Below are 72089 nucleotides of genomic sequence, written 5' to 3' on the forward strand. Positions count from 1 at the left end.
CAAGCTTTTAGAGTGTTTTAATCATATAGAGAAGGTTTATAAAATAGGTTTATTTGCTGATAATACAATTTTAAGATAAAGAAAAAAATATTTTTTAATTCAAGCAAAAATTCGAATAAGTCGTTTGACGTATGCCTAATGTATATATTCAGGACGCAGGACCCACCTTGATAACAGTGTTTTCACCACTGAAGGGGTTACATCCTGTATAAATATTCGTTATAACAATGATAATGTGCAGATGTAACAACGATATAACGATATATTGTAATTTCTAGGTAGAAAAATTTTTGGAATCAAATCGGATTCATTTCCTATTGAATAAATTTCAAATGAATTGAATATGTTCTTTGTGTTTTGAGTATGTCTTTTGTTTCCTACGCATCGAAGAATTATCAAATCAAGGGTGTGAATTATTTTTATTCATTTCAAACAGAATTGTACACAATGAATTGTACAATACTGCGTACAATATATTGTAGCAAATACTTTTGCTTCTTATCCAATAGTAGACAAAATACATATGGACTTTTCAATTACTCTCTTCCCTTTAAAATTTTATAACCAAGATTATGCCTATAATGTTTTTTGTTATTTTTGTTCATTTCACTTATCTTCTCATTAAATTATAATTAGGAAACTAGCAAGAAATTTTTCGTTGTCGCTTTATTTTAAGAAGCGGCCTACGTAGAAGTTTAAACTGATTGTGTTAATTAGGGCTAATAAATTTGGTGGTTGCTAAAGTTCACAAAGGTTAGAAGGATTTGCCATGTCCATACCATCACGTATGCATTTTTTGATGCATTAAAAGCAATTTTTCTTTCTATTTTTAGGTCCGCGTTTTATGTTTCCTTTAATTACTCTTCATTGCTCCCTCTCACGTGCTTTTTCGTTCCCACGATACTTCAAATCAGGATGGTGTTTGCGATATTCCTAAAGTCGCAATTATCCTTTAGAAGTGTCGTAGCATATCTAGAGTTACTTATCAAATCAATTGGCCTTTACTTAATCAACTGCGCGTTTCGTGTTAAAGCGGGCAATAACCTTCTTTTGTTAATATTCTTTTACAAGTTGCAAAATGAGAGCATAGCTTTATATCCTGTTTCGGACGTGTTTTTTATCATGTCTTCATTAGCTTCCGATAATGGTTGCCTACATTAATATATAGGATGATTAATTGGTTCTTAATGTTCACCTTCCCGATAATTAAAAAGAAAACATCTGGACATTCCTTTGTATCACAAATGATATAAATAGGCTCAAATATAATATTTTAGTTAAATCATTTTAAAGCGTCAAACAGCAGCTATCACGATTTATTGTTGCACTTATAGATGAGATTTGCTTGGTGTCACGCAATGTATTTGAAAATAATATTGGTATCTGTTGTAATCGGAGTTGCTGCTGGTTTAGGTGAGTATAAAACTTTCTTTTTTTGATGCGAATTTTTTCTTTTCTTTATTGTACCAAATTTTAATTAACACAAACTACGAATTCATATTGCTGCTGAATGACGACTTTTCGATAAATAACGTGTTTCTTCGGATAAATATATCGTTTAGTAAAGACTGTAATATGTGCAGAAAGGTGCTTTGAGCATCGCTCACAAACACCTCACTTTTGATAAACGCCACCCGCTAATAAAAACTGTATTTTTAAATTTTGCGTTTGTAAAGAATTCTTTTTTGGTGTGCAACAACAGAAGAAAGATGGACTTTAAGGTAACGGGAGATAGTAAAGGAGGATAGATTATTTACGGACAAGTGCGTTGTGTACTTTGTGAGTTGACCTTTATTAAGATAATTACGTTTTCATTACACAGGAGTCCTCTTTCTGAAATTAATGCATCGCCCATAGTGGTAAACCTAGGGGCGGTTATTAGAAAAATAGAATTTAATTTCCCTTTTTATATTTCTTCCCAGGACATTTATTATTTTAAATTGAACGGCTGTTAGCATAATTTTACCAGTTTAAAGGAAAAAAATACGCTGCAGCATCTAAACAGAGAGATTTCACACTTACTGCTAAGAAGCCCTTTGGCCAACATTTTATAATTAAGGTTAATTGTCCAACGTTGAGTTGCATAGCAAAAAAAGGTTTAAACAAACCATCCAAAAGCTGAGATGGTGTGGCGAAAAAGGGGTGGAGTGGTGAAGGATAATATTTAAATAACTAGTCGACAAGGCCCGTTAAAAAATCCACTTAGACAGGATAACAAAGGAACCGTTATTAAAAATTTGATGACGTCAGCAATGATCTGTCAACAACAAAATATTTTTGTTAAGAGACAAAAAAAATTTTTCTTGGAAATTTGTTTTCACGTTGCCTTTGTTGTGTAGAGCTTAAACTGCTAATCAAGAAAAAGTAAACTGCTGATCAAGAAAAAGTATATCATCATGTGGTTTTGATAAGCGGTTAGTGAGATATAAGGGTTTAAAATGTTTGCTGACGTCAGCAATGGCCCGTCAAAACCCCCCAAAAAATTTTTTTAGAAATTTGTATACCTGTTGCCTTCATCGTATAGATCTTGAAACGATGATCAAGAAAATGTATAGGATCATGTACTTTTGACAAACGGTTGCAGAGATATTAAGGTTTAAAGGTTTTTTGATGACGTCATAAACCCGTGCATTCCGAAACAGATTTTGAGACCCAGGTTTGGAAAACTTACCGAAATTGGTCCCAGGTGGTCCCAAGTTACGCACGCGGCGAAAAAACATTGACGTCACCACCTTGTTTCCAAGTTATTTGGCCTCAAAGTTTTAAGTGCACTGTAATGGCTTCATTAATTTAATATAGGATATTGACGTTAAAGTAGTGTTATTGACGTCGCGCCGTAATGTCAGAAATTTTAACATTTCAGACATAACTTTTTCGGCTACATAAAAGGACAATGAAGACATCCACTTTGCCTGTTACAAACAGACACAGTCTCTGTATTATTATAAGAGACTAGTCGATAAAGCCCGTGGAGAAATCCACTTAGGCAGAAGGACAATGGAAAAATAGGTTGTTTTAGATTTTTTGCTGACGTCAACAGTGCAGGTACAAAAAAAATTGGCCAAGTTTAGTTTATTCGTTGCCTATAACGTGTAAAGGTTAAAACGCTGATCACAATAATGTATAGGATCATATGTATTCGACAAAAGCCTAAGGAGATATAAGGTGTTAAAAATTTTGTTGACGTCAGCAATGGCCTGTCAAACCAAAAAATTTATTTTCAAGAAATTTGTGTACCTATTGCCTTCATCGTATAGATCTTGAAACGCTGATCAAGAAAATGTATAGGATCGTGTAGTTGAGACAAACGGATGCAGAGATATTAGGGTTTAAAGGTTTTTTTGCGACGTCATTTACCCGTCCATTCCGAAACGGATTTGGTGACCCAGGTTTGGAAAACTTACCCAGCTTGGTCCCAGGTAGTCCCTAGTTACCCACGCAGGAGATGACGTCAGTTATTTCCACCCGTTTCCAAGTTATTAAGCCTTAATTTTAAAAGTGCAATGCATTGGCTTCACTAATCTTAATATACTTTCCTTTGACTTAAATATTGCTTTAACGTCAAAGTTTGCTATTTTACAGAACAAATTTATAGACGATGTTTTATAGACTTTATCAAAGAAATTTTACCCACTTCGCAAAAGTGACAGACAGAAGCTCCGTATTATTATATAGATTAACATTGTATAGTTCACATCGCGTGCTTTTCACTTTCTTTCCCAAATCGCTTTTTCTTTGCTGCTTCGTCGCTAACTTTCATGAACACCTGGTAACCTGACATTAGACTTTCCACAAATAATTATTAAAAACCTTCCGAAAACTACGTCAACCACATGTAGATGTCATCGATTTGTTTATCTTTCTCTCAGTCCAAGCGTTAAGAACAATATACTATAAAAAGTATGTACATCAGAGAGTGTAAAAGCCACACAGAGTCTTTATTGAACATGAGAGACAATCTAGAATATTAAATCTTCCATATACATTTGCCTTGGTTTCAACTAAGTAGCAGCGAGTGTACTGAATAGGAGGAAATTTATCTGTAATACTAGTACTATTTTTTGTCTCGATTTAATAGTAGTACCGCGGACAGACAAAATGCTATAAAAAACGTACGGCAAACCTGTAGGTTTATGCAAAGGCAAGCGACTAGTAATTTTAATTCAACAGCAATACCCATTCGTTTCTTAAACATTAGGACATATTTAGAAAAAAACATTTCCATCAGCGCTTAAAATGCTTTTTGTGATTATGGCTTATGACTCAAAATTATTTTTTTTTATCTCATCAGATGAAAGATATTGGCAGCACTTCTTTTGTACTTGCATTTAATTAGAGATTTGACGCACTTCTAAAAATTTTGGCAGGAAAAAGGATATTGTATTTCGAAGTAATGTTATCATATAGTGATCAGGTCCTAAAAATAAAATATTTGCTCTTTCTAAAGCCTTGATGAGAGAATAGTTAAACAAAGCAATCGACAAAGAAAACAAACAAATAAAAAAATAGCAGACAAACAAACAAACAAAAACAAACAAACAAACAGTCATTTAAATAAACTAACCAATCGAAAATCTTAAACTTAAAATTAACATCTGATTGCTGCGTTCTTTCAAAACAACGGCTAATATGTGAAAGAAAAGACGAAACATACCTTTTCATTTCAATAGAAATATCACATTAACTACCACAGAAGAAAATAGCTTTCCGTCTAACTCCTCCTGTTATTAATTGTGGTTTTTAATGATTGTGTTTCAAGTTTGATAAGTTTTATTAAAATTTTTCCGAAGTAAAGAAAAGTATTTCCTAAGAGCAAAAGCTGAGAAATTAATATAGAGACAACTTCAGAAAATTCACCATGAACCGAAAAATCACTTAGGAACTAACTAATTACATCAGGTTTAATATAAATCATATAATAATTTAAAATTTAATAACCATGGATAAAAAGTGGGTGGATAGAGTTCATGAGAATACCATAACAGATCACGTCAGAGTTAAATAATATAAAAACATTGTATTCCATGATTTAATGCACAGCTAATACAACAGGAATCTTGGAAATGCAAACGATTTGAATACCTACTCTTACCAAATACTTGAGGTCAAAGAAATCATTTTCTGCAACAAAAACTGATTATACATGTTCTATTTAAAGTAATCAGGTCTTGCTGAATGTTTGTATTAACCATCATTTGTTCCTTTTTGTAAGTTACATTCTTCTGCATCAAATTAATTTCTTTTACATGTCTAGTGATTAGGTCGACATTGTAAAATTCCCAGGCTAGAGCAAGTAACAGCTATAAGCCTTACGTTATTAAACACAAAAATTTTAGTTCAACTTTCTTTTTAGGTGACGAGAAGAGCGTTGCTAATTCCTGCCGGAAAGTAAACAGAGGAAAAGGTAATATGTGAATTATGGGTAAATAATGGGTAAACATCCTTCAGCTTAAATAGTGTAATATTTCCTGTTTTCGTCGCACTTTGGCAATAATACAAAAGATCTTTCATGCCATGACGTTCTGCCACAAAAGAACTTTCATGCCATGAAGCTGTATTTGCAAGCGCTCCGATGTCACTAATTAAAAGTCTAAAACAATAAACAGATAATTAAAGTAAAATCCCTAAACATTCTTGTTTTAAAACAAAAAAATGACAACAATATGCGCTAAATTATTGATGTGACGAAACATCTACCTTTCAATGTCAATTATATATTCTACAATTTTCTTTAGAAGCACATATTAACCATCTCCTTCAAAACTTTATCCTTTTATAAAGCTACAGTTTCCTCTCTCGATTGCCTTCGAAAAACAAAGTGATAAAATTTAAATAATTTTATTATCTAGAAATGGTGTCGATATGGTGAAACTATCACTAATGATTCCCTTGATCAAGCAATAATAACGAGCGCATGACTCCATATCATCTAAAAGGGATTATTTTTAAACAAAAAGAATAGCTAAGCTTTAATCGATTTTTACAAAACAATATTTTTCATGCTTAATACTATTTTTAAAAGAAGCAATTGTCGTACACAAAATGTTTTATACAAAAGTCAAAAAGTCACAGATTATTATTTTTTGTTGTTGTTACCAGTTATTAGGTACTTCGTTTGAAAGAAATTAAAACGGTTGTGGACCAAAAATATATAAATGGTTTATTTACTTTTCCGTTATTTTACACAATATACAATTTTCACGACCAAACAACTACTCTTATATACTATTACTCATGGTGTGTTTTACTTCTGTTTACATTTTTAATTGGCTAAAGAAAACGATGTAATAAAAATATCATGCCATTTCATTAGCTGGAATTAGTATTGCATGCTAATTTAAATCTACGTGACATGCTTGTGAACCAAAGGCAGCGTGACTGCTCACTTAATAATTAATGTAGGGGCAAAGTTACAGATAATTTTGTTAATGACGTAAACACGAATTTTTTTGCCGCAATTGAGGACATTTGTGGACTGCAACGTGGATTATTTCGTTGTGCGGTAGCGCTAGAGAATGCCATGAAAAAAAATGTTAAATGTTGTCCACCTGATCCTTTTGCGCAAAAATAAGGAGGTTACGGCCTGTCGACTGAGTCTTGACTGTCTGACCCTTGATAGTAACTGCTAATGTATAATAATGTCTTAAAACACCACATAAATCAATATTTCTTGACAGATAGTATTAATCTTTACCAACGTAGTGACATATGAGAACAAAGAAAATGCTTTTAAAGTTCGCTAATGCTCTCCAGTAAAGTTATTATACTGGTTGATATATGATAATGAATTAGTGTAAATTTATTATTTTTCTTGTGATGGCGGATACGAGGAAAGAGGCATAATATCTCATTTGACTATACACTTTTATTATTCCGTTTTAGGTTACTTCTTTGGAAAAACTAACATATTGAAAGATACTAATACTCACACCGGAACTAAATTACAGGCAATCTCTTCAGAAAAGAACGAGTTTTCTTCTTCGAGGGGTTCTAGAAGAAATAAAACTTGCGTCACACAAAAAAGACTTCTTCAAGCTATTATTGTTGACTTCCAGTCGGATGATATCCTGCCATTGCCAAATCTTGTTGTTGAAAACATCAACACTCGATTTGTTAATAGATACTGTTTCGTTCGTGCCAAAGACGAAACTACTTTGTCACGACTGATTGTCTTCTTAGGTGTTCTGAAATACTACAAGCCAGATAAGTACATGACACTGTCAAACGTCAGATTTAGTTTGGAAATAAATAGAGATATAATAGCTATGAAAGCAAGTGGAGTGTACAACCTCTGTGGCACAAGATTTCTTTATAGAATTACGCCAGAAAATAAGAATATTGCTGTCATGCATGCTGTATCAGACGAACAAATTACAATGGAAAACATTGAAATCTCGCATCCTTTAAACGAATTTCCATTAAAAAAGTATGGCATTGTGGAAAATATACTAACAAATAAATTTAAAGTCATCACAACATTATTTATAAAAGAACCTATTTGGAGTGTTATATGGACCAGAGGAAACAGATTATCTGCCTTTAAAGGACAAGGTTCTGTACAGTTTGACAATGAATCTAAGGATATACATCTGGAGCTAATGATTGATGCAGATATTAAATTCTGGCTGATGCGGATAAGTTTGCGTCTAAGTATATTTGAAATAATGAATATCACAAAACATGCATTTCCTTTATTGAAAACAATACCACTTTTAAAAGATGGATGGGAGCAACAAGTTGAAGTATCAGAGGTACTTTACCATCTCTATAGAAATTAACCTATTTTGTCTGTCGACTAAAACCAGAATCTACAAATAACAATTGTGTCATATTTCAATAAGTGGTTATATGATTTAAATGATATTAAGAAAGTCCTAAAAAAGAGAAATTGTTAGTCTATCAGAAAGCATAATTCCTTCAATAGTCTGGCAGTTGACTAATTCTATTTATACTTTTTTCAGGTTGAAGTTGTAACAGCAACTGATCAAGTTATCATACCTGCGACAAAGTATTTACTTCAAAGTTATGTGTTAGCAAAATACTATGTTGACGGAAAAATTCAACACGGATTCTCCTTAAACTTTAAAGGAACTACTCGTAAACTAATAAATGGAAAATCAAAAATACCGTTAGTTAATGGGGAAACAAAGTTTGAAGCCATGATTGACATTCTTGATAACTCAGTGACGCAGTTTGAAATAAACTTTAAGCATCCATCACTTTGTCCTACAAACAATGTAATTACTTAAGCGATTTTTTAGATCTGATATAGAATGCAGTTCAATTTTAGTTATATAAGGTTATGTGCACATCAGAGTGGTTCAAGTTTAAAGTACTAACTGCCAAAAGATCCTACGTCCTATATTAAAACGTTTATGTGAAAATCCTTATTTTTTATATTTAGGAAGGAAGACAGGAATGGCAAGAGATTAAAAAAATGTTTCACATGCAGAAGGCGATTTCCAAAAATCAAAACAGTCGAGTGGCAACGAAAATGTCAAAGTGTCTGTACTGTTGCAATACAAATTCTGAAACATTGGTATCGTTAAAAGGACAATTTTATCAGGAAAGTGTTAAAAGCAAATATGCAAAATATGGAATTGAGCCAGAAATTCACTACTTTTACGATCTTGATACATATGTATCAAAAAGGGAAGAATTACGAAATTATCGTCTGCGGAGGGTACCATTGAAAATAATGAAATAACCTTAAAGAAGTATGGAAAAACAAACGATTTCTGATATCAGTGTCTGATAAGTTTTCAACAAGCACTAAGTAATGTAAATTTATTTTAAAACTGTAATTATCTAAGCAACAATGTACAAATAGGCAATAACCAAGCAGTAAGAAGCAACATATTTGTAGATTATGGACATGATGTCCTTTGTTGTTGTAAATACATGTATTTGACGGAGAATTGGAGAATTAAAAAATACTGAATTGTTCGGCAGTTTTTATTCAGTGAGAAAAGTGTTGGTACATGGCTTTAAATTTAAAATTCAGTTGCCACAATAAGTAATTTTAACTACTTCTCTAGTAGATTCACACAACGTGAGTTTGTCAAAGTTTACTTGTGAATCTTTAGTTCTGCTAATTGTTGCTGACGTCAACGTGATTCTTTTTTGTGATATTTTGACACTTCGTGAGGACTTTCGTGAATTATTTCGGCATCCTATAAAGTGTGACTAACGCATTTCAAACGCAGCGTAGCATACCTCCGTATATGTAGTAATAGCACTTTTGCAGCATTCTGGCTGCTGAGCATTGGAACATCTGGCTGCTGAGTTTCTGGTCTGTTCTAGCTTTAAAGAGGGAAAAAACTACCGTTTTGTAACCAATTTTAGATAGCTAATTTTCTTGGAAACGCCAAAAACCCACTCAGGGCTATTGCAAAGACCTCTGTGCAGAATATGCAAACTCGTATAAATGGTTCTTTTGTTAACCTTCACTTCCAAATACTTTTGGAAAATATGTCGAAGTTTTTCCATGGCAACTAACATTTTGACTCGAGCGAAATGTTAGAGCATGTAGTATGTATTGATGCATCATCTTGTTGTTTGCTCCATTTGGGTGATTAAGTACAAAGTAATTACATAAATATTTTAAAGAAATTTACCCACTTCAGCAAATTTGATCATTATCAATCAGCAACTTTATTTTAATTATGATGTTAAGGCCTGGCAACAGTTGTTGCCAGTTGTTAAGGCCTTGTTGTTTAAGTTGTTGTTTAGGCCTGGCAACCGTTGTGGCAACTTTCATGTTTTTTAAACAGCATCTTTAAAAGTTATAGATTGGCGGGGAGTAGGAGAGGTTCCTCAGCTTCGTCTGAGCATTGAGAGACATCAATAAATAAATGAACATGAATAGTGTTAAAAATATTGATGTTTATTTAAAAAAAAGCATTAGAAACTCCATGTATGAAAAACTATCAAAATTTCCATAATTTAAATGTAACGCTTCTATTCTGCGACATAAACAGCTCGTTGTAAAGAAAGCAAGGTATCTGACATCAGTATGATCCATTTTCTCAAATTTGGGTTTTTTTGTGATGTGACATTCGAACTACGTAAATCTAATATAGTAAGAGCTGACTTTAGGCGACGAAATTAGAAATTTAAGGTCTTTTTTTCTGCTCGTATGTTCAACAAAATCCTAGAAAGCTACAAACAAGGTATTAGCTAGGTGTCTATTTGCTAAGAATATAGGTCTTAAATGTGAAAAGAGGGATGGAGTGGGGAATAATTAAACAAATTTACTGTACCGAAAAAGGACGATTATGTAGATTATGTTTGACTACTTTAATGGGATAAAATTTCGTTTCACGGATTTAGCGGATTTTGGAATTATCCGCGAAAATATGTCCTTTCGAAAATTTGGAAATAGGCCATCCCCAAAAATTTTTCCCGCGAAAATTTTGAAAAATTGCTCCATCTGCGAAATTTTAAATTTTTGTTTTTCTTTGTATTCATAGTCTGAGGCTTTCTTTTTTGTAGGCCTATTTTTTTTTATCTGAGTACTAAAGATAAAAAGATAAGAGAAAAATGACCAGAAAAATTGTTTTAAGTAGCTATTTTTGGCTGGTGTTATATTTTCTAATGATTCTAGAAATGAAGCGAGCTTACAAACTATTTAAACAAGTACAATAGATATAATTTCAGCTGGTTTCGCTTGTTTATTTCGACTATTTTCACGCGTAGTTCCGTGTTTGGCAACAGCGTTTAAAAATATCGTTCTGATGTAACCATCTCCTCGCGGTTTCTTGAATGGACCACCAGACGAATCTTTATTCTTTTTCTTTTTTGTCGCATTTTCACCTAAGAATCAATTCCTCTTCTGTGACAAGCTTCGTATATTTGTCGATTAGCATAGGGTTTCTCACAGTTCTAGGCATCTTGACAATCTCCTTGCAAGCTCTTTTTAGCACGCCTTGACTTGATGGAGAACGTCTATAGTTTGTTGTCGTAAGGGTGGCTTTCATCAATTTCCCACGATCCAGTAAAAATGTGCTAACTCTGAATATTTCCCGAGATAAATATCCGACGATGTCGCCGTTGTTGTTTATCACTGTTTTTTATTGCAAACATGTGAAAAATATTACCAAACTTATGCAAACACTCTAAAACTTCTCCATCTTGAGGGTTCCAGATCTGTCTGTAATAATGGAATCTCTTTTAATACAGCAGTAAATTCAAAAACTTTTTCGGTGTTTTTTGTCATTTTACTGCCTGTTAGCTCTAGCCGTTTCGTCTGATCTTTCAAAGTTACAGTTTCTATTTTTGAATTGCCCTTTTGTTCATGTAGACAATAAAATCATAGACAAGTGTTGCGCGTCTTGACGCGTCATAGTAAAAGAACCCCTTGTTTAGTTTCGAACGTTCGATTATTATGCTATGGAGGTTATGTTGGAATTATTGTGACATTATATCAGTGTCAAACCAAACGAAGAAGCTGTTCATGAAGAATTTTATATTGAGTTTTTAAAGACCTGGCATTTTGATTTTTCGTCATTAATTATCAGGAATTAAAGAAATTATCAAGAAGGAATGAAAGTACTGCGCGTACCATTCGAGGAAAGAATGAAGAACAAATCGTATATATTTATATTTGACATCCTTCCTTCATAAGGTTGAACTCAAAATTCCACATCTCTCTTAAGGGAAAAAATATCGACCACCATTGCCAACATCCATCTCTTTCTCCTAGGACAAATACTGGTCCCCAAGGATCCTCATCACTTTTACTTTCTTTTCTTTAGGCAAATCGATAAACCTTTAGCCTTTTTCTTTGCTGAAAGGAAAGCCAAAATATAATAAAAACAAAAATCCAATAAAACCTTTGACAAAGACAATGCAAACACAAGGGACATGTCAAAGCCTATGCTAACTGTTTAAAAAAGGTAACAATTTTGAAGTCGGTCAGTATTTTTCAATAATACCAAGAAAACAGTTAGTATTGGGACAGCGATAAAAACAACTTTTCAAGACAAAACGACAAGAGGAAAAATAACGCAACAGTTTATCTGGCAGATTTATCAAATCAAAGTGCCTGACTCGAAAGTGATTACGAAAACAATAACACTAGAGGGAAAATGACGAAGCTCTTTATGTGGAATATTTATCAGATCAAAGTTTCTGTCTCGAAAGTGATTACACCCTCTAACTCGAATTGTGAATGTCTGTAAAATATGACGGGAATTTTTTGGACCCCGCCCTAATTTGGTTTATAAACGTCTAATTAAACGACACAAAAGGACTGATTGACACATTTCTTGTCCGGGTACGCGTGGAGAATCATAGATTTGAAAGCTTGCCGTTGTGGGTTCGAACCACAAGCTATTGACAATCCTGTAGTGAAGAAGAAGGCAGTTACTTGCAAACTTGTCTCACTGTCCTGAGTATTCGCCCGCTAACTCATAATTCTTAATAGGATTTTTAGCTGAGTAGATAAAGATTTTAAATTGCTGCGAGGTACATGTGACCCACTAAATCGTCTCCCACCACATACGCAATTCCTAAAAGCCGAGAAAAGTGTTTTTAGAAAAGCAATTTTTTGCCTAAGACCCTTAAAGATCTTTATTAAAAATGATCGAAATGTCTTTTATCATTTAGAAAAGTTTCTGATGGAGCCTTTTGGGCCAAACTCTGAAATTTGCTGGAAGTTCATATAAAATGAATTAAAAAACACTCAAAAGGTCTCTAATTTCTCCTTATTGAGGCACTGTGTGCGTTTAGCTCTCTAAGAATGATCTCATTCTTTTAAAATAATGTTGTATTAGCCTAGTTTTACTTGAGTATTTGATAAAAGAGGTCGAAAGAGTCTTAATGAAAATCTCGTGTCTTTTTACTTTATCTAGTGTCTTTCGTTGTTTTGTTTAAACGAACAAATAACTATGATGCACATTGCATGTATTTGTTTTAAAAAGTATGCTTTGTACTGTTATCAATTACGTAGCATGCATCATTGTTTTGATGTTATTACATTCAAGGTATTTTTCATGAGTTTTTTTGATATTACAACGTGTAAATAACTGAAAGCTTATACCGCAATCTAAAGAGGAAATTTTAGATCTATGTCATTAAATGGATCAACATGTCGATTATCTTTTGTCCCATTATTACAAATGACGTCAAATTGTAATTACACAAATTTTGCATTTAATGTGACAACAAACTTCTATATTTAACTTTACCTGCAATTATTGTTCCATAAATTTCTTTTATGCTAAAGGACTAACCTAACTGTAGAATAACATTTTATTAATTCTTGTGATAATTATAGAACCTAAAGCATTCATGTGCTTGTTGAAAGTCCGTGTAGATGCGCTAAATTGATTAACATATCTACAGGCGTTTTCTGTAGAGAAGAGATAAGCTCATTTCGAATAAGCGCAATATTTCCGTATGAACAGACGTTATGTGACGGTCACGTAAAAAATTAATAACCAAACTCATTGCTTACGACACTATTTTCCGAATAGGGTACATGTACATACCGCTCATAATAAAAAGGATGTTTAAAAAAGAGGAAAATTATTACGCATTTTTGATACCTGTCTCATTGTTTCGTTCACACAAACACAAAAAACGTCTTTGCGTGCGGCTATAAATTCGCGGGGAAAGGAGTTTGCTATGTATATACAGAAACGAAGATTAAATAGGGTCGTTTAAACTAAAATTACTGATCAAGAATTAGAAATTGCTAATACGATGAAGATATTATTTGTTTTATCTGTTATTCTCTTGACCTTGATAAAGGTAAGCATAGACAAAATTGAATTGATTCACACATTATACTATTATTTCGTGGTGAAAAAATAACATAATTACAGTAATGAAAAATTATGGTCCGTATGACCAAAAAATATCCTTGATACCAAGAAAGTTTTTAGGAAAAATTCTTTGTTGTAAATTGTTGCTAACTTCATTCATACGCATGAAGTTATCCCGGTAGTTGAAACGGTTTTATCTGTCTTGACAGAGCTATTGATAGGACTAAGAAATGTTTCAGTTCTATAGTTAGCGCGGGAAACAAATTTAGATTGTTGATGCAAATGTAAAATATATTGTGTTAAAGTTTATTATATGAACGCGGTGAAAGAAAAGTTAAAAAATTTGAAGTTACATGTAGCTAGACATACATGAATTGAGGATTAGCCGCAACAGTTAAATTAATGGTAGAATTATGGAAGAAACACACCTGACATGGAATGATTCTTTAGTAAAAAAATAGGAAGAATAGCAACCACGTTTTTGCTTTAAAATTTTGCACTAAAAATGTAATTCTACATAAACAGTTATCATTGTTTAGAAATCACATATGGCGATGAAAGATGAAACGGCATCCAGATATCCGAGTGTTAATTCTATTCCTATAAATGTAAGGGAGACGGTTCTTGGAGAAGTAACTTCTGCACCAGCAACTACGAAATGTTTGCCTGGATTTATTTGTCTTGGCAAAGCTACAAAAAAAGGGATAAAACGTCTCTTTTTCATGGTAAGTGCTGCATAAAATGTTCTTTTCGGTCAGAACGCTAAACCATGTAATTCTTATTCCCTCACGAGATTAATGCAATATTCTTGATTTTTACTTACGTGTCAGTTCCAGTGCAAGAGGCTTCTATTTTCACTCTTGTTGGTTAAAACAGAGTGAAAATCTTATAGTTTATATCTACTTAGTTACAAATACTTCTCAAAACATCATTTGCAGGTATATGTAACTGACGAGAAACATTGAAAACGGCAGAACTATCTGACATTAAATAGCTCTGCGGTAAAAAATTTGAAGACAGATGTACTTTTCCGGTCTCAAATTTTACAATAAAATATGTAATGTTATTTTAAACAAACGTCTATGATTACTTAGAAATCTCGTATGGCGATCAATAATAAAGAGTCATCAACATATTCCAATGGTAATTCTGTTCCTAGAAATGCAAAGGGGACTGTTCTTGGAGAAGTAACCGCGTCACCACGTACTACCAAATGTTTGGCAGATTTTATTTGTCTTGGGAGTGCCAAACCCAAAGGCCTTAAACATGGAGGAAAACAGATTTTCCATTCTAAGGTAAGTTGCACTGGCGTGGTGGACAGAACTTGTTTTTAATCGTTTTATAGATTAGCTGAACAATTTTCTTTGTCAATTTACTTGTCAGTACCGTGAAATGATGCGAAAATGTATTATTAAGATACAGACTAAAGGGCCCTAAGTAGCTACGTTAAACAACTGAACAAGTTTATTATTTATTTTACATGAAAAAAACGTGAAGAAGTTTTTTATTAGTTGCAACAGTTAAAACTACTAGCAGATATGTTTAAAAAAGGCAAGATTATCTGACATTAAGTAACTTTTCGATAAAAAAATTTGAAGATGAATACACTCTTTCGCTCTTAAATTTTGCAATAAAATATTTAATGTTATTTTTAATAAACAGTTCATTATTTAGAAATCTCGTATGACGATCAATGGTAAAACAGCATCCACAAATTCTAGTTTTAATTCTATGGCTAAAAATGAAAAGGGGACTGTTCTTGGAGAAGTAACATCCGCACCAGCAACTACGAAATGTTTGCCTGGTTTTATTTGTCTTGGCAAAGCTACGAAAAAAGGAAGAAAACGTCTCAATTTTATGGTCAGTGCTCTATAAAATGTTTTTTTTTTTTCGTGAGAACGTTAAATCATATAATTCTTAGTTCCTTACAAAATTTATGCAATATTCTTGATTTCTGTTGAGGGACTAACTTGATTTTTACTTACGTGTCAGTTCCACAGTGCAAGAGGCTTCTATTTTCCCTCTTGTTAGTTAAAACGGCGTGTAACATCTCATAGTTTTTATCTACTTAGTTACAAATATTTCTGAAAACATCATTTGCAGGTATATGTAGATGACGAGAAACATTAATAATTTTTTTATTAGCGTAACAGTTTGAAGTACTAGTAGATCTGTTTGAAAACGGCAGAATTATCTTACATTAAATAGCTCTTCGGTAAAAAAACTTGAAGAAGGATACACTTTTTAGGTCTCAAATCTTGCAATAAAATATGTCATGTTATCGGCAGTGAAAGGGCTGAAATCTCAATGCGCTGCAAACGTCTACTATTTTTGAAATGAGTGGTAAAGAATGACGGAGTTAATTAACTCCATAAAAAGCATTATATCCATCAAGTCATGCGTACGCTTGGTAACGCTAGTAAAGAAAAAAACATATTTGCCGAACCATCGAAATGTAAAATAAAGCTTTATTCTCAAAAATGTGTTACTACGAAAGTTGAAACTTTTCCGGTAGACTATTTTTACCCAGTTTCGCGGGAAAAAATTTCGCGAATTTTAGAGGTTTGAATATTTCGTACTAGAAAATTCTCGCATATGATAAATGCATATATTCAGAATTTCGTGTACAGCCCGCTGGCGTTCGCTTACCCACGTGTTTTACACTGCACTAGTTTTAAATAAATACTATGATTATTTAGAAATCTCTTATGGCGATCAATAATAAAAAGTCATCTACATATTCCAGTGGTAATTCTGTTCCTGTAAATGCAAAGGGGACTGTTCTTGGAGAAGTAACAGCGTCACCACGTACTACCAAATGTTTGACAGATTTTATTTGTCTTGGCAGTGCCAAGTCCAAAGCCCTTCAACGTGGGGGAAAAAAGGTTTTCCATTCTAAGGTAAGATGGACTGGCTAGGTGGGAAGAAGTTGTTTTTAACCGTTATACATATTGGCTGAACAATTTTCTTTGTCAATTTACTTGTCAGTACCATGAAGTGAAGTGAAATGTATTTTTAAGATGCAGGCCTAAGTAGTTACGTTAAAGAACTAAACATTTTTTTTTAATTTTACATAGAAAACACCTAATTTTGAAAGCAACAACGACACTCTTAGTGAGAGCATACCAACATCATCATTTTTGGATAGACTTGATAGATTTTTGCAAAGTACGTATTTCTAATTGTCAACTATGTAATTTAATCTATATAATAATATGCGTTAGAATGAAAAACTTAATTCTGGTCTGTCAGTTATATGTGTGCTACCTGTTTAGATAAAGCAAAACAATTTTACAGCTACAGATAATAGCAAATGCTATTTTAGAAGACAATGAAAAGCGAAAGCCAAATCATAATTTTGTAATTTATATATTTATTTATATGCATGCGGTAATGTCAGACAAAAAACGGATTGTTTTTTTTTTGTTTCTTTATGCTTTATTCATTCAACGGATCTAAACAGTTGGGGTTAAGACAGCAGGAACGAGTTTATTTTGAATGTTGACTAGATGTTGGGTAGTTCGGATTTTTGTTCCGGAATTTTCTATCCTCTCCACATCGTATTTCAAGGATGTTTTAGTTCTGAGATTTCTGAACGTTGAGGTACATACCCTATCAAGTTTCTCAGCCATGTAAAGTCTTAAACAAACCAATATTAAGATTCGGCTACAAACGTACATTGTAAGGGAGCGGAGCATAGCCAGCTGGCTACAATGGGTTACAGACAACGGGAGCTTTTTGGAAAGTTTTGAAAGTTTGCGAAAACCAACTCGTTAACACTTGGGCAAAGTTTTGTATGTGCGCAGAATGCGCTATAATGTCAATTTCTAAAAAACCGTCATTGTGGAATAAGCCACGTCAGGTGCCACCGCGTGCTGAAAAAGGGGTCGTGCTGACGTCAGCAATATTAGGGCACCTTAGGACGTCATGTAGGACTTCAAAATTTGCGGTCACCTGCCAAAATGTTTTTTACTGATTGTAACTAACCAAGTATTCTTCTGCTATTTACATTTTTATTCAGTTTTGGTGCGTTTTCTTTATTGCTTTTTTATGCTATCTTCACCAGTTTGGCTAGCAAAACTATGGTACCTCCCTCCACCTAATACGTGAAAACACTTCACTTTGTAGTAACCAGTCGCAATTGGCTGCTTTTATATTTATGATAAACACAGTTTAGTAGCTACACTTTTGATGTTCCCGTTTACATATTTGAAGAACTTTTATGCAAGAGAAATGTACTAGCACTAAGAACGAGAACACGTGCGATAACTTATTTATCATAAGTCATAAGTAATAGCATAAATCATTGTAATTGATGTACTCTGTAGATTATTATTCGAATTCAGTCATGGTTCATTAAGTTCTCTCTTCACCCGCGAATAAAGTGGAGATTATTGGCTTTTTAATGACTTTTTAATGTATATATGCAATTTAATTGCGACTATTTTTGTTCGTTTTATCAAAAATTATTTCATTTTAGAAGAAAATTTTGGACTAATTTTTTCGTTCTTTAAGAAAACAATGACTTTACTGGGCCAATTAGGAAAAAAATAAGCTTCTTGCACGCTATTTCCGCACACCAGAGAAACGGTATATGCTTTTTGCAATATGCAATTAAAAAATTGTTAAAAACTGCACTTGTTTCTTGGTAATAAATAAAAATATAGCATCTATTTCATGTAGATGAGTCGATAAAATTGCGAGAAAAACTCAACCGTGTGATATATATAAAATATCTAAAATTCTTAACCGTTTATAATGTAGGATTTTTGTTCTTTATAAAATAAAAAAACGAAAAAAAACTTCGGTAAAAATGGTTGGTGAGTAAAAGAAATCGGTAAAAGAATTTATTCCGTATAAATTCCGTATAACTTTTTAGACACTTTTTCTTACTAATGAGTTGTAAAGACTATTTTTACATTAGACTTCTCTTGTCCATGAGAAGAGCAGACATAGAGTTCACAATCTTAGGTTAATTGGTTAAGTATAGATATGCTGTTAAAACATACTGCTGTTGCTTGTTGCTGACGTCAACTTGGCCTTTTGTTTTCGAACTTCAAGAATTTCCTTGGCTCTAATGTAATTTATTTCACTGTATGGGCGAAATGGAAAGTGTGACTAGTTAATTAGCGCTGTCTATCTTACTCTCGCGTGGAAAATCTGTAAGAATTTCACAGTCCGCCGTCTGAGGTTTTTTAATGCTTTCTAACATGTTTTACAAATGACAAAAGGTCCCGTTTTCTCAGCAATTCTCTCTAGGACAGGCTGTGATTGAAAATCGAGCATATTAAACAAATTTAGGTCATGATTTTATTTCAAGGCAAAATCTAGCTACAGACAATACACATGTTTTTCTAATTAGCTCAAATTTAAATTTGAATACTCTAAAACTAACTTTTGCATTCTCTCAGAAAAATAGAGCGGACACGAAACAGTAAGTCAAGTCATCATGGAATATTCGTCGATGCTGGTTGAAAACTAATCTTCGAGAATGTGTTAAGTAATTAGCTAAATTGTGGCCATATGCCCAATTTAACCCTATTCGGTCTGGGGGGATGGTTTTTTTTAATAACTCCTTAATGCTATGTTGGATGGCTACAATACTCATCCAGTTTCAATAATTGTCTATTATTCACCTACATGCCGTATTTTTAGGTCCCATACCTTTCAGAGGCTTGAATATTGGCTATTATTTGAAACTACGCTTAAAAATCTCTATGGAAACCCTTATATTGGGGAAAATATAATAATTCTTGTTAAGATTATCCTTAGAACTTGAAACTTACAACACAACTGTTTTTCTCATCAAGAAGAGTCATTTTGCCTGTTTTGGTCACGTGATTAATCCGATTTCTCGATTTTTATAAAGTTTTATGCGAAAGTCGAAAAAACGGATTTTCGGGCAATATTCGGTAATTTTTTTTGCGATCCATGCACAAACTGGTAAATATGTTAAATAAGACTTCGGATAGTGGCATTTTAAACAAATTTCTAGCTTTTGATAACATCACAGAAAATGTTCTGACGCAAGGAACTACGTAGTAACTCATAACTCATGTTGTATTTATTTGAAATTGTCTTTTTTAGTGTTTTTTATAAGTTTTTATTGAACAACAATGTTCTATTTTTGTTTTGTTACCACCGAAGCATGACTTTTGGTTCCAGCAAAGGTTGCCTTATTTTGCCTTTTCGCAAAATCCGGACATTATGATGAAACTCTAGTTACATATCTCTTATAATTATATCTATAATGTGCATTGTGTTACAAAAAGGTACGAATGTATATATATGAAAATTTTAGGATGCAGGTAGATGTTATAATTTTGTATATATTTATCATCAATGTTAATTTAAATTTAAGAATTTGACATCATTTATGAAGCTGTTACCAATAGGGAAAACTCTATACTTGCAAATACGACAAACAACTCTGATAGGATATTTGGAGGCCAAAAGAATGCACTTAACGGTTTTAAAACTTGTTCCTGCGCACCAAATAAGCCATGGCATTAAGCGTTTACAAATCGCAAAAAGGTTTATTTTAACAATTCTTACAATAATTTCTCCTCCGAATTGTAGAAAGTGCTATTTCATTAGGGAAATATGACTATTTATATTGACTTTATAGTCGGCACAACCTTGAAATTCAGCGACAATAAATATAATAGTGTTTATGTATTCATATAACTACAAAGTATTTACAATATATCATATTTAATAAAACATACTAGATTGAGGGGAAAATGTATAAATTGCAGAAAGACAACACTGCTTGCTAAGGCATGACAGACTTAAAAGGCGTTGCCTTTGACTTGAATGTTTTATAAAAGTTGACACTTAGATTTTTTGCTAATGCTCCTTTCATCACAATTTCCTTAAGTTATTTTTCCAATGACTAAACAGAGAGTTATATTAAAGAAGAACTACTTTATTTAGTACTAACATGTTCCCCGGAAGTCAATGGAATTCGATCCCCGGTCCGCAGAACTGGGAGACGCAGACGAACCTACTAAACTACGTTCGGCAATATGTTAGTGATGACCTCAGATAGTTTATCCGGATGGTGCGTATACATCGGTGGACCTTTATCATGGCAAATCCGTATTTTCATTCTCCACAGAGTCCGATCGGGGGAAAACATTTTCTGATGAGAATGAAAATAAGGATATGCCATGATAAAGATTCACCTTAGCAGAAAGTTGTTGGTTATTTACCAACTCTTCATGCAACCAGTTTAAAACACCTGATGCATTTTCTCACAGAAACTGGAAGTGATGCATTGATTAAAAACACATATCAGGTGAACAGACCCAAAGGTAATTCTTTTGATTGCAAATAATACCATTTGTGTTTTTAACGACAGTTGTCGATAACGATATCTGTCCATAACAAGTTTTAGTACGTAGAGCCAGCATTCATAAGTAGATATCTTATATTCTGTTGACATTTTCTTCTAACTGGTCAAGAGTTTGTCTTTATTAACAAATAAAGGGAACTACATATAGCCGTTAACAGTGTCATTGCTATGGTTGGTGATGTTATCTTTAAACTGTTGTTGCAATAATCTGTAAGACAACACGATACCTAAAAAAGCAATAGAATTTCCTGATGCATGCGTACAAGGATGCATGGTTACACTTAAGTAGGTCATCTTTTATATATTATATTTTGTATTTCCACAGAAACGTATCTGAAATTTGTCAACTAATTTTCAAAAAAAATTATGTGCGATTTCATTGTTCGAAAGTTAGCACAAAAATTAGGTATAAATAATAGTGATGTTTGGGTCAGAGAATTCCAAGAAAGTGACGTTTATACAATCATATTATTATCATTTCGAAAAGTAGAAATTCTTTAGGAGATTTCGAAATGCGAAAGTGCCGGAAAACTAGTACTGGTAATCGTGTATTTTCAGGGAAGGTTTTGAAGAACTTCCTGTTTAAAATTTCGAAAACTGATACCAAGGTTTTTACGATACTATGCTGCTAAATGTTTAACCTAAGCATTCCAGAAGTTATAGTAATACTTTGTTTTAGACAACGTTTGATGGTTTCTTTGCATTCAGTGAGAAGTTTCACAATCAATGCACCAACAAAGTTAAACGAATTGAAGTAAAAATGATTAAAATATTATTTACCTTGCAGTCCATCTTAAATTCCCTACCCCCTAACTGAACAAAAAGATTTCTTTTTAAACTCCTGCAGTAGTTATTGCAGTTGTCACCAACATTTTCACACTGCAACTGTCTTCTAGTTGATCCCCTGCCACTAATTTCTAAAGTCACAGTTGCATCAATACAAGCGTTGTGCTCGTCCTTGCACTTTACCCTTGTTTTTCCACTTATTTTAGAAGATAAATGTTCAAAGCAATGAATACCAATGGCTAAAATATAAAGAAAAAGGGCGTTATCTTTTATATTACAGTCAAACACGCCCTCAAGTGAATATATTGAGAAGATCTTGGTAGTTGGGAAATGAGTTCTTCATTGTTAGCCATGTTTTTACATGTATCGTGCGTAGGAGTATTAATTATATAGAATTCATATGGCAACACTAAAAACATATATACTTGTTTCTATGCCAATTATAGGGATAAAAAAAATTATAACTAAGTAATGACAAAAATAATGCTGTGCAAGTTTGAGATGAAAACATGCTGAAGACGCAACAACTTATGTTGGTTGGCAACATTTGCTAAAAAGATTGGTGTAGATGGCATGCCTAAAATATTTTGGATTTCTTAATGGTATTAAAAAAGCCTTCTTTTAGTTCCTGGTCCAATGTTGACTTAAAATACAGCCGGCATAAAAACGATTATATTCGGCAGATTTTTGTTGTTCACTATGCAAGTTTCTGCAAAACACAAAGTATTGAAGAGAAACAATTTTGCAAGTTTCAGTAATATCATAGTATGATAGTAGCTACAATGGCCAAACAAGCTAGTAATATAGTAAGGAAATAACAGCATGTTTTAATGTCTATGGGGATTTCATACAAATAATGAAGACAGTAATGAAAACACGCTGTGTGTACACTGTTAATGCACGCACTACTCCAGCGTGACAAAATAAAAATTATTTAGTTTTTATCTCCATCTAAAGTGAACCTTAACTTTTTAAAAGTTGATTAAATGAAAAACAAAAACACATCAAGATAATAAAGAAAACAAGTGTACCAAAATAAACGTCTGTACGTAAAAATATTACTAATTTGTATATTTGTATTTTGGCTTTGTAAATTGGCTGCTGGCCACAGCTTATGTATTGATTAATCGATACCATTATTTAATTATTTAACCAGGAACCATGACCAACTTTGTTTTGTAGTTACCATGTTTACTTTTCATCCTAGATCATATTTTTTAACGATGACAATTTTTTACAAGGTCATATAAACTTTTGTTGGTATTCTTCAAGTATGTTTTTCTTTCTCCCTTTAAGATTATATGAGCATAGAAAATTGCTGGGTTTTTTGTTTTTGTCTTTTTAGTAAAATAATGAGCAGTAAGATCGAAAAAAAAACATCTTAAAATAACTTAAATATTAAATTGGGAAAAATAATCCAAAAATCCCAAGTAAACGATAGAAAAGGTCATACTTTGAGCCAACGCTATAAGCACTTTTTGACTTAACGAGTTAACTATATTCTTCTAAATTTGGACTAGAAATCCACAGAAATACCAATTTAAAACCATTTTAGACGTATTTGTTACTTTATTAAAGTGAACATGACATCTTATAAGAAATTCAGCTTCTACTGAAAACATTTTTTCCTTGTGAAACAAAACTTTTAGTTCTAGTGGTATTCGCATATTTTGCAAATCTTTAGTTTATCTTACAGCCAAAGAGTCAATTTCTATATTTAGATTTAAAAATAGCAAATTTATCATATACAAACAGGTTGTCTAGACGTCTTTCCATAGGGATGGAAAGTGTGTATTGTTTCTTGCAACTTGACCTTCAGTGTGACCTGTTTATTGAACGCAGTTTTGAAAGTCATACGAACGAAGACGTCCACTTGAACCTTAGCTTCTTTTACATTTAACAAAGGAATATAAACAATTGTCTTTTAGCCATAATTGTGTGAAAAAATGTTTTTGAGACACAAGGCACATAACGGCCGTCATTAATCTTTATAGTGAGAGAGGAAAATTAAATGATTTTAAAAAAAGAACCTGTAACAAAAGATTTAAAAATGTACCTGTGTATTTCAGGCGAATAATATAATTTTTTAATATAACAATTGCTCTAAAACAGAAAGTTATTTACAAAATTTTTGATAAGACTTAAAATTCACTATTACAATTTAATCACTTTCTTTTACGAAATGTCTTATTAAGCGAATGTTGCTTCATGACTAAAAATGGTTGATGAAAGTCGAAATAATGAGCGCATAATATCTTGGAGAAAGAATAAACATGAATGAAATGATAAAAGAAATGCAATAAATCTATGCCAAATATATGCTGTCGAAATGGTTTCTACGTGTTGCTTCTCCATACCCCTATAATACGGTGCTCATATTCAGAGTATGGATGTGATAAGCTACTACTTTTTTGTGAATGATACATTTAAAATCGTTTTCCAGATCAGTTTGCAAAAAGCTAAAAAAGGGTATACAAAATACAACCTTTTAACGCAAAACTTAGTGAAAGGAGAAAGAAGACACTTCTCTATGCAGTTACCATTTCAGCTGTAATTTTTGCACGAACGTGTATATAGTGAAAGACAGCTAATGCCACATACTACAATGCAAAAGCTAAATAAAACATTTATTGAAAAATAAATCACACATGATAAGCTTTAATGTATTGACAAGATTTTAAACATCTGCAAGAAAATCACTTTTGTTTATCTAACCAGACATGGTACAAAGGAAATTCTTCATCTTTTGTTAATTTTTGCTTAGGCTTTTTAAAAAAAGAATTCGTCTAAGAATTTTTGAATGCATGAATTTAGTAATGCTTAATATTGTTTTAAAAGAAAAATGCTAGAGTGGAAAATTTTACAGCGACATTGATTACCTACCAGAAATCAAAATCTAAAATATTTTAATTTTGTAAGTATATACCCCAGGGAAAGGATCACAAATTACTATAAAGGCAATCTGGGCTTCTAAAATGAGTCTAGATGTCACCTTAAAGTGCTATCGTGCCAAAATGATTTCAAGCAAAATCCTTTTTGGTTTACAAATAACAAAGAACATAAAATAATCATTTTACTGCGTTGCAATATTGTATAACATATTCTCTTGTATGTTAGTTTGAAGAAAAGTATTCGTTTTTCCGACTTAAAATGTTTAAGTTCAACATTTACAAGAATCTTAGCTAATAACACTTACTTGACACTCCGGTAAGCGACTTACAAATGAAAGAGCTTATGTTATAACGAAAAAAAAAATAATGACATTAAATTAATCCTTACTACACATGACAATAAAAATGAAAGAATTTAAACATTCCATTTAAAACAAATAAAAAACTGTTTACCTTTTGGTAAGAGGATTACGACGCAAAATAAACACAACCAGAAATACAAAGTCTTCATAATTCTTTCTTAAATCAGGAATGTTGTTTTGTTTTTTTATAACCAGCGTGTTTGTGTTGATCAATTCTTTTATTGTTTAATACGATAACGAAAATTATGCTTCCGTTATAAACTTTTTTGATGCGTAATTTGTTTGCTAATTATATTTAAGTGCTTTATAATCATCAACTTTATTGATACTTCATTTCAATATACTTGGTCGAAATTGCAGCCTTTGATGTTTTGAATGCTTTTTTAATTGCATCTCTTATTGATGACCATATTTTATGAAAAATGCGGTTTTCTTTAACTTCATAAATTGTAATTCGTACAGGCCTGAGAAAATGTTCATTTAAGACTCAAATTTCCCTTTAGGCATTGAGAAAACTATGATGAATTGTTATAGCACAACTGCATAGTACCTGAAAACGTCTTAGAACCCAAACATGATAAACTGTATGCCATAAAAAAAAATATTTTGCTTGCAAATTTTTTAAGATATCTCATTAAACATGAATTCAAACAATATTGCAGCAGTTATGAAAACGTTTATTATTCTAACTTCTCATTACTCCAATTACAGGCGTGGTAATTGGCCATCAAAAGCATGGGAAATATCATTTTTTTATTGCAAGCACATGTTATGCGCAGCTTGAGCAATTCAAAATGAGAATAATTAATGTCCCGATCACTGGGACATTTTTTAAAAAAAGTGTCACTTTTTAATTAAAATCCGCTTATTCTAATAACTTCAATATTGGCCAAATTAGTATGAGACATCCTGAAAATATTTCTATGTCGTCAAAATTTTTGTTTCTGCACTGGCATTCCCTTCTCCCCTTGAACTAATTTTAACCGAACTGGTTTATGTATTAAAAAAAGACTTTAATCAAGGAAGCAGTTTGTCTAATAAACTTTATCCAAAAACATTTGAGAATTTGAAAATTAAAACTTAAAGGTTGGCGCTAGAAAAATTTTCACATAACTAAGTATACGTTAAACCATAGCGTTGGCCAACTTTCTATGTAGCTGGTTGCATGGTCTTTAAAGATACTAGAACATATCTCAACATTTAATTTAGCGAATTCTTAAGCATGGTAGTGTTTTAAAAGATATTATAAACTATTTTAGCCTATGTTGCCTTTGAGTATCGTGTTACACATAAATTAAGTTTCAATTTTATATTCCAACTTTGTGCAAGCATACACTTTAACATAAGTCTTATAGAGATTTAAGATTTTTTTTAACTATATATTTTTTCAGATTACTAGAGATTTTAGTAAAAAAAGTTATAACGTTGCGCCATAGCAGAATAACAAGGTATACACTTTTTACATAAAGTCTGTTATGTTTTTTAACGTTGAGTTTTAGATGCCATGTGGAACATAACGCTAAATGGTCAATTAAATAACTAATTAAGTGACTTTAGTTCGAATGTTGTAAATCGAGAATTGTTATGCAGCTCACTTGTTTTCTCAAACATAGAATGTCGGAATATCAAAGTACTAAGATGTTGAAAAGAGGAATATTGGCTGGTGTCTCCTTGAAGTTGTCCATGTTTAAGAAGATGTAATGCTAAAAGTTGCTTCTCTCTTTATGGATTTTGCCAGTTTATCTGGTCGACGTTTTTTCCTGTCTACCCTTTCTGTCACATCAATATTTTTTCGATGGTAGCTATGAACCGTAAGCATAATTAGCTTCCACGGAAATTAACGGAAATAACCAATGCGTTTTTTAATTCTTGAAAGTGCGTATGCTTGAGGTCACATGACAATTAATCCCCAACTTAACCATATTCTGTCCATTTTTTTTCAAACATATTATGACTGGGGGCCGGAATCCCCCCCCCCCCCCCCTCCCCCCTTAATAACTCTCCACAGGCTTGTCCAAATTGAATCAAACTAAGCACACGTATAGTACGTCGCAAAAGGAACAAAATGGCAGCAATATATTATATATATTCTGTGACGTCATCAAAAGCTTGAAATTTCTTTAAAATGCCACTATCTGCTTAAAATTCAATTACTTTAGTTCTAGAGTGGATTTTAACATTCAGTTTCAAGTTTCTGACAGCCAAATAAATGTAATTTAACATATTGTTCAGTTTTTACATGGATCGCATAAAAAATTGCCAACACAAGCCTGAAAACCCGTTTTTTCCCAAAAAAATGGGGAATCGGATTAACCATGTGTCTAAAAGATGCAGAATGATTCGCCTTGATGAAGTAAAGTTGTGCTGTACGTTTGAATTTCTAAGAATAATCCTAACAAGAGTTATATTTTCCCTATTATAAGGATTTCATAGAGATTTTTAGGGGTAGTTTCGAGTAGTAGCCAATATCAAAGCCTCTGAAAGGTATGGGACTTTAAAATGTGGCATGCAGGTGTCTAATAGATAATATTTTAAACTCAGTGAGTATCGTTACCATTTAACATAGTAATAAGGAGTTATAAGGAGGTGTGGGCGGAATCTGCCCCACGGACCGAATAGGGTTAACACAGTGTTATTGATAAAGTAAAATGCCACGTACAACTCTTAACCCTCTTCCAATCTTTAAGTAGAAAAGTCAGTGGCATGTAGTGATCTATATTACAACTTTATTATTATGGGTGTTTACTTGATGCTCAATGTTTTATTCAACCAATTCATTCCTGGTATATTTTGACACAATACCCTAAAACTTTTAAACTTAAAATACAATGTAAAAATAACGATTTGCTAAAAGGCTGTTTTGTGGTTACTAACAATCTCTCAAAAAGGCTCAGCCAAGAAAAAATGGTTTGGTTCTTTTTAAAATATAGTGAATGGGTTAATACCAGTGGCACTTTCAAAAGATCTTTTGCTATGGAAACCAGAAATTCAGAAAAGGAACATGCTTCATCAGCAACAACAAACATCCTCCAAATCTATCTAGTCAATTTAAGAACTTAACTGCGTTGAAAACGATAAGAATTCGCTTAAAAAATTAATAATATAATATATAAATAAAATATAATAATAATATAATATAATATAATAAAATATAATATAATATAATAAAATAATGAAGAACCTAATCTCACATTTTACCATTTTTTTGATGAGGACTGTAGATACTTTCCATCTGAAATATCAAAAGCAGTACCACACAAAACACCGCTAGTAATTTTGGACTGTTTAAAGTTTGCAAAGTTGTCTTCTCTTTTAACATTTTTTCCAATATGTATTGTTTTTTTTGTTTGTTTGTTTTTTGTTTTTTTTGTTTTTTTACTTTGTGAAATTAGAACGGGTAAAATATTTTTGAAACAGGTACTGAGTGATGAGTTTTCAGCTTTCAGCTTGTTAAGTTTAAAAACCCCATTTGTTATTTTACTACAAGAAGTAGAAATAACGAATGATCTTTTAACAAACAAAACCTCGAAACTTCTTATAAACTGTATTAAAATTCCTCATGACAATTGTATGCTCGCACAAATTAGTACCCTCTAGTAACCCTAGGATGTGATTTGAAGGAACCTGTGACCATCAATGTTTTTTTATTTTAAACACATATTTGTTTAAAAGAATATATATTGTAAACATTCTGCTGTTTGAAACTGCTAAATTTAGTAACGGTCTAGGAATACCAGCAAAACGAAAATTCGTTAAATTATTGATTTTGTGCATGTTTACAATTTCCTCGGATTTGTCTTAAGAACGTTTTTCGTTGCTTAAAGCAAAGTTCACATGATTCTCGCATTTAATTGTTTATTGTAAATTTTAAAGCAAGCACCAAGTATACTTATTTGTGAAACTTTAAAGGATTAACCCTTTGTGTTGATGAAGAACCCTTTCAGAACATACTACATAAACTTAAAGTAAATGTTTAACGAATAAATGTGGTGTCGAGAAATAATGTTTTCTCCGGAACTAAGAAAGGAAAGACCTTTAATTATATAACTTGAGTGCGTGTTTTATAGAAAATTGATTTTTACGAATTGTTGAAAGAAGAAACGTTAGAATGAAAAAAAAAACAATTTATCGCCACATCTGGAATCTACTTCATTCAGAAGGTACATAATACTGCAGGTGCAATAAGTTTAAATTCATTCACATTGTACATTACTTTAATAAATAAATAAAAGCAGACAACGTTGATTAAAACTTCAAGAATCGCCCGCTTTAAATGGTTCTAAACTGCGGTAGAAATTTCACAGAAATGATATATATGTTAGATCGATTGTAAAGCGTGTTACAACTTTAAATAAATATGATTTAATTTTGTATCAAAGGTGGCAACTTGCATGTTCTCTAACTTTTTGCTTACTAAGTTATAACGAAAAATAAAAGTGGCATCCGAAGTCAAATTCAATTTGGTGATATATGTATATATACGCCTGTGTATATCTTTGACTTATGCACGTATGTATTCATGTTTTTACGCTACTGAATTCAATCGCTTTAGCTGTGCTTTTCTCATGTTTCTTTGGCCTTGCAAGAATGAAAACGGTACCCAAAACTGTTATTTTTTTACTTATGATGTGCAATATAATTGAAGGGAAATGCTTTGATAAACGCACCACTGAAGGTTTTTCTAACGTTCTGTCCTTATTGTCACTAACAAGAAAAGGAGATGGAAAAAACTACAATGCTACAGCTGTCCTTAATGGCTATTTTAGATCGGATGCATTTAAGTATTACTCAAAACATTGGTACTATGGAGAGATTGACATAGATATTTGTGGAGATCAGGAAACATTACTACAAGTACTACTTGACGAAGTCCTGTTCAAAGCTAGTTCAAACCATAAAATCGAAGTCGTATACACGTATATGTCCTTTGAGCTAACTAAATTAACCGCTTCGATATTGTTAACGGAGAAGATACCCTTATTTGCACATACAGTGGAAAGCATGTATCCTGCAATCTTACTAACTCATCCATATAACTTGTTCAATTACGATCTTGGATATGCTAGTTCACTTTCATTAAAGTCAAAGAACAGTATCAATCGGCTGTTCTTGTTTGTTTGCAATAGAACTCAAAACTGTTATGAACCGAACCCTTCTGATCCCTATGTCAAAGAAATCGATAAGCATAAGCAGAGCAAGACAGTATGTTACAAAGAAAGATATGTCAATCTTTCGAATCCAGTTGATGTTAATGACACAATCAAACTTGTAAACCGGGAAAGAAAAAGTGTCATTTTGCAGTTGGCCGGTGATTACTTGTCGTTGCATCGAGGCTGGGAATTATTTAACGTAACTGGCAATAAAATTGCATACATTGCAAGTTTAAAGGACGATGCTGACAAGTATTGTAAAATTGCTCACAAAACGTACCCAAACTTTTACAAATTAACGAACTGTACAGAATACAAAGATAATATGGATTTCTATTATTCCTATCATTTTATCCATTATATAAATGATTTGTTTTGGTGTCTGTACTGGAATTCCCCATTACATTGTGTTAATAAATACCACAAAACTAAAATAAATGACATTGGAAATGAAACTTGTCCTATTCCTATATGTACACAAGGCAAAGAAATTTATTATGGGCCATATACTATAGCAGGATGGAAATATAGTTTTGGATGGCATTGCCGGAAATGTTTAGGTAACAGTGTTAAGGCAACATCCGGAAATCACTCATGTAAAAAGTGTTCATCGTTAATGAAATCAAATAAATTTCACACAAGGTGCCATGACCCATACACAGACTATTACATACGATATAATTCGAATGAAGGACTGGTTATTCTATCTTTTACGTTGTTATTGGTTTTTATAATAATGTTTTTTCAGTGTTTATTGTTGATAAACAGAAAAACACCAATTGTTTTGGCTTGCGATCTGCGGTTAACAAGCTTGCAGTTGCTATCTCAGCTTGTGCTTTTAACGTTATTACCTGTGTTGTTTATTGGCAAAACAGGTAACATTAGTTGTATGTCAAGACCAATAGTAATTGGTTTATTCTTAAATCTCTGGACAGCTCTATCGTTAACAAAGACGCAGAAATTTTTGCTAATCTTTCAAGCGTCTGTTAAATTTACCCACAAAGAAGTGCTTATCACCAAGGCATCAGAAATCTTTGGAATATTTGGATTGTTAGCAATATCTGGAGGGTTAGTCATCGTCTCAAATTACGTCGATAAGGCAGAAGCCCATGTAACGACATTGGCAGCAAACTTTATGCGCGAATATACTTGCAACACGAATTGGCACATCCTACTACAATTTGCATACATGGCAGTATTGCAAATTGTATGTGGTATACAAGCATATAGAGCTAGGAAACTTCCAGAAAGTTTTAAAGAGACTGCATTTTTAACATTGGCATCGTTTGTATCAACATTAATAATTGCAGTTTTATCTCTTATTTACTTCAGTCAACCTTCACCGTTTTGGCAATCATATACAATAGTTTTGGTGACACTGTTAATTTTACTAGTCAATGTTGTTTGCCTATATGGATACAAAGCATTTTTGATCTTACTCCGACCAGATATGAATGTGAAGTCTGTTGTAATAAATCAGATTCGAATGAAAATGACAAAAAGATCCGAAGAACTTTTTATCGTCTTAAAATAATCAAAAATAAAAAAATTGTCAGACCCATTTCTCAATTATTAGTGTTGTTGTTAAGGAAAAAAGAGAAGAACCTATAAAATAGCTTCTTTCTTTTATTTCAGTTTTCTCAGTACACGAAGCGCGTATCTTAAGTCCAAAAATATTCGTGAATTTCACAAATTCTGGCCAAATTTGTAAAAGGTTTATGTACATTGATTTGTGCGTGGTTGTGGTCGTGAAAAATTCGGCGCTGAAACCTTAAAAATTTAAAGTTCAATTTGTGATGATCCGCGAAAGTTAATGCTGCAGAATTTTAAGGAAAAATTTGCTAAAGATTCTGTCCACAAGGATTTCTGCAGGTAAAGCAGTTTCTAAGACACAACTACGCATTTATTTGTTACTGTTAAGGTGATTTCCATACTTAGACATATGTGGAGCATGCAAACTACATGATGTATAAATGCAAAATGTTGTTATATTAAAAAGTGGGATTATCCCTTGTCTGCATATAGTTTCTCCCGCACTTCGTAATTTTTAACCGAATGAACCTAGTTAGAAAGAGAATAAAAATGCAACTAAATCCTATTTTCAAGTATTTCTAATCTTTCAATGCCTATGTATGAAGAGGATAAAAGCAATTAAATGACATCACATGCGGAATAAAAATAGATGCGTCACAATATTGTTTTCTACATAACTATTATGGCGACAGATTTGATGGGCGTGAATAGTTAATTTTATCCTCATATTTAGAATTAATTTATTGAACTTAAAAGGGACGATATACGGAAACCTTCAAAGAATACACGTCATAATTTTCTGAAAGAAACTATAATTAAACCATAGCCATGTTTGCGATATAAGCAAATGATAACTAATAATTAATTATCTAAAAATGTCGCAATAAGCACATAATCGCGTATTTACATTTTAACCTAAAAATCAAAACTGTTAGGAAAAACGGAAAGTAGTTAGACTGAACATTTATTTCTTTTTAGCCGCAACGTCTTTGAAAACTTAGCTACAGCCGTTGGATAATGCAGTCACTACAACTGGGCTAAATTTGAAATTAGATAGTTTGTTTTAGATGTTAAGGGGGACTTCACGAAGCGAATTGAACGGCGAATTCGACGGCGAATTCGATGGCGAATTCGCTTTTTAATTTTCACGACAAAAATTAATTAGGCGCTAAAGTCATTGTTTACATTAGTTAACCGCGTTCTGATTGGTCAAAAACTAGCAGCGAAAATTTAGCCGCGAAAAAGTAGGAACTGTTTTTACTTTTTAGCGAAGCGAATATTTCGATGCAAAATCAAAATAAACAAAACTGTGCATGCTCAGATACAATTCGCCGTCGAATTCGCCGTTCAATTCGCTTCGTGAAAATCCCCCTTTAGGAGACTTTCTAAGAGCTTTTATTGTCTTACCTTACTTCGAAAGATTCGATTGTAACTATTCGATTGTATGAAGAAACTAATCATAAGCGTGTCAGTGCTTTTTTACATGTTCTGAATAATTAACTGAATTTTAGAAATTCATAATGTTTCAAAACGTTATTAGACCATACATGGCAGAATCACGCAAGATTTAAAACCTAACAGCATAGAGACGTAGATATATAAGTACCCGTTCGTAGTGTAATAACCAAGAAAAATATAGACTTGTGAGAATGTTATATCAAACTTTAACTAGCTGTTATATTGCTAAGAAAATATACCGTCTGTTTAATCACAGAACAATTGTACGTGAAACGCTATCTGTTCAAATTTTAAATGCATCGCTAAGTTCTTGAACGTCATTCGCGCTATCTGACATAGTAATTTAATTTTTTGCGTATTAATGCTCTGTTATAGGGTTCTTAATGATTCATGCCTTTTTAAGCACGAAAAAGATTAGATAAAAAAACATAAGGAAAATGTATGGGAAATATTTCCTCGGTTAACGGGGAAATATTTCCGCATGATATAATTTTTACTTTCTGTTCATATCGCATTGGCGAGAAAACATTTCCTCGGGTAAGAAAATACCATGTGATAAGTTTCTATTATTTATTGTGATAAGAATCTATTGTTTATTTTTAAAAATTATGCATAATGGACATAAATTCATCTCGCCTACTGAGAAAACTTCTGTTCGCATGGTAAAATGCATTACCCGCTTACAGAGATCTCGATCATGCGATATCTCGGTAAATGTTTATTCTCATATAAACGCATCTTATATTTGTTAACAGTTTGTTAACAACCAGAAATTTTCCACCACTAATATAAGCATAAACAACATACATATGCGCAATGCATGGTACGTTAAGTGACATTATTATAAAGATGAACAACATATTTATGCGCAGTGCATGGAACGTTAAGTGACATTATTATAAAGATGAACAACATATTTATGCGCAATGCATGGTACGTTAAGTGACATTGTTATAAAGATGAACAACATATTTATGCGCAGTGCATGGATACGTTAAGTGACATTATTATAAAGATGAACAACATATTTATGCGCAGTGCATAGATACGTTAAGTGACATTATTATAAAGATGAACAACATATTTATGCGCAGTGCATGAATATATTGTTTGACATAAGCATAAGTATAAGGAGTTCCCGCCTGTAACAGAAATATAAAATTTAGCAAGAGAACACTTTAAGATTTTGGCTGCAACTGTAAAGAGCAGCCTGCTTGGTCAGCTAGCCAGCTCATCCTGTCCACTAAATTTATGCTGTCCTGTAAATGTTTTTATTCAGTTGATGCACTTGTTATCTAAGTCAACAACAGTTATCTTTGACAAACTAATTTTGCTTCTTGCAGCTTGAACTGTTGCTAGCTAGAGCTAATTACGTCTGGTTAAAGAGTGCACATATCAAAATACAGTTAGCCGTAGAAAGGTCTTCAGATAGTGTTACCTCTGTTAAATATAACTAGAGGGGTGCGCGATTCATAAATTAAGTTCAACTCTATTGTTTAATAATACAGTATTAGGTATTCTATGCAGTTCAACAACATTCTTGATTAACCGGTGATACTTTTGCAGGTTTTATTTTATTGTGTTTGTATTTAAACTCAAGAATTATTTTAGAACTTCCATGAAAAACCATCCCGCATAATAAGAGTTCTCGTTGATTGTGTGAGATAAACAAGAAACTACCGTTAGCATGCGTTATATACATGTTTAGTTTTAAATATAGCTACACACAACGAAATATAACTACACACAGCTAAATATAGCTACACAAAACGAAATATAGCTACACACAACGACTGTTTCTCCTTTCATTCGTGTGATACTCTTTCACTGTGAGGATGTGTAGTTTGGAAAGTATGGTCCTGTAATACAGCATTTCGTAACGTCTTCCAAGAATATCGTATGTGAAAATAAACAATTAAACTTCTCTTGTTTGTAGAACCAGTGTGGTTTCTCTTTCCCCAACAACAAACTACAGCAAGATTTAGGCATTTGTAAAAATCACTTAAAAAAAATGAAACAATAAACTAAAGGAAGCGCAACTCTAGATGTTACATGTGTTTAATAGAACATGGACGGTTATTGAACTTTTTCTTAAACTTTACGAAATTCTTTGAGATTGATGCTGCAAAGCATTTCAATTAAAACATATGTAATTCTCCATGACAGGAAACATCAAGGTGCTCGTAGAGCTGCTATCCCAGAATATCTTTGTGTTTGAGTAATTTATCTAAGATCTCAGCACCTCGTCGGAGGTGTACGAAAAGATATTCTTGATCTAGCAATCACACCAAAAGATGTAAGTGTGGTTCACATCTGTAAAGTAGACGTTGAAAGAAATAAGGTAAGTATGCACATTGGGCCGGTGAACCCAAAGCAGAACATGAAGCAAGCCGTTTCCACCTGCACATTTTATGAAATAGAAGAGAGGAGAACAAAAAATAAATTATGTTAATATTTACTTTTATCCTATCAGAACACAATGCGCTTCGAAGGAAATAGATAAAGGTCACAAAAATGTGAAAAATAAAGACTTTTTAACCAATGACAAAATTCTAGTATTTATCGCATTTCTAATTAATTTGTTTAGTATCTATCCTTTTTTCAGACTGGTTTTTCAAGTTACATGAGCTCAACTGCATATATGTATATTGCACGCCCTGAGTTCTAACATATGTTTGATGTAATTACTTCTGTTTTATTAAAAAAGATGTATATCTGTGTCTAAATTTGCATTATCTAGTTTGTTGAGATTTTAAAATGCATTTTTGGGTTTTGCATTGCTAAATCAACAATTAGTTACTTAATGATTAAAACATGTTTAGCTACACCGTCCCTAAGTTTTTGCCGTATTTTAGTAAAACAACTCCCTCCCTTCCTTGCATACTTTGCGTTTCAGGTGTACACTTACAATGTCATGAAGCAAGTAAGAGCACGAATGAAGCAACAGATAAAACGAAATGTCAGGAAAAATTGATGTTCACGTTTTAACACATGTGTACCTCATTTGCTTCATAAGTGTTCACACAGTACTTTCGTCTGTTTCCGCTTCTGTTTCATAAAGGTAAATCAGACATTAAGTTGAAACGACGCAAAGACTAGTTTGACAGGCAGAAAATAAAATAAATGTTTCCCACTATCTGTCCATATCTTGAAAATTTAGCTTTTAGCACATGTTCATTTTTTTTGCAAAGAACAGCAACAAATGGAAGACGCATGACCAATTGGAAATACTAGACACCACTTATACATTTAGCCAGCAAAATTTTAACCAGTTATTTCAATCACTCGGATGTTTTTATTGTTAAAGAGATTAGGTATACTTTTAGGCTAGTGAATCCCTTATCAGTCCAGTGGTTTGAGAATCTCAAGCAGATGTCATTTGACGTATTTTAATTCTTTACTTACGTTGTAAAATTTGATATGATTTGTCCTTGTTAGAAAGTGATGATAACTTTCCGCGTCTTTTCTCGCGTATATCAAAACTTCTACTCGGTTAACGGGGAAATATTTTCGCATGATATAATTTTTACTTTCTGTTCATACGGCATAGGCGAGAAAACGTCTCGGGTGAGAAAATACTATGTGATAAGTTTCTATTTTTTTATTGTGATACGAGTCTATTGTTTATTTTATGAAAATTATGCCGAATCGACATAAATTTATCTTGCCTACCAAGTAAACTTCTGTTCATATATAAAAATGCATTACCCACTTAACGAGACCTCGATCATGCGCACCCGATATCTCGGTAGGCGGGTAAATGTTTTTTCTTATAAAAAAAAACTAAATTTTGTGCTAAAACTAAATTTTGTTAAGACTTTGTTAACTGCCTAGGATCTCGACTCGATATCATGCTGAAACATTTACCCGGTTCCCGGGAAATATTTCCAATATGGACAACCCCTAAGTTTTTATCCAATTAGGCCTTACACATCATAATTAGTTTTTCCTAATTACAAGCGATGATTATATGACATCATTAATTTGATTGGGGCAAATACAAAATAGTTTCCTAATGACATTCTGCAAGATTTAAATAAAATTTAATACTTCCTTTATTTTATTTTTACTTTTTTCTTGTGTGTATTTTTGCCAATGCGCTATTTTTGATAAGTTACAAAGTTTTAGAGTTTTCTTTGTTGAAAAAAATTCGTAGGCAAATGCTGCAATGTAACTTTTACTTTCTGTGCATATATAATTGACGAGAAAAATATTCGTGAGAAAAGAACAATCCCAAGATAAAAAATTGTTTCATTGTTTCAAACGTTATGTTCAATCGACATAAATCTACACTAATTTTTTATACAGCTAGGTTATTTACAGTGAGGGATAATCTGTGGACCGTAATAGTCAAGACACAGGCTAACGACTATTCTCTTTCTATAAAATAAGCCATATTTCGTCTCTGTCATATTTTCGTCGAAAATTGCACAACGCTTCCGTGAATTTAGAGATGGAATGACATGTTTTAAAGTAGCTACGAGTTGGAATTTTAAAGCTCTTAATTTTTTTTTATTAGTAAATCTCTCTTCAATGATATCCCCGTCAAAACATGACTTACACTTATATTCCGAAAAAACAAATAGCTGAGATTTTCCTTTATGGTAAGGAAGGCATAAACATTTCCTTTCTGTATGTTGTAAAAGGAAGGAAAAACATAATATTTTGTTCCACTTTCTGCTTTTGAAATTTCCTCAACACACAGAAACTCAATTTCCAATGCTTGTATAAATTGGTGAGCGCTGTATTCAAATTACAATCATCTACTAATAAGAACCACAGAGAGACCTAATACCAAATCAATAATCAAGAAAAAAGAAGACAGCAAAATGAAGACACTACTTATTATTGCTATAACTATGACATTCTTTGTAAAGGTAAACGTATTATGCACACACTTTATGGATTAACTTATACGTGACTTTTGACAATGTATTTCAATTGCTAAGTAATGTCCTTTACAGAAAATGTACTATCTCCTGCTTTGAAAAAGATCGAACAGTTTGGAAAATAACATCTACCCCTAAATTCATTAGCAATTATTTTGTTCATGTTAAATTCTCAGATAATACCCCAAGAAGGACTAATTTTTGGGCTTAATAACAGTAAAGTTTTCCAAAACTAAGTATAAACTATCATTCTAGAGAAAGTAAATCGTTTGAGTCTACTTTACCCTTAAAAATCTCTTCTTCTAAACAATAAATTGTTGCTTGAGTGGAATTTAATTTTTACTTAGAAAAGTACCATATGAAATCTTTATTTCATAATACATGGGTTGCAGAGCTGAGGAAACTTGTCTAGCAACCTCAAAGATAGATAATTATTGCTAGATAATGATTTCTTTAGGGAAAGTATATTTAAGTATAAAAAAAGCTGTTTTAGGCTGGGTTTTTTAAGTCAAAAGCTTTTTTCATTGCTCTACCATGTTGGGTCACCTTTTCTTTACTTTCGAAATCTTAGCCCGCCAGGTTAAATCCCGCGAAAATCTTCCTCGTGTTAGCAGATTGTGGTGTAGATGTACTGGTTTCGACTATTTCATTAAACAATCCATGCATTGCTAAAGATGTGCTATAATCCTGTGTGTATAGATAGATTTTTAAGACTGTTACGGTTACGATCTTTTATCACCTTTTTATTGATGTCAACAAACATAAAACTTTTACATTTTGTTACTAGTTATACGCAGGATGTGCTATCTTCGTTATCGTTTTGAAAAGGTTATATCTCAAAATATCGTGACCTTTTGACACTCTAGATAAGTTTTTCTAAAAGTTGGTTGAATTTTCTACATGATCAAATGATTTTAAATCCGTCCAAATTAATTGATAACTGATGAATTCCTTGTTTTTCTTGCCGCGAAAGGATCAACGAATACAACCGTTGAAAAAATTATGTCACTTATATTTATTGTCACACAAAGACTCAAAACACATTTTAAGTCAAAAAAAATCATTGGTTAAGTTTTTAAATTTTATTATTTGTTAACAATACAAAAAAATAACCAAAAACAAATAAAAAAGTAACTGCTTTAAACAGAACATTCAAAAATTAGTCAATCACAAGGCTTTATTTAATGAGCAAAACATTCAAAATAGGGGATGCATCCCACTATTAATGTAGCTAATATAACTTTATATGCAAAATATATTTATGATAAAAGAAAATTAAGATATAGATCGCTAGCTCTAAAGTTTTCTTGTTGGGCAGCCAGCTAACTATACACTCATTAACTGTTTTCAACTAATTTTGGAAGTTACCTGTTAATAGAGAAATCTGTGCAGCATGTAAAGTTAGTTTACTTGTGAGTAAAGCGATGTTTTATGGATAAGTTAGCTTTAATTTCCTTCTTGAAAACAAGGCTAGTATACCACGTGGTTGCCCACTTGCGCCTACTATTTCAATTTCTCTAATGGAGGAATTCATAGAAAATTCCCATGTACTTGTTGTTGTGATGGTAACACATGTTATTTTGTCAAGACATTTTTTAACATTCCCTGGAAACACAGCTGTGTCGTTCTTTTCTTAGCCCTATGTGTCTGTAAGAGGCAAAGTGGATATGCTCATTTTCCTTTGATGTTACCGAAATTTTCTTTGAAGTAACCAAAAAATGCATGTCTAATGTGTTAAATTTTACCTCATTAAACTATATTTCATTAACCATTCTTCAAAAGCACGTGATTACATACATTTTCTTGACCAGCGCTTTAACCCCTACACAATAGAGACAATGTAAAAACAAGGTTCTAAATTTTTTTGCAGTTCGGTTGCTGACGTGATCAAAATTCAAATTACGCTTTTATTCATTTTATACAGCCTTAGTGGGTATTTTCACGGGTTTTATCGACTAGTATCATAATAATGCAATATTAACAGTACGTGATAAAGCAAAAAGTTGAAAACATTAAAAACATTAAAACATATAATAAGCATCACGCAAATTTTATTTGGAAAAATGACGCTGTTTTTACTTCCGCAGTTAGACACACACCTAGATATCGACAACCGCAAGCGTAATAATAAAAAAGTTGTCTATGCTAACACCATGTGACAAAAACCATGATGTAAGAAGAACATTATACATATGTGTTTTAGATTATAAATTTAAATTACAAATGTATAACACGCTATTATAGCTGATGCATGTGAGAAACAGAAAACTCGATTGAAACTTTTATTGTTCGACAAAGAATGCCAAGTTCATAATATGTGACCCAGCACTAAACCTTGTAGTAAACAAGATTTTATAAAAAGACAAAGTATCGTAGTTCAGTAAGAGCATTTATTGCTGCAAGAAAATGCTTCGGTTATTAAAGAAAATAAAAGTTTTGTTACACTTATCCATTATGGTTTCATTTTTAGAAGAGGCAGGAAAAAATATAACAGGTTTTCAGAGTTTGAAGTAGTGTTTCACTGGTAGAAATATAACAAAACCTTAGTGGTAAATGTAACGCAATAATTTCGTGAGGAAAACATATTATTTTTAGAATTCATCAAATAAACCAATAATCTCTCCCAACGACGAGAAAAATTTGGGAGGTGTGACTGCCTCTCCACCAGAAAAGGTTTGTAATTGTACACATGTGTGCTGATATTAATCAAAAAAATGGCAATCGGTAAAATATGACCTTAAAATGTTTAAGCTTAATAATGTTTGCTTGAAAGAAGTCTTTCAAAATGACTCAAACAAACATTGAGTTCGCATGAGATAGTACAATAGTTTCGTGAAATATGCAACTATTTTTAATTTTAGTCATTAGAAACAAGACGAAATTCAATAACCCCTCCTCCCTCAACGAAAAAAGAAGTTGACCTTGGAAATGTAGGACCCAGTGAAAAAGAAGAGGTACCTCGTTGTTCAATACCTGCTGATAATAAACAAGAAATTTTATTGCCACGACAACGTCTCTTCCGTTAAAATAAGACCTTAATATTTAATCTTAAAAATGCTTAATTGAAACATGTCATTAACAAGGACTAAAAAAAATAGATGTCATTTCCGTACAAAAGTTTCGCGAGGCATGCAATTGTTTTTATTTTTAGACATCAAAATCAGAGAAATATCTAAGAATTTTTTTGCGTTTATCTCTTGGAAGTGACAGCCTTGCCAGCGAAAAAGGTATATAACTTTATTTTAAACGCACCAATTGAAGTGTATTGAGCATTAAAAGGGTTAAATTTGTATAGTGAGAATATATTCGCTGAATGCTAAAATTTATACAGTCAGGTTAAGGTATATTTGTAAACTTCTTCCAATGGAATATTTTCTTACTGAGCGTGGATAAATCTAACAGTCTACTCATTTTAATTAATCTGATATGTTTTAACTTAACCATGTTTTTGCACAGTATGTCAATAGTTTGCAAGCAGGCGTAAATAAAGATATTAATACGTAAAATTCTTCAAGATTTATCAACAGGACTAGCGCTACCTTATATGATAATTCTGTTAGATACTATAGTACTTAGATATTATTTGGTCCTAAAGGATAAATTGATTGAAAAGCAGATAATCCATAGAAAGGTTCTAAGAGGACTAAAGGCAATGCCTTCGTCAAAGAAGTTAATTTTCTTAAAAGAAATACATTTCATAGATTCCATCCAAACTTCAGTCATGAGAATTTCTTACTGCACTCCTATAGACCGTGGTTATAGAAAAGAGTTCTATTCTTCCTGTATATTTTTGAGGTGACGTAATGGTAAAATATTTTCCAATCAACTATTTAGTATTATTTTTAGAATAACATATTTCATTACATCATTGGAATTATCACTTCGGCCGAACAAAAACACGACGATAACGATGATGCGTTGCACATATTTTTTACGCCAGATTTTTACGGTTGAATTTTTAGACTTAACACAAGAACAATGTGAAATAGCCTGACTAACCGAAAGAAATGTTTTGTTTTATTATCATAACATTCAGAAAGTGCATTTGCTAATATTTCAGGAAATAAATCTTTGAAAAAATTTTTTTTTTTCCAAATTAAGAAGCTCTAATGCTTGGGGAGGATGAAATTTCACGAATTTTGGAACAAAAGAACATTTTCTAATATTATTAATCTGTGATTTTTCTACTAGCATTTTTTTACCAATCTTATGTGTTATTTAATGTATGACTACATATTGTTTGATAATTTTCTTAACTGTTATTATACTAATTTATTTTATATCTATATTAAAATACTTGCTGACTGTCTGTAGAATATTTTCATAACAAGGGGCTTGTAATGGAAAACGCCATTATGATCGCGTCTATAATCTTAAAATTAACCTCCGTCCAAGTAAATTTCATTACTTCATGCTAACAGGCGGGTACACATGCACGAGATAACTAGCAGTTAATATTTATTTATTTTACAAATGAAAGGTGTTGTTTAAAATTTAATTTATCTCAGTATGCAATTTTATTGTGACTAGGACAAAATATTGTAAACGGTGTTTTGAAAATGTTTTATAAATTTGCACCGCTTCTTCTATCTGCTTCCTTCCCCAAGTTTTTTTGTTTTTCTCCCATATTATAACAAATAAAACCTTTTTAGCTGCCGTTCCACATAGCCAATATAGTTGAAGTTTAGTATCCACTTTTCTGCGTGTATATATCTACTCCTTTATAAAACGATAGGTAAATACATTAACACAGACGTTGCAACTTTAAGGATAACACTGAAAACGGTAACATTCACTTTCTACTTCATCCTCACAATTAGGTTTTATCTTCTGATATTCATTTCTTGCTCCTATTTGAGATGAAACCACGTACATAACTAACATATATAAAGGTTTGAAGTACCCACTCAAATAATTTCTATAATAACACAGAGCTTCTGTGTGTCTGTGTGTGACTTTTTCAAAGTGGATTATTCTTCACGATTTTCTTTAATAAAGTCTATAAAACATCACCTATAAATTAGTTCTGTAATTTACCAAACTTAGGTGTTAAAATATCACTAACGTCAATTTTCTAATTTAAATTATTATTATCATTATTACAAATATTTATACATCATATATAGCCAGTTTAGTGTTGGAAACACTGTTATCAATGTGGGTCCTGTGTTCGAAATGTGCACATTAAGTATATATTTGTGGATGGGTCGCTGACGTCATCAAATTTCAAATGACGCTTCTGTTTCGATTTTATCCTGCCCCAGTAGAATTTTCCACGGGCTTTATTGACTAGTATTCTATATTATAATGCGCTTGTGTGAGTTACTATAGTTGATTGTGGTATGAAAAACATCGTCTACTTCCTTGCAGCAAATGCATTTGCTGTCCTAACGCGTGGCGTTGCGTTAAAATTTACTAAATTGATAACAAAGTACAACACGGGGGCTGCTTTCCCTTTTAAATTAAAGGCGCTTTGAGGCTAAAATGTTAACAATAATACCCCTTTACCTCCGGTTTTATTAGCGGCGTTTTTTAAATTTTATGTTTGGGACAATAGTTTATATAAATGCATATAAGTTGCCACTATATAAGCATTATTATGTGCTCTATAAATATATATATATATCTGTATTACAGCAGTACACCTATATATAGACATATATATATAGGTGTACGTTACATATGAAAAACAGCTTATATATTCACAGACCACACCTACTCTTAAATGAAGTCCTTGTCATAATATAATGGAAATTTAATTTTGTGTTCGGAAAAGCTGGCTGTTCTTTGTTCCCCTTTTTTCTACTTCGTTACTTTAAAATAACTCTTTACAAAAAACAAAGCATGTTTATAGAGATTCAGCTTAGCAAGGTTTTTGTAAAGCTTTTTAATAACGTGGCCGTGCACTGGCTACATAAAACCAGCCACTGCCAATCAGTAGCTAAAAAGTATTTTTTTCTAGTTGTGTAGCTAGCTATACATGGATACTTCATAACCAGCAAAGTCCCCAATTTAAACTTACCTGGTTGAGTATTAGCTGCTGTTCCTAGCTACTGTTAGCTTCGAATTACGGCTCACCAGTACCTAGCCAACCCTTCAGTTACGGTTCTATTCCTTTAGCTATCTATACCTAGCTAGTACAGTAGTCTTTGTAAGAATATGGCACTAAATTATTTGGCTCGAGCTTTGGAGTATAAATCATCGAAGATATAGCAAGCCGCAAAATCCTTTAAGGAAGCGTTAGGTACGTTAGTTACTCTACTGGTATATTAAAGATATTTCAAGGACACATTTATGCCTCAAGATTTTGTGTGAACGTACATGCACGCTAGATAAAAAAAAGGATTTTTGTTTAACATGTGGTATGGGTGGAAGCTAAAGTGTGATGATTTTTGTTGTTCTAGATGTTTCAAAACAAATCTTTTGTCTTTGACATTTCGTGTTATCCTTTTGTTGTGGTACTGTATGTGAAATATAAAAAAGACTGTTTTCTCTAAAATCTTATGTTACAAGCGTTTATAACGATTCTGGCAAAAAATTATGAAGGTTTTAGACATTTTAAGTAACTCTGAAATCAACAGTCGATTTCCCTTTTCAAAATTCATTGCACTTTATCAACTACAAAAATGTCACGTTTCTTTTCTGTTCATGAAACTTTCTTTCCATTGAAATTTTTGACAATAAGTTAACAGCAATGAAATACTTCTAAAAAAGATATAAATGTTCCAAATTGCATTTTGTGACATTTCATGTAAGATTTTTTAAGTAAGGACAATATGTTAAAAGAACTGGGTTTGTGTGCAAACCTTCGTTTTTTGACCATGTGCAATACACCAAAGAGCTACTTTGGTTTTTCCAATTTACTCTTCGCAAGCCTGTTTTGACATTTTGGATTGAATATTGTGGTTGAGAGAACAAATTTTATTTAATGCGCTATTATTTTTATTTGGTGTAAATTTCCGTCGGAAAGAGGATGAAATACCAATTTGATTTGATTTTTAAGTTACAAGTGTGGTTTTTAAACTTTTGGCTAAGTTTTGTAGAAGAGAATGACAAAAAACATACCGAAAGAACTGTTATTTGTTGCTTTGGATGTTATATCTGAAACTGTTGACACTTTATGAGCTTTTGTTGGAGGGAGTATCATATAATGCATTAAAAAAACTAATTTTTTAGAGTAATATTTTACACCTTGCAACCTGTGTTTTCATATTTTATATACACTCTTAAGGGAAAAAGACTGTATGAGACAAACGGAAATGACTCCTCCTTTTTAAATTTGATGTGTTCCAAATTGTGTTTTTAACATTTTGTGTAAAGGTTTACAACTTGCAGTATTACCAAAATAACAAGGTTTACTGCAACAAACTATTTTTTTACAGTTTGGATTAAAATATTGTTTTAGAGAGCATACATGCAATGTACTGAAATATTTCAATTTTAAATATTTTGAATTTCGGTTAAAGTTTTGCGAGAGAACGGCATGCAATAGATTAAAATAAAATTATTTAGTTGATTTATAATTTACATTACAAATAGTGGGTTTTTATGGTAAAAATTTTTAAAGAAGCAGCGTAAAATGAATTTCCAGACAGGTTGACACTGTAATATGACACTGTACCATGCATTACAGAGAAAACCATTTTTTGTCCAATAAAATTTGGCATCTTCAGCTGTTTTTATATTTTTTCTGAATTTTTGTGACGGACGGCTGTATGAGATTGACATTTTGTGTAGCAAGCTGGTTTGGTCTGACATTGTGTGTATTTGTTGGGGAGAAATGTATGTGGTATACTTTATTGTCATATACAGATGTGGGAAGAAAATTCTACGGTATCGCAGGTTTTTCCAAAAATTTTCAAAATTAAAAATGCCATAAAATATTTAGTTTTTTTTGTGTGCAAACCGAAAAAACAACTTCTTCAAGAATTTTAAAGTCTTGAGCTCAGCAGTTAGCTTTGAAGTTAAAACTTCTTAAATGTAAGAGGTTCTAACCGCCAAAAAAAATTTGATATTCTTAAAACCAAAAATTATTTCCCAAAAATCTCAATCTTTATATGGTTTAACACTGAAATTATGTGAAAAGTTGAACCCATGAATTTTATCAGCTTATAATTTTATCAATTGAAAATTTACCCTTTTCCTTTTCCGTTCATGAATATTTTTTTGTTATAGTAATTTTAGGCAATAAATCAAAGAAATGACGTACTTTTCAGAAGAAAATTGCGTTTTTGAATTTTAATTGAAATATTACGACATGCGATACTATCAACATAAGTGGTTTTACACTACCAAACTTTTTTTGTTTGCAGTTTCGATTGCAATATTATTTCAAAGCGCATATAGTGGGATTTAAAAGTTTATAGTTACCATTTTGTGGAAAAATGGTGTATAATGAACTGCAGATAGATTGTTGTTGTTTCAATGTTATGACACCGTACCATGCATTACAAAAAAAAATTGTTATATGAAATTTTTTCTGTTATTTTTTTATTTTTTTATTTTATGAAAACTGTTGTGATGGATTGCTGTATGAGGTTGACATGTTGTGTAAGAATTTATGGGTAGAGGCGATATGCAAACTAATTTTTGGTAATTTATGATTTATGCACTACTGTGTGGTGAGAATGCAATAGGTAAAAAAATGTTTTTCTTTTCTTAAAATTAACTTTTTGTCACTCTTTTTTTGCGCATTTCAGATAATTTTTTTTTTTTGCTAAAGGCACTATTTAATATTTGATATTTAATTGTTTAATATTTGTTGATAACTGTTGATTTTTTACAATTTGTGTCAACCTTTGTGGCCGTGGCCGTGGTTGTATGCGATAAAATGATTGACCGACTTTAGTATATATGGAAATTTTTATTTGGCGTGTTTTTTAGGATGAGGCAAACGACATTTGTAGTGAGTTAAATTTTATTGATTGGACATAGTAGTTATTTTCTAAATTAATTTCTTTGTTCTCAGAAAAAGTAGAACTAATTTTAGTAGAATTAACTTTTAGATATACTTATATATTAAAGTTGTTGGAAACATATAATTTTGTTAGACACTTGAGTTAATCTAGTTACGAAAATTCATGGTGTTTATAAGATGCAATAGTGATATTCAATTTTTCCCCTTAAGAATAAGTGGAAAACTATATCTCAATTTCTAATCATGAAAGTACTTCTTTTCACGTTCATGAATCAGATAGACATTAATGTTTTTAGTTTAATGAATGAAGACATTGCATTGCATTAAAAGCCATTGCATTTTTATCTACTGGTACCTAAAAGAAACAAATTTCGTAAAGCTGGATGAATCCACTTGTTTCAGAACAAAAAGGTTGATGACTTTATCAAAAAACATTCAAAGGCCAATATCGCTATAGCTGCATACATTTTCTTGATCTGCGCTTCAAGGTTTAATCAACAAACAGGTTAAACAAATTTTTAGGAAAATATTTAGTGCACACTGGCAGGTCTTTGCCAACGTGAACTAAATTTTAAACCCTATGACTCATTAACCATCCGTTAAAAGCACATGACTCTATAATTAATTTTGATCAGCTTCTCTAGTTCTACACAATAGAAAAAAATATGTAAACGAGTTTTTACAATATGTGTACATTAACGGGTTTTTGCTGATGTCCAAAACTAGAAATTAAAAAAAAAAGGTTGCGAAGCATTACGCAAGTTGCAAGCAAAATTGAAACTAGCCAATAGTTGTCCCTAATGTGTTTTGTTTCTCTTTGATATAATACGGCGAGGTGCTAACATCTTACTGCAGCTATATGGGAATACACCAAAACTGAAAATCATAGATGTAGAAAACCCTGGGGACGAGGTTGTAAAATAAACTCACCGCGGATCAACAACAACTCGTTGCGCAAAAGTAGTGATTTTTTGGCAAAAAAAAAAAATATATATATATGCGGAATATTTCTTTTTAGAAGGTACGAGAAATTTATATCGCGCGAAACTAAACAAAAAGGATTACTGAGAAATTTCGTAAAACCCCTTTCCACAGAATTATAAAATTAAATATTGATAATAATCACAATATTGTCAGTGTTGAGCGACGTAAATCCAACATTGATGAAGCTCTTAGTGCCAAAAATCCATGCAAAGGTATACTTTTATAAAGTTAAAACTTCTATTCTGATAGAAATGCAATACATCGAGTTGTGCAATCCGTAGTGTGCCGAAATGACACGAATTAAGGGGATGCGCGTCGTAAGGTACACTCTTTCAACCGGAAAATAATACTCGGAACGCAGATAATAACAGAGACGATTAACGATTTCGGAGATTTTTTCACGTAAAAATAACGGCACTAGTTATGAAAACCGATTTCTTGAAGCCACGGTATCTGCTGCAATAAGTTTCGAAAACTCACGGGAAACAACAAACAAAAACAAACAGTCTACAGAAACGAAAACAATTTAATAACTTTATCAAGATTTATAAAACAGCTTCAAGAAAAACAATAACAACGCGGTGTGAGGTTTCGCTTTCTTCTTTTTACCCTCACCTATTGAAAAATAACATCTCTCCTCGCTCTAATTGTACGCAATCTAAAAAGAAACAGAAAACATTTTTATATAGGATATTATACTATATATATAGAGTAACGCCTCTAAATACATTAAAATCCAGTACCTTTAAGGGACGATATTTAGAGCTAAATTTCTAAACTACAAACATATATCATTTTTTGGGACAGAGTGCTCAAAAAGTGTTTACTAAATACAATATGCTTGGTATAATTAATATAGTCATGCAACTCTGTGTACTTTGAGGGTTGTCTTCTTTTGGGGATTGGTAGTTTAGTCGGTAGAGCGTTCACTTCATATTCATATGAGTTCAATCCCACATAACAGTTGTTCCTTATTGGACAGAACTTTAAAGGGTTTCTGTAGCTCAAATGGAAGCTTTTTAACACTCTAGAACCGTATATGTTGTCCCTCCTGGAAAAAAATTGACAGGGTAAATTTATTGGAATTAATGAGGCTAACCACATAAAATATAGATCACTACTTTTCGTGGCCAAGACAACAGAATTGAAAGCACTGTTTTCCATTTGGAAAGTACAAATTGTATTTAACAATTTGCTGAAGGTTGCCCTCATATTTATGGCGTTTTGGCCAGTTGACACACATACTAATCTACCATACTGAACACAAAAGTTACGAAAAACACGAAATTTGATTAAGGTGTATTATGTGGTTTCACATTCTTAAAGGGTCATTCAAGAGTAGTTTTTACGTATCATAGCTTAGCTATATCACATTATTGTAATCTCATTAAACACAATGCAAAAACGTAGGGTCGTAAAGAAAATGCTAAAGCCCTAAATTTTTTTATCTTTTTTAAATATTTTATATATGCCCAAACTTAATCTCCCAAAAACAATAATTACATTCGTGACTTCACATGTCGTACATAAGCTCACTACTTGAAAATTTTATTGCTAGGTTTGAGTGTTGAAGAATTTAACAACTTGCAAAAGTAGGCAAACAAAGTAGAATTTCCAAGTAAAGGCACCATTTGATAAAATAGTATAGAGGTATTTTCCCCTTTTAGTTTTGGATTGGTGACTTAAATTTATTTCCACGATGCAACAAAAAAAAAGAAGCAACTTGAGTTTTAGTAAATATTTAAAAATTGTATAACAAAATTTAAAAAGAAAGAGTTTTGTGAATCATTATGAATTGAATTTTTTTCTTCTGACTGTAGCTAGAGGTAGCTAAAGGCAAGATAAAAGCTAATGATTCGATTGAAGGAGGACAGCAAAAAATATTTTCCATGGTGGCCACAGGCACCGAAAACTAATTTAGTTAGCTAGCTACATCAAACCAAGGAAAAAGCGTAAATATAACTTTCAAATCATCCATACCTTCGCAACTCACTTTTCTTCTGCTGTATGAAAAGGATACCAAACATACCAATTCAAGCTGATAATTTGGTACTTTAAAATCTTCTTTTTAATGAAGCCATAAATATAACACGTTTTTGCGCATTATAAACGTTCAAATTAGCATAATTTGCCTTCAAAAGGTATATACAAGCATTCCAAGTCCAAGTATTAAGAGAAATAGCATGCCAGCTAAGCCAGTTATTACCAAGACTTGTAAAAACTATGTATTTGTCTTAGGTCTGTAAAATACATGATAATTCAAATTAGCCGATAGCCGTTTCCTGATTGCTTGAGTGTACTTCCCAGTCTTTCGCTTCCGGCGAACGGAAAATCGGGAAATAACGGGGGGAGGGGGGTACGAAGGACGGGGGTCTGTAAAAGGGGGGTACGGGGGTACAAAGCCTATTTATTGGCATTTTTTAGCTAACATTCATAAGAGCTACTTGGCCAAACTTATTTGTTCTATTAGACAAAAAAATAACCTACCTTTTCTTAAATAAATATCAGTCATATCTCCTTGAGCTGATTATATATGATTTTTTTTCTATCGAAATTTTGAGATTCTTAATAATTCTCTTGGTATACTTCACGTAGCAAACGTCCTCCACAATTTTGCTTTGCTTGCGAAGCTTAATTGCTTCGCAAAAAATTAAAACATTATATTTCCCTAATTGTTTATCCAAATCAAATGATCCTAAAGATTTTCTTCATCCGCGTTTCTTTTTCCACACATTAAAGGCAACGACTAAATGAATTTCTTTATTTTTATGTGGATTATGGTTATCAAAATTCAATAAACCGATTTTTTCCACTGTCCTTCTGCCTATGCATTTTTATTTTCATGGTCTTATCTACTAATAAAAATATATGGTTATGTCAAAAGAAATCGATTCGCAGACAATTAACTAGACAGACTGGCCAGTTATAATTACCTTTAGGTATTGGAGTAAAGTACACATAACATCCCACTGTTGCTTTATATGGTCTTGCGTAACCGTTATGAGATATTAGCGGTATGCGACTGTTAGGATATTACATTGGCTAAAACTACTTCTCAGAAACTTAAAACGAAATAAAATTTACAGTTGAAATCATTTTCAACCTAATCTGCATTAAATTATGGTATTTTTGATACTTTAAAAATGTCAAGGACTTGAAGTTTGTTATTCTTTCTTCTTTTTCTAATTTTTCTTTTGTGCTACGTTCTTGCAAAGTGTCATCACTAAGGCTCTCCATAGTTGGAAGTCAAGTTTACTGACGTTTTAAGCACTTACTTGCAAGATCCAGTGGATTCCTTTAAACAAACCGACGAAGCACTTGGAGAACAGCAACCGATGTGTGGTAAAAAAATATCATTTACAATAGAAGACATAAACTTGTTTTAAGGCCTGATTTTAACAATTTTAGATCATTAAATTTTTTAAAAAAATTGAAATGAGCCCATATAAAGAATGTCCTAAATTCGATATCGCAAGGGTTTTTACCATTATCTACTGATCTGGCAGGTTAGATTATGTAAGTTTGGTGCATGCGTAGAGAAATGTGTACTTTGTATAATGTTGGTTGTATATTACAAAACTTTGAATTTATAATTGGTTATCTGAATTGGTAAAATGAGCAAGATTTACTTGTCACTTTAGCCTGTAAAGAAGCAGATGGAGCGGTCATCAAATAATAAACGATAATTGTAAGGATGATGTAGCATGTTACGTAATTTAAACGGAGGTAATATTGTTATATTTGCTGCATTACAGAAATGTAGAGAAGTCTATTACAAGCAGATAAGTGGATACTAGATTTTAATACTTTGGCTATGTGGGACGGTAACTAAATATGTTTTGATAGTATTGATATGACAGCAAAAACAAACTTGAGAGTGGAAGCATAAAAACAAGCGTCATAAAGTCATAAAACGTTTCCAAAAGACTGTATACAATATTTTCTCATAGTCATAATAAAATTACATACTAAATAAATTAAACTTTAGATATCACATGTCATTTGTGAAACTGCTTGTTAGCATATGGAAATTCCACGAGAAATCGCCTGTCATAAATAATAACTGGATAGCTATTTTGTGCATGCTCATCCTTCTGTCAGCAAAAAGTAATGAAATTTACTTTTTCGGAGGTTAATTTTAAGATAATAAATCCGATCATAATGGCGTTTTCGATTGCAAGCCCCTTGTTACTAGATTGTTTTTCAGACAGTCAGCGAGTATTATATTATGTTTATAAATAAATATTAATAAAAAAACAGTTAAAAATTTATCAAACAATATCTATTGATACATTAAATAACAAATAAGAAACCGGTTTGTAAAAACATGAAAGTAAAAAAATGACAGATTAAAAAATTTTGTGACGGGAAAATTTTTTGTTAATTATTTTAAGTTGTACTCAATAAAGTGAAGGGTTTTGGAAATGAGAATTTTCTTATTTTTGGTAATACATCGTTTTCGAAATCATAAAACTGAAATAACGTTTTTTTTATTGTTGACTTAATAGTTTGCTCTGTTTTTTAGGAAATATGTGCAATCTGGTAAACGATTGCAAAGAACATCTTTAAGGGAATGATTTTGCAAATTTTATGAGTCTTGTGAATTTTAAAGAACTCAATATTAACTAAATTCACAAAAATTAATAGTATTTACTAAGCCTTAATTGAAGCCACTCAACAACTATTTTCTATAACCACAATCTTATCACAAGAGAATGATGAAATCCCATGACTAAAGGTGTGGTCCCGTTAAAAATTTACCACAACAACATTACTTAAGTCCACTCAGAGCCTTTCTATTTATTTTCTGTTTTCAATCAGTGTTTCCTTTTGGACAAACTATTTTCTAAGTACTGTAGTAAGAAATAGGATTATCATTTAACATAGCATCAGTCCTGTTAATAATTTATTTTTGTTATCTATGCTTACCGGTAAGCTATTCAAATGCTGCAAAAAAATGGAAATATATCAAATGAATTGAATTGAGTTGAAATTAAGATTTATCCACGCTTAGTAAAAAAATATTAAATCTGAAGGAGTCTCGCGAAACATACCTTAACCTGACTGTGCAAATCATGGTATTCAGCAAATATCTGTTTATTATACAAGCTTAACCCTTTAATGCACAGGATACTTAAATCAGTGCGTCTTAAAAGAAGTTATACATCTTTTTCGGTGGCAAGGCTGTCACTTTTTTTTTTCTTGTTTCTGATGTCTAAAAAAGAAAGCAATTGCATGCTCACGTATTAACCCTATTCGGTCCGGGGTTTTTCGAACATACTATGACCGGGGGGGGCGGATTCCGCCCCCCCTCAATAACTTTTCATAGGATTGTTCAAATTGAATCAAACTTGGCACACTTATAGTACGTCATAAAAGGAACAAAATGGCGCTAATAAACTTTTGCTTGCGTCAGCACATTTTCTGTGACGTCATCAGAAGCTTGAAAATTGTCAAAAATGCCACTATCTGCTTAAAATATAATTACTTTCGTTCTAGAGCGAATTTTTACATTCTGTTTGAAGTTTCTGAAAGCTAAATAAAAGGTATTTAACATATCTTCCGGTTTTTATATGGATCGGATAAAAAATTGCCAAAAATTGCCCGAAAATCCGTTTTTTTTCGATTTTCGGGTGAAATCCGACAAAATCGGGAAATCGGATTGGTCACGTGTTCAAATTATTCAAAATGATTCTTCTTGATGAAATAAAGTTGTGTTGCAAGTTTCAAGTTCTAAGGATAATCCTAACAGGAGTTATTATACTTTCCCCATTATAAGGACTTCATAGAGATTTTTAGGGGTAGTTTCGAGTAATGGCCAATATCAAAGCCTCTGAAAGGTATGGGACCTAAAAAATTAGCTTGCAGGTGTCTAATAGATAAATGTTGAAACTCAGTAAGTATCATAGCCATATAACCAAGCAATCAGGAGTTATTAAAAAAAAACCGTCAGGGGGGGGCGGAATCCGCCCCCCCCCCCCCCCCCCCCCGGACCGAATAGGGTTAAATGACATCTCATGAATTATGACGCACCTTTTCTTTATTACTGCGTGTCACATGTCCAAGATCACTTCCTTCTTCTGCTGAGGAAGATGATGTTTTTAGATTTTGTATTATTTCTACTCTCTAAAAATGAATTCTATGAGTCATTGTAAAAGAATTGTTACAAGTAAGTATAAAAGCTTAAATATTAAAGTCATATTTTAACGAATGAGACGTTGTCGTGGTAATTAATTTCTATGTTTATTATTAGCACATGTGTACAATTACAAACCTTTTCTGGTGGGGATGCATGTACACCTCCCAGAATGTTCTCATCGATCATAGTGATTATTGCCATGTGTAATGAATTCTGAAATGAAATTATTTTTCTTACGAAATGATTGCGTCATATTCACCACTAAGGTTCTAATATGCATCAGCCATAATGTATGTTGGGATGTAGGGATGAGAAAAGAATGAAAAAGCTTTTTTTCCAGGAAATGTTCACAAATGTCTTGACAAAGCAACATGTGTTACCACAACAACAACAACTACGTGGGAATTTTTACGCTTCCCCCATTTAAAAAAATCAACATAATAGACTAGCTTTGTTTACAATAAAATGAAAGCTAACTTCCCCATAGAAACTTTTATTCACTCATAAGTAAACTACGTTACATGTTGCATAACTTTCTCTATGAACATGTAAGTTCCTAAAAAAATTTAAAATATGTAAAGTGTATATAGTTAGCTTTCTGCATAACACGATATTTCGAAACTTTGGAGCTAGCATTTCATAATTTTTTTGGCGTATCCAGCGAATGAATAGAATTTTCATTTTGGGCATATCAAGAATATCTTTTAACTTTCGTAAAGAAGGAACATTTATCTTAAAAAAATAGCGTAAACTTTCGGATAACTTCTTCTCCCATTTAACGTCATACTTTAATGCAATAAATCTCTGTTGGTAAGAATACAGCCTATGCCGGAAGCGGTAATCCGCTAACACAATGACCACGTTGCGAGATTTAAGCTGGTGGAAAAAAAGAGCTAAACTTTCGGAAGTATAGAAAATGTGGCCCAATATGGTTGAGTATTGAGGAAAACTTTTTACTTTAAAAACACCCCCTAAAGCAGCTTGGGGCTGTCATGTGAGAATTTACCATGAATAAAACAAATGAATTCAAGCAATCTCTGTCAGGGGTTGAAATAATTTTCTAAACTGTTTGATCTTCTTCTAAGCAAGAGAAAGTACATTTTCTGTAAATTTAACGGCATTACTTAGCAACTGAAATACACTGTCAAAAGTCACGCATTAGGTGCGTGGTAAATATGTTTACCTTTAAAAAGAATGCAATAATTGCAGCAATTATAAGTGGTGTCTTCATTTAGCTGTCTTCTTTTTTTTCCTGATTTCTGATTTGGTATTGATTCTCTCTGCGACTTCAATTATTAGATGATTGTAATTCACATACAGAGCTTACGAATTTATACAAGCATTGAAAATTGATTTCCTGATCTGCAATTTCCTAACTCCGCAATCAGAATTTGGAAAAATGGTCATGTTTTTTCTTCGTTTTCAAAAATAAACATAAAAAATGCGTTGTTGCTTTCTTTATTACGTTTATGCGTTCTTTATCATAAAGTAAAATCGGAAGTAGTTTTCCGAATGATAAGTATAATTATTAATACAAACATTTTTCCTGGCTCATGCATAAGTCTATGCCACGTTTTAATTGTCATATAATTAAATTAGAATTTACTAATAGCGTAAAATTAAGGGGATTTAACGACTGAACCTAGAAAAAACGCACGCTGTGCATATTTCCGGCATGGTGTTTTGTGCAATTTTCTCGGCCTTTTAGTACGAAGTATTAACTTTACTCTCTGTGGTATCCAGAATAAAACTGCGGGGCAAAGGTTTTGAACAGACAGAGCTTGGCATTGCTAGTAAAACTTGTAGTTGTACTTTCAGAGACTGTTAAAGTAAGCTTCTGTTTTTTTGCAGTGCAGTTGAGGAGACTAGACTAGAACCAGAAAGCTAGCTATGCTAGCTATGCTAGCTTTTGTGTACAGGATGTAGTAAAAAACACAATGTAGGTTTTCTTGAAAAGACATGTTTAGCATCTATCTACCTAGCTTAAATAAAACATAAGGTATATACAGCTATACATAACTAATCCTATTTCTCCCGAACATATATTTGTTTTAAACTTTAGGTAATATTCTTTCTAAAGGAGGCAGAACACATAACAAAAAAATAAACTCATATGCTGTTGATTTGGTTGAAAAAAGTTAAAAAACTGGATTAAGAAGTTCGTACCAGTTAATTAACTAAATAATTAGCTCAACGCCTAATTAATCTGTACTTACCTTCTAATTAGTTTGTATTGTCTTAACGAATCAGTCACAGATGAAATAACAATCGATTACAGATTAAGTAACAATTTTCTCTGACTGCATGAAATACAACATGAAAACGTAAAGTGCAATATGATGAAAAAGAAAGATATTGAGTTCAAGCTTGTTAAGAGATGCTTTTAGGCTGGTCTGATTAGCATGAAAAATGATTCTGTAATAGCTATACATTCCGAATTTCAGAATTTAGGCATTTAAAGCAGGGCGATAAGATTTTTTTTAAAGACAATTATAAATTTTGCCGCAACAATAGTAAAATTTCTTTTTACACAATACAATTTTGTTTAGGTGTATATGCATGTTACGACAATAACAGACAAAGAGAGCCAATTATTATAGGTCTAAACGTATATATCCGATCTGTATCTGACTGACACATAGTTACGTTGATAACTCAATGCTACTATAATATATAGCTACACTACACCCACACAACCATAATGCTAGCGTGATGAAGCCTCAACTTAGGTTTATAGAGGTTTACGTCAGCAAAAGTCCCCCGCAAGACAAAATGGAATTAGAGACAAAATGGAATTAGAGACAAAATAGAATTAGAAAGTTTGCATGTTCTTTAAAAATACTAAGTACTTAACTAGCTAGCTAGGCATCTTCAGTAAATTCTAATCACAAAACCCTCTGAGAATTATGTGACCTGGTTGCTAGCTATAGGTAGCTAAAAGTACTTTCACTTTTAACTATACTATAAAATAAAGATAGCTAAAAATCATAATTAAAAAAGTGTATAGCTAGCTACCTTGGTTTGCATAACCTTTGTAGCTACAAAAGTACGTCTTGGACCTTTGCTAGCTAGCTATAGATGGCTGAAAACTTTAAAATAAATATATATTTAAAATTTGTATGTAGCCAACACTGCAATCATGTTTTCTCAAAGCAAAAACTGAAAATACTTTAGCTAACTTGTTTCTGATTAAAAATAAAACCCCATCAATGATTTCAATCCAAGATTGTTTTGCATAAATTATAGCAATACGGTGTTCTCGGTGGTCCGCATGCCATTCTTAACAAAATGACCAAATTTTGAAAAAATTAAAAATCCGCACGAATCGTAATATATATAAAAACTGAAATCCTAGGTAAATAATAGTAATAATAATATATATGAAAATGTTTCTCTGATGTGTTACAAACTGTAGAATTTCGGAATTTCACACCTGAGGAAACGACTGTGCAAATTGTTGCATTTTTCTCAATGTGGATAGGTTATTGCTGACGTCATCAATATTTGAACAGTCCGTTTTTTTCGTTGCCTCTTTGCATATGTGGATTATTTTCAGGGGATTATCTGCCTTGTAATAATAACTAGTTGTAACTAGTTAATATAGTTCTCAATAGAGTTCAAAAGAAGCAATTCTCTTTACTGGATGCAAAACATCACAGCCTCTTTACAAGATTTCGATGTTACGTTAGCCCGTTAATAGGCACATGGTACTGTTATTAAAAGATAAATACTAATTGTGAGGATGGTGTAGAAAGTTTCGTAATTTTCTACAATGCCGTATGTAAATTTGCTGCATTCCAGTTAAAAAAGCACATAATTGGATACTAAATTCCAATACTTTGACTACGTGGAACGGTAACTAAATATGTTTTAATTGTAATAATATGAGAGCAAAACAACAAACTTAGGGAAGGAAGCAGATAGAAGAAGCGTTGAAAATTAAAAAAAATGTTTTTAAAACACAGTTTACGATATTTTACTGAAAGAAATTAAATTTTAAACAAGATCTGTCATCTGTAAAAGTACTCGTAACACTGTGAAAATTTTAGCAGGGATTATCCGTCATACATATTCATCAAATCGATATTTCCTGCATGCTTGTCCGTGTGTTAGCGTGAAGCAATGCCATTTACTTAAACGGAGGTTAATTCTAAGATTATGGATGCAATCATAATGGCGTTTTCGATTACAAGCCCCTTGTTATGAAAATATTCTACAGACAGTCAGCGAGTATTCTAATCTAAATATAAAATAAATTAGAATAATAACAATTAAAAAATTATGATACAATATGTAGTCATACATTAAATAACAAATAAAAAACCGATTTGTAAAAAAATGGCAGTAGAAAAATCACAGATTAAAGAACATTTGGATGGGAAATTTGTTTGTTTAATTATTACAGTTGTGCTCGAAAAAGTAAAGGGATTTGGAATTTACTGATGACTTTTATTATTTTCTGTAATAAATTTCAAATTTATTAAATTGAAATGACGCAGTTCTTACTTTTGCTTAAATACATTGCTATGTTTTTTAGTTTAAATGTGCAATCCGTTAACCGAGAAAATAATTTAAATAATTTTTAAAATAAATAATTTTTACAAATTTTTGCAAATTCTCGACATCGGCTAAATTCACAAAAATTGATTCCCGCAACATTTTTTATTCTTTTTGTACAAAAAATCCGCAGGAGAAAGACAAAAATGAAGGAAATGATGTCACAAGATATTCTTTTTTTCCACAATTCGTGACATTTAATTTTAACCAAGCATTAGAACTTGCAAATTTAAGGAAACTATTTGCTGGACAAATGTATTCACTGTGGTATTAGCAACTTATTTTTCTGGATAATGATGAAACAAAACATTTCTTTCGGTTAGTCAGGCTATTTTTAATGTTCTTTTGGTAAGTCTACAACTTAAACCGCATAAGTATGTCGTAAAAATTATGTGCGACGCGTCATCGTCGTATTTTTGTTCGCCTGAAGTACTAATTCCAGTAATTTAAAAAAAGATTATTCTAAAAATAATACAAAATAGTCAATTAGAAAATAATTTACCATTACGTCACCTAAAAAATTTACATGGAGAATAGTATTATTTACGAAGCCTTAATTGAGGCCACCCAACAAATATTTTCTATAAGCACAGTCTATAACAGGGAAGTGATAAAATCGCATGACTGTAAAAATTTGTTGTTTACTATCAGCATTTAAATGAACAATGAGGTACTTTTTCTTTTTTATTGCGTGGCATATGTCCAAGGTTACTTTCTTCTTCGTCTGAGGGAGATGGTCTGTTTAGATTTCGTCTTGTTTCTGATGTCTATAAATAAAGAATAGTTGCATATCTCACGAAACTGTTGTATTTAATAACATCTCATGCCAATATATTTGTTTGGGTCATTGTGAAAGAATTATTTCAAGCCACGTTGTCGTGGTACTTAATTTTCCTGATTATTATAAGCACATATGTGCATACTTACAAATCTTTTCTGGTGGAGAGGCAGTTACAACATCCACATTGTTCTAATTGGTAGGAGTGATTACGGTCATGTTTGATGAATTCTCGAAAAAATGTTTTTCGTACGACATTATTGTGTTATATTTACCACTAAGGTTCTATTCTATTCCTACCTGTGAAGCAACACTTTAACCTCCAAAAACCCCGTAATTTTTTTGCCTGCCTTCGCTAAAAGTAAAGCCGTGTAGATAAGTCTAACTAAACTTTCATCTTATAAGTATATTTTTGGTAGCAATAAATGCTCTTACTAAACTACGATATTTTCATAAATAGATTGTTTAGTACAAGTTTGGTACATGCACGAGCTATAATAGTGTGTTTTAAATTTATACTTTGCATTTATCATCTAAAACATGCATGTATAATATTGACATAGTGTTAGCAAAGACAATCTTTCTCAATTTACACTTGCGGTTTTTGATATCCAAGTTCGTGTCTAAGTACGGAAAAAAGAGCAGCGTTATTTTTTCCAAATAAAATTTGCGTCATGTTTGTTATATGTTTTTAATGTTTTCAAATTTTTCCTTATCACGTAGGTGTTTATAATAAAATATTGTGATATTTAGAACCGTTATATTGGTTTTGAAAGTAAAGTCAGCTATGTAGTGACTAGGTAAATTTGTGAAGCTAAGACATCCTTCTTCAGTACACACTGTCAAATAAGGTGTTCGTTTTCATTTGTAGAACCCAAAAATTATCCTTTCTTGGAGTATAATGTAAAAATTTAACATGAATAAAACATGTGACTCACTCACCACTCACTGCTAGAGATTGCCTGAACTCAGTAAATTCAGGCAATCTCTAGCACGGATTAATATAATTTTCTAAATTGTTCCATCTTCTTCTAATCAAGACACATTTTAAACATTTTCTATTAATTTAAACGCATCACTTAACAATTAAATGAATTGTAAAAAGTCATGCATGAAGTAAGGCCATAAAGTGTATGCACAATACGCTTACCTTTACAAAGAATGTGATGGTTACAGCAATAATAAGTATTGTCTTCATTTTGCTGTCTTTTTCTTGATTTTTGGTTTATCATTAGATCTCTCTACAATTCTTAGTATTAGAGATTGTAAATTAAATACAGCACTTATGAATTTATACAACCATTGAAAATTGAGTTTATATGTGTTGATGAAATTGTGGAACAAGATGTTTTTATTTTCCTTCCCCTTTCGAACATAAATTAAGAAATGCGTTGTTTTTTCTTTATTACGTTTATGCGTTGTCACGTTTCGATTGTCATATGATTAAAGAGGAACTTACTAATATCGTTAAGATAAGAGCTTTCTATCTCTGACTTGTAGCTTTTTTAAAACCTCCACGTCGATCTCCTTCTTTCCCTGACTTCATGGGACCACTGAACATTACAAAAACGTATGCTGTGCATATTTCCATCATAAGTTTTTTGTGCAATCTTTTCTGTCTTTTAAGTACGAAGTAATAACTTCATTGCGTGGTATTCAGAATAAAACTGCGGTGCAATGGTTTTGAACAGATAGAATACGCTTTTAGTAGAAACTACGGTCCTCAGATTATCCCCCGACGTACATATCCTGGCATTTATGAAAAGGCTTATGTCGATTTGACATAACGTTAAAAACAATCAATTAGTTTTTTATCGTTGGTTATTCTGCACTCGGTGAAGGATTTTCATTTCTAAATATATATGCACAGAACGTGAAAATCACAAAGCTGCAACATCTTTCTATATAAAAAGACCCGAAAACTTCGTAACCTGATAAAAATAAAGTCAACAGGCAAAAATGCACTTAAGAGAAAAGTTAAAATTAAAAAAAAGAAAAGTTTTATTTAAATTTGGCAGAATGTCAATAAAAGTCATTAAGAAACTATTTTTATTTCCACAACTAAATTAATGATATCACGGGGTAATAACTAATTATAATGTGGAAGAATTGATTAAATATAAATGTAGAACGTTTGATAAAGCATAAAGAAGATGTGGAAAATTATTACAACTTTTCAACTATGACAAATTTTAACTACAAAACGTAAATAACAAATTTAAAGCATGTAACATGACATTTATTGCATACTAGAGGCCCTAAAACTACTAGACTCACAAAGGACTCACAAAGGGAAATGTGTGCGTTATGTTACTTAGTAGTAAAAACATCGCAGTAATTTTAAAAACTAATGAAGGATTTTTGAAGGCTGAATGTAGAAGCGTTTTCTAGTATTTCCGATTATTCATGCGTCCTTAATTTGCCACTTTTCGTTGCAAGATGTTTTAATTAAGGAAAATCAGTGAAAAAATTTTCATGCTATGGACAAATAATGGGAAACATTATTTTTATTGAAATTGGTCTTTGTGTCGTCTTAACCCTATTCGGTCCGGGGGGGAAGGATTCCGCCCTCCCTGACGGTTTTTTTTTAATAACTCCTGATTGCTTTGTTATATGGCTATGATACTTACTGAGTTTCAACATTTATCTATTAGACACCTGCATGCTAATTTTTTAGGTCCCATACCTTTCAGAGGCTTTGATATTGGCCATTACTCGAAACTACCCCTAAAAATCTCTATGAAATCCTTATAATGGGGAAAATATAATAACTCCTGTTAGAGTTATCCTTAGAACTTGAAACCTGCAACACAACTTTATTTCATCAAGAAGAACCATTTTGAATAATTTGAACACGTGACTAATCCGATTTCTCGATTTTGTCGGATTTCACCCGAAAATCGGAAAAAAACGGATTTTCGGGCAATTTTTGGCAATTTTTTATCCGATCCATGTAAAAACCGGAAGATATGTTAAATAACTTTTATTTAGCTTTCAGAAACTTTAAACAGAATGTAAAAATTCGCTCTAGAACGAAAGTAATTATATTTTAAGCAGATAGTGGCATTTTTGACAATTTTCAAGCTTCTGATGACGTCACAGAAAATGTGCTGACGCAAGCAAAAGCAATCCTATGAAAAGTTATTGAGGGGGGCGGAATCCGCCCCCCCCACCCCCCCCCCCCCCCGGTCATAGTATGTTCGAAAAACCCTGGACCGAATAGGGTTAACTTGACGCCTGATTAACATCTATGAAACACAAGCAGAATCAGACAAAAGTATTGTGTGAACACCTTTGAAGTAAATGAAGTAGACGTGAAAGATAAAGCATGTGTTAAAGCACCCGTCTCAAAAAATTACCTTTATTTCGACAAAAAAAACAATAAACGTCCATATTCCTATAAATGCTCCTAACATCAAATGTTGGGTTTGTTCCAGTTCATTTCGGTATTTTTTAAAAGTGTGTTTTACAAAAGCTTAAATTTTGCTAAATTCTGTAATTCTGGAAAAAGAAAATAAAACCGTTTTTACAAGCAAGAGAAATTTAATTGCTTTATTCAATATCCGTTATTTTCGATGGGCAGTAACCAAACGCTGTCTTTCAGGACCATACTTTTAAACTTTGATTCATTCTCAGAGCAACAGTGTCACAGGAAAAGAAGGGGAGCAAGTTGCCAGTTGTATATTTTGCTTAACTGCAATTGGTACTGCGGTATATGTAATTGATAAAAAACAAGTTCAGGCACTTTGCAACACCCTTCTAGTCTTTTTCTCTGTTGGATTTCTAGATTTCCTTGCCTCCTCCAAAACTTTCGCCATAATGATTTTAACTTCCTCGACCAGGTACAGACAAAGTAAGCACATTATTTGAAATGCAAAGAAGACGAACATAGTATTATATCGACAGCTAATTTTGTCTTTAATGTTGATTCGTTTCCAGTAGCTTTCCCATATAATAATGCCGATAATAACTCCATCCAATACAACTATGCTTATAAGTGTAGCAGTCGTTACAATTTTACTTGCGGTGGTGATGTAAACAGAAGTAACAGAAGGTAGCGTTAATACCATTGATACACCAGTGATGACGAGTAATATGTCCATAAAAGTTTCCCCTGAACATTTGGTGCCATGCATACCGCCTAGAAAAGTAATTAATTAGATAAGGTACACGTTCCAAAGAGATTTGTGTTAGAAGCATTTGTCACGCTCGTCATAAAGGGTGTTTGAGTTAAAGAAGTCATGCTGTTTTAGGCCACAAATAAAAACCCTTTTTACAATCTGTCATTAAATCATCAATGTAAAACAGTCACACAGTAATTTCATTTTGCAGAATAATTTTTCGGTAAATATTCAAAATTAATCAGATGTATATAACACAAGTTAACGCCTGTCGTTCCCCTGTTTAGCTAAAACAATCAACAAGGACTTTTATTGTGCAGAATAGGTTTATATGGTAAAAATAATCTTGCATTACAAATAAACACAGTAAAATATGGCCTGTAAGAGTATCATATGTTAATCGAGAATTTTGCTGAATTGTACAGAATACCTGCCATTGTTTAAAGTTTATTAAACGTCAAAGGCGAATCAACTTAGTTTTATTTAACATAGAAAACAACATCTGGAAACATTCTTGCAGCTAACTGTATTTTGTACACGTGCACCTTTAACTCGAGCTGTAGGTTGTCTAAAATCAAATTTTCGAAAATAATGCAAAAAGAAACGATGATGTGGCTTGAATAAAAAAACGTCAATTGAATTAAAACCTTAACAGGACAGCAAAAATATAGTTGCCAGGAGAAGCTGAGTCACTAGCAAAGCAGGCTGCTCACATTTGCACTCAGAATTTTAAAATTAGTTTGTTCGTGGCTAATCAACATGCTAAAATATTTAATTTCAAGCTTAAAATACATTAACCTCTACTTGGTGGGCTAAAAAAGCAAAAGTGATGAAGGTAACATTGTATTGCGACAAAACTGGGTGGGTGATTTTTTTGAGAACCTGTTTGGATTTGTATGAGAAGAGCTGGGTACTCTATCTGCAAACCACAAATTACATTTAGCTGTATTGCTAAATTATATGGAGTAATAAATTTCTATCGCTACGAGTTGTAGAATGTAAAATTTTGCCAGCTTTTCCTTAATCAAACTGTTAGAAGACAAGAAACCTTTTTCTTGTACATTAATCATTAGAGATTTTGCAAGACTTTATTTCGTCAAAGGATAAACTCGGTTTTCAATTATTGATATAAATAATGAGTTACGTTAAAGCTAGCTTATTATTGATTTAGACTGATCTAAGTATACGTCATGGCAAATTAGAAGCCAGTATAACTCTTTTTTACTCAAGTTAGTGTATTTCTTGTTTGTTTCTTAAGAAAAAGGCATGTGGAACAAAGAAATGACCACCACACCAATTAGATTTTCATACTAGCCTTTCATTAATCTGCTTAATTAAGATATTTACGGTCATAACATATTGGATATCTGTACTCAATGCACTGAATATTCACGTTGCAGTATGATAGTAAAACATCTCTGTAAATTACTTTGAAAGATTTTTGTGGACAACGAAATGACGCGACAAGAGCACAGGATAATTTTTCTGTAAGTGCTACATTAGGCATACAACACTAGGTCTCCCAAGTCTAAGTCCTAAAACTCACAAAGTATATAGGACAATATGTTTAAACTCGTTGAATAACAAAATTGTGGGAGCTTTTTCAATTGAAAAGGCATTGATCTGTCCAAGAAAGCGCGTATGTATAATCCATGGTTAGAATACCAAATAAGTTCATTATGTTTATCTAGATCTATTTTATTTTAACTAACAAAATGTATCTTAGATATGTGATGGATAATTGCATTGGTGCACATAAGATTTTAGGAGAACACAGCCAGCTTGTCACCAAAATCTTAAGCAAAATAGACTAAAACATTGATTTGCAACATTAACTTGCAGCACGGGGTTGTGTACCAAAAAATAATAATGAGTTAAACAACTTCAATATATGCGGAGAAACTTTACAGGGCAATTGACGTTCTTAAATTATTTTGTATATTGTTAAGAATGATAAGCGATCATGTTACAACTCACCAATTATGATAAGAGTTACGGAAGAAATACCATGGATTATAATCAATAATAAACCACATATTCCAGGCTTGCTTTTACCTAAAACATAAATAAACCATGCGTTTATGTCTATTCGGACGGTGATGGGGATAAGGGATTCACATTTATGCGCTTTAGATCGTTTTCGTAGCATATCTCGATCATAAACACTCTCGATCATAAACACTTCTAAAATCAAATCTGCTACAAGTTACTTAAGTAGCTTAGTAGTTACGTTAAAGATTAATTTTGAAAAATAAGCAAAAACGCCATGATGGATCAAGTTAAATAGAAATTTTTCAGTTGATACTATATACTTACTACGAAAGTTATATTGGTATTGATGGTTACCTCACAATGCCGAAGACTATGGAGCATATTTTGCCTTATGAGATATCTCTAAATACTTACAAAGTTTTAAGATTTGTCAACAAAAATATGCAAATCAAGTCAACTTTCAATTTCATATGAAGTTAACTTGTTTTTTTCGCTAAAGGTGAGTTCTAAAAAAGTCTTTTTGCATTGACGTTTCCAATAATATGCTACACCTGTATAAAAAACCACCTTTGCTATAACATATAGCACTACTACGAACGCATCTATATGTATTCTCCAAATCATCTTGCTTTTAAATTTTTAACAATGAGTTTCTAAGTACTACAGCCAAATACTAGAAATTATTTTATTTCTTACAGCGCAACTTAGAGATCTGTTCCTAATATTGAACTTCATACATGCAGTAGTATACTTCTTTTTTTAGCTTATAATATTAATTTTAGGCCTACATTAATTGACCTTTCCTAAACATTAAATAATAAAGGAATTGGCGAAATCGTTAATTAACTTAAAACGAAAAAAGAAAACTTTTTTCAGTTCCCGAAAGTAACACATGCTAAAGTTTTAGTAGGAATGAATGAATTAGGGAAAAAAGATAAAGTAGTCCTAAATAATAAAATAATCATTCCTCAGAAGTAAGAAAAACAAAATTACAGCTATTACACTAAAAAATTAGTTTTGGTGAAATTTGTGCGCTAAAAAAGTTGACAAGAACAAAAATGCTAAGAGAAGTCATACCACTCATGTTTTCCATCTCGTCTTTTTCGTTCCTTGAAAAACACATAAATTATTTAATATCATTTGAAACATTAATAGGTAAAAATTACGTTACTATGTGAGATAATGGGAATGACGTTTAGACATATGCGATGCATTCAAAAGTTGAACAGATAGTCTTTTTTAAGCACGTACAATTGTTCAATGATTAAGCAGACAGCACACTGTATTTTCTTAAGCGTAGCAACTACTTGAAGTCCAACATGATGTTTTTGCAAGCGTTACATTCCTTGGTGATTTCATCATAAAACTGATACCTATCTACATATTCATCTCTATTATTTTTAGGTTTAAGTGGTTTCTGCAAAGTGCTGTCTAATCTCTTTTTGATATTATTATTTGGAAAACCAATGAAAATTATGAAATCTAAGTCTATTTAAATATTCAGAAAAAGAATTCAAGTATTGCAATTTACCAACGAAATAAAATTTGTATCAAACAATCCAACAATTAGCTTTTAAAGTAAGTATTAATAGATTTTAGCAAGTCTCCTAACTTCTAAATCGAGCTATCAAATTTAAAACTTGGCCTAAGAATTGTATTTTCCGACGGCTGTGAGCTGAAAGTTTTGAAGATATACTAGTCTCATTAAAATTGCAAAGCTTGTGGATGAAGGCCGTTATATTGTAACAGTAGCGCTACTGCTTTTTGCCATACGCGTAAATGATTTAGATATTCAGTAATGACAAGGTTTAAATCAGCTTAAGTATCTGCAACTATATCAGAAAAATTCAGATATTTATCTCGGTTTTACCATATTTGTGGATCTAGAACGCACGGCTGCCATCCTCACACTGTCTATCTTCGTAAACATTCCGCTGCAGTATTGTTTTCCTGCTCGTTCCTTCCTATCAATTTCTCGGTTTACGCTATGTTGACACATAATTTGTAAATAGCCGCTGTTCCTCTGTCATTTGCAAGTTAAACCTCTAGGTCGCTAGATTACAGTTGCTGTACCCAGTTTAAAGAAAATACATAATTTTAGATGTTTACAAAGCTAAATGTTGTGTTTCCACTCTTGCTTGTTTTTATGGCAGTCTTGTGGTCTTTCTCATCGTGTCTGCTGAATGCTGTTTATTTCTAGCGCGTCATATTTAAACTTTTATACATAAGGGTTAAAAAATTTTACACCCCTTATATTAAACGTTCGTCAAAAGCGCATTTTCTTCATCATCGTTTCAAGCTCTACGCATTAATAGCAACAGATAACCAAATTTGTAAAAAAACACTTTTTCGCCGATCGGCTCGTCATTGCCGACGTCAGCACAATTTTTACACATTTAATTTTTTAACCTTTTGTCGAAAGCATATAGCTCATACATCAGCGCTGTACAATAGAGGTGCATGGAGAAGAGATTTAAAAAAATATTTCTTGTTGTACCACAAAACTTTTTTTGACATCATCAAAATTCATGTAACTGATCTTTCTCATTATTCTTCAGCCTAAGTGGATTGTTCCACTGGTTTTATTGACTAGTCTTATATAGTAACACGAAGATTTAGTCTGTTTGTAAAGGGCGACATGTACTTTTTTCCCTTAAGAATAATGGAGAAATTATATTTTAATTGCTAAACGACAACTTAGTTATTTTGACGTTACCATAAAACTTCGATACCTTAGATTAACGTCAAATTTTAACGTCAAGAATAAGGTCAAAGTTTTAAATTTAATTTGTTAAGTCATTGCATTGAAACGAGGTGGTGACGTCAGTTATTTTTCTCCGTGCTAGTAAGTAGGAGGTCATGGTTGGATAAGTTCCCTAAGGATACTGTAATGGTATAAATATAATTTTTTTACATAAAATACTTTTTTTCAAATATGTAGAGTTTGATATTCTCTACCAACTTATAAATTTTTAATGTGTTGTCGGTAGTTCGCTTAACACCTTCTGCACATTTTTGAATAGGCTATTGTTGTAAAGGTCAGGTAGCGAAAAACTCTTTTACGAGAAATTTTAGATGTTTCTTTTTCACGACGTATACATGATTTATAATGTCCGAAACTCCCCTCCACGATGGAGAAACTCAACAAAACTTTGCACACGTGCTCATCGATACCTGCTGCAAATTACTTTGTCATATTTTATGTATATTTTGATAATTTAAAGAAAAAGACAGGTTAAAACACAAAAGAGCAAACAAAAATTCACTTTTTTACAAATTTTTAAATAAAAAACGGACAACGCGCTTTTTTCAAAAAAATGTGACAAAGTATTGTTGCTATGGTAATGCTAAAGTGAATGATAAATATGACACAGAAAACAATAAAACAGAAGGGATTTATGGCTAGCAGGAAAAAATTTAAATTTCATGATAATTTAATTAGCTTTTATATTCAATAAATAATTTCGAAGAAAGAAAGACAATTTTTTAGAAATAATGAGTTTACTGAATATGTGTCTATACCCTTACTGTATCCTTAACTCTGTGTCACCCAATCAGTTTCCAAATAGACTGGTTCATACATAAGTAAAACCAGTTATATCTCCCTAATCGTGCTACGAAAGCATAAATCCTATATATTTTATTGATTAAGGTCTCAACCACAGTGCAATGGGAGTAACTGTCAAACGACTTTCTTTTAAAAAAAATTATGTATTTAACAGGTCATTCTTAAAGTCAGCAACATTTAAACGACGGATATCTTTTCTTTGCCTAAGTGAATTCTTCCACGGGCTGATCAACTATTCGTACGAAAATTGTATCGTGCGATCACACTGTATTTATATATAAATCTATCGCACTATAATAAAAGGCCAATTCCGCCTGGATGTGTGTGTGACGTTTGCAAAGAGGACGTTTTCCTGTCTTATTTGTTAGCCAACAAATATAGCCAAGAACTTCGCCAGTTCTCATTGATATAATAAACACGATCCCTGTTTTGGAACAATGGCTTCCATGTTTCCATGTTTTACCAACTGTGATAACTACGTTGGCAACCTCCTCGCCGTTTTGACCCACTTAGATCAATTCAGGTTCTTTTGCTTTCATGATGAATGAATCGTTGGTCAGCTACAGACATATGATAATCAGCTTAGCTGACTGGTCTTTCAAAACTTTCAGATATGGTTGTACAGAAATTAGTGTTGGTATACCCATATTTGCCAAGAAAGATTTTAGTCCAGTATGATCTATTGTGTGAGAAACAAACACAGACTTCACATTTACGTCAAATGCTGCATTTTTCATTACGTCGTTTAAGTTCGATGCACGTTGACTGGAAAGAAGGTTAATTGTGCTTTTTGATAGTAGGTACATTTAAAAAATGTTTTTTCAGCAAGGCCTGCTGTAGATAAGGGTGCTACATACAGTTCTGGTATATTAGTGGCATGTTTGCAATTTGCACATCAGGTGGCGACTAAACTTTTATTTAAAATGTATCTTTAAATGATTTTCTAATCGTTACATTTTCTTCCGTTGACGTGATTTAATGGTAACAGTCCAAATTTAAACCTACTGCTACTTGTTATCTTTTATTGTAAAAGTTATTAAAAAGGGCGTCATTAAATTTTTCTCACATCTGTTTGGAAGTTTTCTACACATTTGTTATGTGATACTATCGATTGTGTACCAGGCGTTTGCATACTACATGATGACGACAACAAAGATGGTCTTGTTTTTGCTGTTATAGGTTCTGATAGATTAGAAGGTACTTGAAACTGAAAGTCAAGGTCAATACAGGTAGAAATAGGTGTGGTGGTAGTTATGGAGAAAAATATGCCTTTTGATATGTCTGAGGAACCAATATCTGGCCGTGTGTCATTTTACTTTCTCCTGTGCAAATTTGTATGAAAAGGCTTTCATTTACTGGTCTTTTTACTCCTATATTTCGCTGTTGCAACTTTTATGACTAATTTATCATAGTTATAGACAAACAAATATGTATCAAAATATGAAAAGTTGTACCAAACGCCAATGAAATTATTTAGAAAAAGTCAAGTAGCCTCTAGCTAATCATCTACTTCTTTCACTGCTTTTAAATTTTTAAAAACATTTAGTCTTAGAAATTGACCTTCTGAGTACTTTCCGAGTCGCTAGTAACGGAAAGGCAGTACTATTGATTGGGAAAAGAGACCTAACACCATAAAAAAATTGTAAGAAATTCTTAGAGATATATTTGGACAATGAAACTCAGACTGGTTTCTCATACAGCTAATTTAACCACTGGACATAAAAATCTTTTTAAAGCAATTTACGGCAAAACCTCAACTTTGATGTACATGGCCACTTCCTTAATTTTTTTTGGTGTAAGCGGGATACCAATAGATTCTTTAGGTCTGTAAGTTACCTTAAAGCTGATCTGTAAATTATAAATATGTATAATACACTAAGAATTATACCCAAATCCAACAAATCTTACAAAACAATGATACATAATGAAAAAAAATTACGCTACCTCAGCACCAAGAACGGCGTTCAGGTAGAAACCGTTTTCTTGTTCCGAAAAACATGTAAGCGATTCTAACAGGGAGATGTGATGTGTGAAAAGCTGTGTTGGTATAGTGGCTTGATGAATGTATAGTGGCTTAGCTAAGTTTTAACTAAACTAACACCTCCTATTCCATATTTGATATAATCTGACTACAAAAGATGAAGTTCACTTCATAAAAAACACGCCAAAAATGGCGTTTACTGGTTTAAATAAATCGAACTAAATAACTCTAGTGTAAAGTCAAGTATATGTTAGAACACAAGGCCAACTGTTGTCTGCAATTTCCCAATTTCTCCAATCCTATCGTCCTTGATCCCTGACCACGTGTTCCTTTAACGCAGACCGCGTTTTGCACCGTCGGAAAGGTGATTTAATCTTTTCCATATGTATCTCATTTTAACATGAGTGGTCACGACTTATAGCTAATAAATTGAGTGTCCGTAATTCGGCTTTGCATAGGACGCCGATCCACGTGTGGGGCATGAGGGTTTATAATTCCAAAAATCAAATTAAAAGTTGAACAGGTCTGAAGCTTTCAAAGTCGAAATAGGTAAAGTTTATCAACAGTAAATTATCATAATCTTCCTTAAGAAGAAAGTAAATTTGTGGAACCCGAAATACTATGGAATCATATATTATTTAAAATTTTTAGCCTATTCTCACCAGGAGAGAGGGCTTTAATCATAGCTAGTATGAATTGTCTAACTTCTTGAATCTCAGTAAGTTGCAAATTATTTGGGAACTACAAATATGTCATTCCATACTGTCCAAAATTTCCTGAAACTAGTTTACTAATTCTCTTCGGTGTGCTGTAGCTGTTTTAAAATTTTTAAGACAAAGTAGATAAATATTTAACAT

At 32.2% G+C, this 72089-nt stretch overlaps 4 protein-coding genes across 4 annotated transcripts; 2 read left to right on the forward strand and 2 right to left on the reverse strand.

Annotated features, from left to right (window-relative positions):
* The first annotated feature begins 1297 nt into the window (after positions 1-1297).
* On the forward strand, positions 1298-8918 carry LOC130649329 (uncharacterized). The gene is made up of 5 exons (XM_057455587.1): positions 1298-1413; positions 5354-5404; positions 6883-7751; positions 7962-8237; positions 8405-8918. Exons 1-5 carry the CDS (start codon positions 1335-1337, stop codon positions 8705-8707), a joined length of 1578 nt encoding a protein of 525 aa, XP_057311570.1. The 5' UTR covers positions 1298-1334; the 3' UTR covers positions 8708-8918.
* Positions 8919-20420: 11502 nt separating this feature from the next.
* LOC130649125 (uncharacterized) lies at positions 20421-25384 on the reverse strand. The gene is made up of 3 exons (XM_057455341.1): positions 25257-25384; positions 21907-22151; positions 20421-21353 (listed from the first exon to the last, which is right to left on the reverse strand). The coding sequence occupies exons 1-3, from the start codon at positions 25312-25314 to the stop codon at positions 21231-21233; spliced, it is 426 nt and encodes a 141-aa protein (XP_057311324.1). The 5' UTR covers positions 25315-25384; the 3' UTR covers positions 20421-21230.
* A 4047-nt stretch (positions 25385-29431) lies between these two features.
* LOC130649384 (extracellular calcium-sensing receptor-like) lies at positions 29432-31928 on the forward strand. Its single transcript, XM_057455655.1, has 2 exons — positions 29432-29674; positions 29932-31928. Exon 2 carries the CDS (start codon positions 30086-30088, stop codon positions 31847-31849), a length of 1764 nt encoding a protein of 587 aa, XP_057311638.1. The 5' UTR covers positions 29432-29674; positions 29932-30085; the 3' UTR covers positions 31850-31928.
* A 30885-nt stretch (positions 31929-62813) lies between these two features.
* Positions 62814-66781, reverse strand: LOC130649313 (uncharacterized). Its single transcript, XM_057455572.1, has 3 exons — positions 66761-66781; positions 65669-65746; positions 62814-63711 (listed from the first exon to the last, which is right to left on the reverse strand). The coding sequence occupies exons 1-3, from the start codon at positions 66774-66776 to the stop codon at positions 63308-63310; spliced, it is 498 nt and encodes a 165-aa protein (XP_057311555.1). The 5' UTR covers positions 66777-66781; the 3' UTR covers positions 62814-63307.
* Positions 66782-72089: the final 5308 nt, after the last annotated feature.

This window comes from Hydractinia symbiolongicarpus, chromosome 7 (assembly GCF_029227915.1).
Source record: "Hydractinia symbiolongicarpus strain clone_291-10 chromosome 7, HSymV2.1, whole genome shotgun sequence".
Taxonomy (NCBI): Eukaryota; Metazoa; Cnidaria; class Hydrozoa; order Anthoathecata; family Hydractiniidae; genus Hydractinia; species Hydractinia symbiolongicarpus.

Excerpts from the sequence above, each read along its gene's own strand:
- LOC130649329 (XM_057455587.1), top strand. The coding sequence starts at position 1,335 with ATGAGATTTGCTTGGTGTCACGCAATGTATTTGAAAATAATATTGGTA. Across the intron at positions 1,414-5,353 it reads CGGAGTTGCTGCTGGTTTAG|GTGACGAGAAGAGCGTTGCT; the intron begins GTGAGTATAAAA and ends CTTTCTTTTTAG. Across the intron at positions 8,238-8,404 it reads CACTTTGTCCTACAAACAAT|GAAGGAAGACAGGAATGGCA; the intron begins GTAATTACTTAA and ends TTTTATATTTAG.
- LOC130649125 (XM_057455341.1), bottom strand. The coding sequence starts at position 25,314 with ATGAAGACTTTGTATTTCTGGTTGTGTTTATTTTGCGTCGTAATCCTC. Across the intron at positions 22,152-25,256 it reads CGTAATCCTCTTACCAAAAG|CCATTGGTATTCATTGCTTT; the intron begins GTAAACAGTTTT and ends TTTATATTTTAG. Across the intron at positions 21,354-21,906 it reads AATTTAAGATGGACTGCAAG|GTATCGTGTTGTCTTACAGA; the intron begins GTAAATAATATT and ends TTGCTTTTTTAG.
- LOC130649384 (XM_057455655.1), top strand. The coding sequence starts at position 30,086 with ATGTCCTTTGAGCTAACTAAATTAACCGCTTCGATATTGTTAACGGAG.
- LOC130649313 (XM_057455572.1), bottom strand. Across the intron at positions 63,712-65,668 it reads CGTAACTCTTATCATAATTG|GCGGTATGCATGGCACCAAA; the intron begins GTGAGTTGTAAC and ends TTACTTTTCTAG.